General features: G+C 43.9%; 1 protein-coding gene across 3 annotated transcripts; it reads left to right on the forward strand.

The window, feature by feature from the left end:
- Window positions 1-31,864: 31,864 nt before the first annotated feature.
- On the forward strand, window positions 31,865-35,648 carry LOC147579560 (uncharacterized). Of its 3 annotated transcripts, none has more exons than XM_086715052.1 (2): window positions 31,865-31,995; window positions 34,207-35,648. In XM_086715052.1, exons 1-2 carry the CDS (start codon window positions 31,942-31,944, stop codon window positions 34,597-34,599), a joined length of 447 nt encoding a protein of 148 aa, XP_086571178.1. In that variant the 5' UTR covers window positions 31,865-31,941; the 3' UTR covers window positions 34,600-35,648. The 3 variants fall into 3 exon arrangements, 1 of the variants encoding a protein (XP_086571178.1); XR_015254077.1 differs by having other exon boundaries at window positions 31,877-32,112; XR_015254076.1 differs by having other exon boundaries at window positions 31,877-32,104.
- The last annotated feature ends 36,441 nt before the right edge of the window (window positions 35,649-72,089 follow it).

Here is a 72,089-nt window from a genome sequence, read left to right on the forward strand (position 1 = left end):
CTGGGGCACCCAGTCCATTAAGTGTCCAACTCTTGGGTTCAGATCAGGTCATAATCTCACCGTTCATGAGTTCAAGCCCTGCATCAAGCTCCACCCTGAAAGCACAGAGCCTGCTTGGGATTCTCTCTCTCTCTCTTTCTCTCCCTTCTCCTGCCCTGCTCATGCTCTCTCCTTCAAAATAAATAAGTAAACTGAAAAAAAAAAAAATAATGGTATTTTCCTCTTTGACTGTTGACAGACTTTCCCCAGGTCAATGTATTGAGAGCTGAATCGAGGCTGTCAGAAGCCACGGCACATGAACTTCATTTTACTTCTCTGTAGACCTCGTCACAAGAATTGTAGGTTAGGCTCCCTGACAGTCATGTCAGAGCTCTTGACCGCTGTGCTCGCTCTTGCACCACCTGGCACAACACCAGACACAAATAAGACGGAGAACAGATGCACGTCGACTGACTTTCATAGCACACAACTGTTCGTTCCCTACTGTATTTCCCTACTGTATTGTCAGTTAAGCTCCCAGTAAATAGTAGTCATAATTGCTGACTGATTTAAATATAGCAGCATCTGGTGTTCCTCAGACTTATGATCTTTTAAACAATGGGTAGTGCAAAGAACAATATAAGAAGAGAAGAAAATGTTCAGTGTCTTAGTGTGGGTTCCCCAGAAGCCGACCCCGCGACAGTTCATGTATAAGCCGAGACAGGACTTGTCTGCCTTTATCCATCAGGTGCCTTCCCTGCTTAGAAAGAGGAGGTAAGCACCACCTCATTTTGGATTGCCTTCCATCCCGTATCGTGCCGTAGTTGCGATAGGTACGTAAGAGTAAACAAAGAGATGATGCTGTTACCCACAAATATTTTCCTTAGAGAAAGTATGCATGTTCTTGGGAGGTTAACACTACAGTCCACCTGGAGAGTGTACAACTCATAGGACAGAGACCTAAATATAAAACTTACCACATAGGAAAAATCCTAAGAAAAACAATCATTGCTAACACGTATGAATGCTCCCAGTGGCAGGCACCCTGTGTGAGCAGTTTACAGGTGTTGTCACACTTGGTCTTCTTTCCATGAGGAGGCGCGGGGTCAGAGACTTTTGTATCCCTTCAGTGGTGAAGCCAGATTCTGAAGCAGATCTGTCTGAGCTCTTGCTCCGCACACTGACCCACAGGTCCATGCCGCCTTCTTTATTTCCCTCCCATAGCACTACTGGCTACACATCCTCCTGTCCTGTCCATGCCCTTTGGTGAGCAACCAGCCCACGGAGGACAGAGCACTTGACCGCCACGCCCACTCTTGCAGCACGTGGCACAACACCAGGCACAAATAAGACGGAGAACAGATGCACGTCGACTGACTTTCATAGCACACAACTGTTCGTTCCCTACTGTATTTCTGGCCAAAGGAAGGAAAGTCACAGTCACTCTTACTGCCTATTAAATGTTTAATTCTCCTGGGGCACCTGGGTGGCGCAGTCGGTTAAGCGTCCGACTTCAGCCAGGTCATGATCTCGCGGTCCGTGAGTTCGAGCCCCGCGTCAGGCTCTGGGCTGATGGCTCAGAGCCTGGAGCCTGTTTCCGATTCTATGTCTCCCTCTCTCTCTCTGCCCCTCCCCCGTTCATGCTCTGTCTCTCTCTGTCCCAAAAATAAATAAAAAAAAAAAAACGTTGGAAGAAAATAAATGTTTAATTCTCCTGCAGAGCTGACTCGGTCACAGGCAGGCTATATTTCTGTATTGCGTGTTTCATCGATGTGAGCTGGGGTTACACTTTAAAGTAGAAGTCCCTTCTAATCACAGGAAATATACTTTTAGTTCTAAATCAATGACTAGTTCAACATGTGAAATTTGCTTTCTGGTTTCAAGTATATCTCATTGGCCTAGACACCTTGATATTTAAGATGATCCAGATTCCCTTTGTTTCCACTCTGTTCCACACCTATTAAACAGATGCTTTGGCAGAAGATGTTTGGAATATACATATACATCTACACACGCATGTGTACAGTACGGATTCACGTTGTCCACACGACCTGCCACTCATGCTTGATCGGGCGTGGCGTTTATGTTATTTTCTATCCCTTGGCAGTGAAACTTACAGGAGGAAGTGACGCAGCAATGGGGTTGTTAATGCCACCCAGGCCCCAGAGCGTTTCCTCCAGCACGTGCCAGTAGAAACTCAAGTTTAAGAGTAAATGTTCTTTGAGCGACTTGTGGGCAACTGTGATTATTCAGGAACAAACACAAGTTCATGAAAGAGAGGAAATGGAGGAGGAAGGAGGAGGCCGAAGCGGAAGAAGGAGAAGGAGAGGAAGAAACGGGGAGCCGGGACAGGCACTTTACTTGCAAGAAGGAGCCAGAGAACCAGAGCCATGCGAGCACGTTGAAGTTTGTTTCCCCCTCATTTTCTTTGAAAGCTCTTTGACTAGATTTGGTGATGAAGGGTCGCTATGTAGGTACTAAAGTCAGTGGGTTTTTAAAATGAAAACTCACATCGAAAAGAGACAGAGGAAGGGAATTATAAAGAATTAGCTTTCAGTTTAGCAGCAGAGGAAATGGGATCTGTTTATAGAAGTAGACGTTGAAAGCACAGGGCTTACTATTAATATCTACAAGCATTACCTAACAGATTAGCTATTTTTGTTTCCAACAGCGGCTCCTAAATTTGTCCATAGATTAAATGTTTTCCTCGGAGGGCATGATGTAAGTCCAAAAACATCACAGTGGTTGATGGGATGTTTAACAAATGCACTTGGACGCCGGCCCTCAGTTACCAGACACTAGTAACTCAATCGGCCGTTTCTCATTTAGAGATTCACTCTGCCCCAGGTTCAGCCCACCTCCACCTAGAAATCTTCATCACGGACAGTAGCAGAAGCATCTGCTGTTCTTGCTGGTGGCGCTGGAGAGTGACAGTGCCGTGGCGGGTAAGCGGCCTTGAGCAGAGACACTCTGGCTCCTGGCCACCATGAGCATGGGACACCACCGCTGGTAGCTGTGGGCTGACACGAGTCGCTCGGCTGTGATGCCCTGCCATCAGAGTAGAGTTTGATCATTTTTTATGGCAGAGTTTTATCTTTTTCTTCCAGACACTTTCTTCCCCCAAGTAGCCAGCAGCAGAAGAGACTAGGGAGGAAGGGGACAGGCAGCAGGGACTGAGAAGTCCTGTGAAGGGTGAAGGGGAGGGTGAGGCAGGCTGACAGAACAGCAAGGTGGTTCTCTAAGAAATCCCAGCCTTCCCTTCCCCTGTCTCCTGTTTTCATCGACCCCCCCCCCCCCCGCCCCTTCTCCCGCTGAGCACCATTTGGTCACTGGCCTCAAGCAGCATTTTACAGGACAGCTGATCCACAGCAGTCACGCAACGTGATGGTATTCAGGCAGGGGCAAACTCAGTGTAGGGGTTTAAGAGGATCCAACCCACTTTGGGCGCAGTGGAGAGAATGCATTTGGCAGGAGCTCAGGTCTGTAACATAAGAGCATAGTCATCTCATAGCCGCCCGTGTGCAAGACACTTACTAAGGCTCTGGAAGCCCAGTAACTTAAGTCCCCTTTGAAAGGGAATCATAATACAGAGGATAATGTGCCTACATCTTAATTTGGTCTCCATGATGCTTCCTTGATTTCTAAAAGAGCTACTCCCCAGGCTCCGTGGGAAAGAAGCTCTGGGGTATGTCCTGTAGATGCTCAGACCCTGGCAGCGGGCAGGGTCTCCATGCTGTGAGCTGCAATCCTGTCCTACAGGCCTGAACCAGATGCACCTCTCAGTGTCTACCAAGATTTGCACCACACGTGTCCAAGTCCCATCCAGATGACCAGGCATTGGAGACACTGAGATCATTTTGGATGTGCTTCTGTAGTTTGCCTTGGGTTTTATCTCTATCTCTGGGTCTCGATCGATGCAATGTGCCCATCTGCCTTGTTCAGCACTCTGATCCTAGGGTCTGCACAGCATCTGGCATAGAGTATATGCTTAATGAACACTTGTTGAGTGGATAAATCCATGACTGCCTGAGTTGGCAGCAGCCTACCTAATACTGAAAGATAGATATCTGTGACAGGCAGGTAATGCATCTCCCTAAAGATGTAGGAGAGAGAAATTTTCATTTTCCTCTACCCATCTCAGGTTCATTGGTGGAGGCCCTGCCACGTAGGCTGATAGAGGACAGATTAACAAGAGAAAACCAAACCAGTTTCTCGATGCGGGCATTGCGCACATACTTGAGCTAACCTAGTGATAACTCAAAAGGATGGTTAGAACTTGGGCTTATAGAGCATCTTCACAAAAGAACAATAAATCTGTAGAGAAGTGACAAGGTGAAGGAAAGGAATTTTGAGTTTCTAGGGCAACACATTACAGGAAGGCAAATATATCGGGAACTAATGAGAACTAAAGGCTGGTTAGTGAGTTTGTTAAATAGATTCCTCCAGTGCTGTCTCTGGGCCAGTGAGGATCTAGAGTCATCTCTGCCAATTGATTTTTGTCCTTCCTGGTAGAGAAGGGAGAGGGAGACACCTTTACAAATTTATGTCCCCCTTTTGGGCAAATGGTGGAAGGCAGAGAGCTTTTCTTCTATTTGCTTCTTCTCAATTATCTTCAGCTCAAATAGAGTGAACTTTACGGCACAGTGACATAGTCTTGGGTGGCATATTCTGCTCCCCTTCAATACCTACATCCTAATATAACCAGATCTATGACTATGTCAGGTTATGTGGCAAAGGATAACTATGCTTGTGGTTGGAATTAAGGTTGCTGGTCAGCTGACCTTGGGATGGAAAGGGTATCCTAGGTTGTACTGGGGGGGCCAGTGTAATCACAGGGGTCTTTCTGAGTGAGCCAGGGAGGCAGAAGCGTCAGAGTCAGGGAGAGATTTGAAAATCCTGCACTGTTGGCTTGGAAGCTGGAGGAAGGGGCCATGAGCTAAGGAATGCAGACCGACTGTAGAAGCTGGGAAAGACCAGGGTACGGACTCTGTCCTGAAGCCTTCAGAATTTACCTCAGGGAGCCCCAGTCTGGGTTGCTCACCTCTGGAACTGTAAGAATATTCTGTTGTTCAAAACCACTGCCTCTGTTCCAATAGCGATAAGAAAGCTATCAGGCATTCTTGTGTGCAGATCTCACCTCTTGAAAAGTTGTGTATTTAAAACATCTTTTTTGGGGCGCCTGGGTGGCGCAGTCGGTTAAGCGTCCGACTTCAGCCAGGTCACGATCTCGCGCTCCGTGAGTTCGAGCCCCGCGTCAGGCTCTGGGCTGATGGCTTGGAGCCTGGAGCCTCTTTCCGATTCTGTGTCTCCCTCTCTCTCTGCCCCTTCCCCATTCATGCTCTGTCTCTCTCTGTCCCAAAAATAATAAACGTTAAAAAAAAAAACAAAAAAAAAAACATCTTTTTTGGTAACTTCCATATTCTTTCTTATTATTCCTTTTGTTCTACTTAAGGCACTGTTATTTTCCCCTTGTAATTAATTCATACTATTCAAAAACTTACTTATAAAATCTCCGGAGGAAATTATTTCATTTTAATATAAAACTCTGGCAGTTTGAAACTTAATTAAATTAAATACCTTTTGCTTAATTAAATTAAATACCTTTTGACTCTCAGACCAGGATTGTAGCTACTGCATGTTTCCACATACGCCCAAAGCATGGGGTGGCTGATAGGGTATCTGAGCCCATGAAGGAAGATTTGACCAAATCGAATTATGCAGTCAGTTTGGCTTTGGTAATGCAGTTTAACCAAATGAAATTTCAAATAGCTTGGTATTGGTACTAGAAGACATTTTATTTCAGATGAAAAAGATCATCCTTAGAAGTTAGAACCGTGAGCCTTTCGTTACCTCCCAGAGAATAAACTCCTTACTCAACCAACATTCACTGGTCGATAATTACTGGTGCTCTTTTTTTTTTTTTTTTTTTAATGTTTATTTATATTTGAGACACAGAGAGAGACAGAGCGTGAGTGGGGGAGGGGCAGAGAGAGGGGGAGATACAGAATCTGAAGCAGGCTCCAGACTCTGAGCTGTCATCACAGAGCCCTATGTAGGGCTCAAACTCACGAACCGCAAGATCATGACTTAAGCCAAAGTTGGACGCTCAAGTGACTGAGACACTCAGGCGCCCCAATAATTACTGGTGCTCTTAAGAAGGGCTTCACAGTGCATCCATTACAAAGTGCTTGCCCTGCAGATGATGAAAATGAGGCCCAGACTGGGGAGTTGATGTGCATGAGGTTGAACGGGCAGCTGGTGGCAAAGTTGAGTCTTAGATCTCAAGCCAAGGAGCCAATAGGTTGCTGTCCTTTGCTCCATAGCACGTGTTACTGCCCTATATTTAGACACTTAATCCACCCCAGAGACACGGACATCACAACAATTTCTTTTGTTCACCCATGGAAGCAGTATTGTTGAAATGTCACCTCGTAGAATCAAGGTATAAGTTCATCACTCTTACCCACCTACATTTCTTTGCTCTCACGTATGTTCATGTTCACAGGAAACACTTAGAGAAATGCAGCCTTCCAATATTCAAGGGCTTCATGAAAAATCTCATTTCCTATAGAGATATTATATAAAGTTCACCAAGCTGATGTAGAAAGCAACGATGTATTGAGAAAAATACCAAGAAATGGAAAAATAGTAGTGCAGACCAGATTCCATGAACTGAAGCAGAGAAGAAAAGCTTTTTACTTTTGTAGCCTTTTCTCCTAATCATGACTTGTGCTAACCCCATGTAAGGGATAATCTGGAAACACATTGAGCTGCTACAGCATCAGTATTGGTGTCCCTGTCCCCCAGCCCCTCTTCATTTTGAAATCCCACCCAAATATTCTGCAAGCACGGGACCAGGAGCAGCTTCAGTCTCTCTTAGCAAAGAAAGCACCTCCGTTCTTGACTGAGTTTTCTATCTTCTCTGTCTGACTCTGCACCCGCATTGAAATAGGATGGTATAAATCAAATCTTCTAGGCTGTCTCTCAGACAGATTTGGGAGACAGCTCTCTGAGTAATGAACTGAGGGGAATTTAGTAGAACAAATCAACATACAAATGCACATTCGGAGGTGATTTATATGTGTCTGCATGACAGTCCCACAACATTTCACAACATTAAAATGGAGGAAGAAAAATAGAGGAAGTGGTAAGAAAAGTCAAACCTTGCAGGTTCAGCCATTAACCCCCACGTTCACTTCAAACAGGTTGGACATCATTGTCCCAGTCTCCCGAACAGATTTCTGTGCTCATTACCTGACTGATGGGTTTGAAATCGTTTTTAAATGCACCAAACCTGATCCATATGGTGCTTTGGGAACAGAACGCAGTAGCTAGGGAAATGCTGGTTGCTGTTAACGAGCATACCCACAGACACGCTGAGTGGCTCTGAAGTGATACAGTCTATTCTTCCTCAGAGAACACACAGAAATGGGTGTTCCTGGCTGGTCCTGGTCGTGGCTCTCCTCCAGGTGGTGATTCAGAGACCAGGGTCCTTACCTCTATGGCTCCACCCACTTAAAGTTCATCCAGCGGCCATGCTCATGTACATGAGGGTGGTTATGGGGAATACTGAGCATTGAGGATTGTGCCTTAAAAGCTTTATTTTCAAAATAAAGAGCATGTTGAAAGGGGTGTGCATCACTTCTGATCATAGGTAATTGGCTGTAAATTTGTCCCCCGACCACAAAAAAAGCCTGAAAAATGTGGTCCGGCCATATTTCCAGGAAGAAGAGAAAATGCATGAGTAGATCATGGGTCTCTGCCACTAGAAATACTGGCCCAGCTGGTCTATGAAGCATCCTGTGACTTCCCGAATAACCCTTTGGCTTGGCCATGTATCACAACTGATGGCAAACTTGAGTGGTTGTTAACAACTAAAAGAATAATCCTATTCCAAACTCTCATTTTCAATAAAAATAAAGTACAGGAAGGCAAAATAAGTCTTTGAGGATCATACAGTTTAGCTGGTAACAAAACCAAGACATTTTTTTAAATTTTAAAAATTCATAGCTTGATGTTCCTTCCACCACAAGCCATAATTCAGTATTTTATTTTTTACCATAAATTCTCTCTTAGACTCATTAAAAGGAGAAATTCTGAATCACTAGGAGTTTGAGGAAAAATGATAGAAATTTAAAGAATTGCTCTATTAAAAATATATTGATGAGGAGCACCTGGGTAGCTCAGTTAAGCGTCTGACTTCAGCACAGGTTATGATCTCATGGTTCATGAGTTCAAACCCCACATCTGGCTCTGTGCTGACAGCTCAGAGCCTGGAGCCTGCTTCAGATTCTGTGTCTCCCTCTCTCTCTGCCCCTCCCCTGTTCGTGCTCTGCTTCTCTCTCTCAAAAATAAATAAACATTAAAAAAAATTAAATAACTGTATATATTGATGAAAATAAGTGGCCTAATATTGAATAACTATTATTCGCACATCCTTTCCTTCGGAAAGAGACTACTGTTGAATGCAGACAGTCGTGTTCTTAGTTCCTCACTTTTTTCAGTACTTCACCAAATTTGGGGCAAAATCATTTGTGAATATTAGAAAGAGGAAGATAAACATGCAGATGATACAGTCCTGGTTCTGAACAAGGAGTGACTTCAAGAAGTAAATGACGTTAGCGACCACTTCCTGTCAGCAGGAATTGTTCAATGTCAGTTGTACTAAAACAGCATTGTCATTTTGGGGGCACTTTTTAGTATAGAAACAAAAAACATTAAACTCTGTTCACCAGGTTGAGTCATTTGTTGGGCTTAGTTGGACTTTCTAGATAATATCCTCTTAGATTACTAAGAACTGGCACCATTCATTCATTGAGCCAAAAAATATTTATTGAGACCCAATTAAGTGTCAGAGGATATGCTGAACACAACATTTATGCCTAAAAGACGTGTGATCTTCTACAGAAGTGTCAATTTGCTGTTTATTAGTTTCCTTGCTTGTGTTCGAGGCGGAGGATTGATCATTCCTCTCTTCAAATGGATTCAGAGCTAATAGTCACACCCATGTGGTAGGGGCCACAATGATGAGGTGCTGTGGACTGGACGTTTGTGTCTCCCAAATCCATATGTTGAAGCCTCAGCCCCTGTGGGATGGTGCTTGGCGGTGGGGCCTGAGAAGTTACTAGGCTTAGATGAGGTCGTGAGGGTGGGATTAGTGCCCTTACAAGGGGAGGAGACCTCAGAGCTCTCTGGCACTTTGCCGAGTGAGGACACAGCACGAGTGCCCTCCCCAGGAACTGAGTCAGCGGCACCTTGATCTTGGACTTCAAGCCTCCAAAACTGAGAAACTCCCAGTTTTAAGCACCCCCAGCCTGTGGTATTCTGCTGTAACAGCCTTGGCTGAGACATGAGCCTTTTGTGGAGTTATAGTGGATGTTTGACAGAACAAAGGGCCTCTCTTGGGAGATGTTGAGGTCATGTCTGGCTACTGGAGGACTTGGGCCCTACTTGATAAAATGCAAGGCTCTCCATTGACATGGAGGCAAAACCAGGCCATGTTAGTGTTTATAATGGAATGCAAATATGACCAAAACCATATTCCTTTTTTTTTTTTTTTTTGTAATATAGCTGGATCTCATGAAAAGTGAGCTGTGAAACAGGGGCCTATAATTGCCTCTTGGTAAATGAAGGGATGTCAGAAGTTGTGCCAACTGGGTATGTAAGTCAGGGGCGAGCTTGAGAACCTGTGTGGCAGGTTTTCCCCCTGTTTTTCCCTCCTCGCTTCTCTAGAAAAATACCTAGGGAAGGAGGAGCGGGTGTCTGCAAAGCCAGCGTGGTTTTCATTCATTTGCATGTAGTGTTTCTGAAGAACTTCAGCTCTGTCAGGCACAGCCGCGGGCCCCTAGGGGGACAGTGGCGGGGAAAGTGGACTCCTGCCTCTTGTGTGACCTGTCGTCTGGGGCTTCCTGACGCCTAGAGCGCGCCATTTTATCCTGATAGAATGTTCCAGCTACAGAAGTGTGTTCTTACTCTTGACTACTGTGTGGTGGGAGGAAATCAATAAGGTGCCCAGAAGTTCTGAATCACTGAGTTGCAGTGCACCTTGAAGCAGTGAGTGAGTCTCATGTTATGCTTTGACCTTCCACTCACCGGTACGTTTAAAGGTTTTCTTTCAAATATTTTCTGCCGTGTACAAAAACAAGATACCACGCTGGTTGCTGTATGTTACGTACAATGTGCAGATAAAATTGTGTGGCCAGGTCCGTGTACGCATATGTTTTCTTCCCTGTAACCAGGAGCTGAGCAATAAAAACCGAGAAAGTGTGCAAATATCAACCCCTGATCATGGTGCTGTTACTAGGAGAATGCCCTGCCCATCTATGTGCCTTACAGAAATAGACAATTTAGTGGAAATTTGGGGGAGAAGGGATAGTGACTAAATTAAGTATGTAGGCAGTGTGCAAATCACACCTATGAAAAACGAGGGAGAAATATTTTTAGAGTATCTTTTTTTCTCTCATCCTACTTGAGTCTAAATGGGAGCATTTGACTATAACTTAAACAACAAAATTATTTCTGGACGGTTCATTTTAATAATTAGTAGTTCTTAAATAGTGGCCGTTTTGGATAAACTTATTACCCCAGGGTTCAGCGTCTTCTCCAGGTTAGCCAGGTATTTTTGAGTCTGGAAAGATGACTGGGGGTTACATCAAAACAAAGTTTTGTATGAATTCTCTCATGCTTCCTCATTTCGGGCCAGGCCAAACATACTGTCAAAAAGACTGTGCTGTGCCTGCCTTTCACCCGCACTGAGACATGGAGAACACCAGGGTCAGTTTCAGTTTAAGAATCTTATGCAGTGTTTTCCTTCTTTCTTTTCCAGCAAAGGACTATGTTAAGGACTGTGTTATAATGGTTTGAAATCGGGGTGGAATTTGAGATCTGCTTTTCTCTCCTGGCTGAGCTGGATCAGCTGTCCTTTGCTTATTTAAAAGGAAACATCGACTTTCCAATTCACTCTCTAAAATCGGTTGCTGTGGCTCCCTGCTGGCCCGGAAAGGCACCATCTGTTTGAAGAGTGCCAGTGGTGAGGAGGGGAGAGGCTGCGGGATGGCACTGGGCAGTCACAGTGCCGCTTGGAGGAGAAACGCCTCGTAAGTCCACGAAAGTGGGTCCCACGGGGCCACGCCAGGATCAGTCGGCACGGACTCGCACGCCCCGGCGGGGGGTGTTTAGAGTTTGTGTGGACAGACAGACTGATATGGAAGAGTGATGTAGGAGTGGGGGGGGGGGGCAAACATGTAGGAGGAAAGCAGCAACAGTGAGAGGACCAGGCAGAGGTCAGGCCAACCCCCCAAAAGTGTTTTGTGGACATTTGCTTGTTAGTTTTGGTGGTTTTTGATCATTACTGGAGAATGTGAAGTTCTTGCCACGGTTCCTAAGAGCACACCATACTGAATCCTCGCTCTCTGGGCATTCGATAGCAGGATTTCCTTTTTCTGCTAGTGAAACAAAGATTCCATGTCTCGGCTTGGAAAACACTGCAAACCACTCACTCACTCACTCACTCACCCGGCAGTTTCTGGTGGAGGGATGTTCCTGGAATGGGTGTTTCATAGCGCGCGCACACACACACACACAATCACACATCCACCCAAATACATATACATGCCACGCAGAAACACACGCATACACACAAATACACAACCAAACACACACACGCCCCAGTACACACACGCCTACGCACACAAACACATACCCACAAATGTATACACACAAAAACATCTATCACTCACCCATAACAATAAACAGCCAAATACACATGCAAACCTATACCTACACACCTAAACACAAACACAATGTACAAATACCTATATACACATATACCTACACATATGTGCACATGCGAAGTACACACACACACATTAAATATACATATGCACACATATACACAACACACAATATCCACACACATACACACACACACACGTGCATACACACACCAACACTCATATGCACAAGCCATACGTACAAAACACACAATTACGCTCACAACAAACACACACATACCCACACGTACCCACACGCACATGTGCACACACACATTTGGGAGATGGCCAGCCTCCCCAGGCCCCTGTGACCCCTTCCCCGGGCATCCCTGCCGCCTCATCGTGCTCCTGAGCCGCGGTCTGACCCGCAGGGTGCCAGCATATGCACACCTTCTGGAGTCTGTCTCGTCCCAAAAGCATTTTAACTTATAGACTCTGCTCTGAGACCACTGCTCGTATTTTCACGTGACCCTTCCAACGCCCTGGGTTACGAGATGAGCTGGGAACAGGCAGGTGGGGGCCGGTAAAGGTACAGACAAGGCTGCTGTTCGTTTCTTTAGCACCGTATCAAATACCCTGTTGTAGCAACAGCCTTTTTCTGTTTTCCCTCCCGCCTCCCTGGAAGATGACTCAGTCCGCACCCCAAGAAACCACGACACAATCACAACATTCAAAACAGCTTGCGTGTGACGGCTCAGTGCCCCGCTCTGATGCGGCCTCGCTCCGCTGAGTGCAAGCTAACGGATTCCTAAAAATACACCCTGACATGAGTCATCCTCTTCCAAGGGCTGGAGGATGTTTTCCCCAGAAAGGGTAAGGCCCCGAGCGGGCCCGCGCTTCTGGGGTGAGTCATGTGAGGAGCCCGCCAGCCGTGTGCTATGTGACATCTTCCACGGTCCCCGGCGCTGGGCTGAGGCCGCTGCACGGGGCTGTTGAAATGCGAGCCTCTCTGCAGCCGTGTCAGCTGTTCCTCCCACGCTGGTTCCCGAAACCACATGGTCCCGAGCCAGAGGAGAGGTGCTTCGGGGAGTGTGGGTCCCTCAGGATCCGCTCTCTCCCAAACAAGGGGGAGCGGGAAACCCCAAGTCAGAAATAAGTGCCGCAGCTTTGCGCTGTAAGCGGGAAGCCGGTCCTTGTTAGAGCTGTCCCCTTTCTAGACACTTTGCCGGCAGAGAGAGTAAGCAACAGGTTCGCCCGGGGCCCCAGGGACACTGATGGATGGAGTGGAGCAGGTGCCGGGGGGCCGCTCCTGTTACGGACCCCACGGCTGGCAGACCCCACACGGAGCTAGGGGGCAGGTGCTCGCCGGGCAGAAGGCCCCGCCACCTCCAGCAGGGGTTACACGTTCCTACAGAGTCTAGCGTCTCAGGCACGTGAGCGTGCAGTCAGGGGGAGGAGGACTTTTCTAGCACTCCTGACGCTTGACAACTTGAAAGACCATAAAGATCAGTTTACCCACAAGGATAACACAGTAGCTTCAGATCCTTCTTCGGAATAGATGGGGTATAATTATAAACAAACAAACAAAAAACACAAGCAAATGCTCACCCTGATCGTTATCTTGCACGATCAGTGGTGAATTCTTTCTTTGGAGATGTACTCTGTGAAGAGTGACATGGGCTGACTGACCCTCAGTGGAAGGGTTTGGCCTCTCGGTTTTCGGCAAGCAGGTCTCTATAATCCTAGTTTTCTGATTTAGATTAGCCAATATTTGGTTTCCAAATGAGAGTTCGCGACTATGCCACCATCGAAAAAAAATTCAAATTTCAATCAAACTTGAGAGCCACGTGTACAATTTAGCAATCAGACTAGCATCTCATAGGCTAAGAAGGGGTTGGAAGGTTATGTAGGGCCTGCTTAAGAATCTGTAGTTTTGAGACTTTTCGGTTACAAGCATGTCCTTCGCTAGGTAATCGCAAGATTTAGTGGTCAAGATAATTTTTAAATGGCAACCAGATGATTTCTCATTGAGTTGGAATTCACATAACAGAAAAATCACCATTTCAGTCTTCTAAAAATGTGTGATATAGTCACATTTAGTGCATTCATAATGTTGTGTGCCCACCACCTCCAGCTACTGTAGGAACGTCTTCACCACCTCAGGATGAACCCCCAAACAAGAGGGTCACTCCCCAGTTCCCCTTGCCCCCAGGCCCCGGCAGCAACTAACTTCTTTGTCTCTCTGGGTTTGCCTATTGTGCATACTTAATATAAATGGAATGAAAATGTGTCTTTTTGTGCCTTGGCACCTTTCACTTAGCATAATGTTTTTGAGACTCACCCCATGTGTAGCACGAATCAGATGTTTATTCCTTTCCATGGCCGAGTAATATTCCATTGTACGACTGTACCACATTCTGTTTATCTACTCATCGAGGGACGTTTGGACTGCTTCTACCTTTGGGTGACTATGAATGATGCTGCCATAAGTAGGCAGATACGTTTATGTGTGAACGCCCATTTTCAGTTCTTCTGGGTGCTCACCTAGCACTAGAATGGCTGGATCAGAGGTAATTACGTTTAGCTTTTTGAGGAGCCGCCACCCTGTCTTCCATGGCACCCTATCGTTTTACATCCCCACCCAAGACGTGAGCATCTTAAATTCTCCACACTTTCACCAACACTTAGTACTGTTTTGGTGAAAGAACAGTACTTCACTCTAGGAAGTGAAGTACTGTTCACTAGAGAGGATGAGGTGGCATCTCACTGGGTGACAGGTGACATGTTATCAAAATGTGATTTGAATTAGCACTGAAACGATTATATATTTCACAAGGGAAGGCAGACAGAACCATTATCTTTTTTCCCTTTTGTCTCATAAGACCAGTTAGGCCTGTTTAACACAATGGGTAGACTCTTGGCCGTCCTCGAGGGTAGGTGGCAGGGCGTGCAGGAAGAATCTCCGGCCGTGTGTGTTGTTGGGTTAAATTCACCATCTCCCACTACCCCTTCGAGGGAGGGTTTCTTGGAAGGGTAGTTGTGTATACTCCTACCCTTCACATCCCCGTCACCTTCCTGTTTCTCATCTAATCCCGCTCTCCTACTTTTTCTATGCCGAAGAGCCATTTCTTGATGAGATCTCCCGTACTATCTTGGTTTCTGTCTTAGCGCTTTGGCTGCTGTAACACAATACCATAGACTGGGGGGGTTTACATAGAGCAAACCTTTATTTCTCACGGCTCTGGAGGCTGGAGGACCAGGGTCAAGGCACCAGCAGATTCAGTGTCTGGTGAGAACCCGCATCCTGGCTCATAGATGGCATCTTCTCACTGTGTCCTTATGTGAGGGAAGGTGTGAGGGGCGCTGTGTGGGGTCCCTTATAGGGACCCTAATCCTTCAGGGGGCCCCACCCTCATGACCTCATCACCTTCCAAAGGCCCCACCTCCTCACGCCGTCACCCTCATGGGACTTGGCACATGAATTCGGGGGTGGCGGTGGGGGAGGGACACGATCGTGCAGTCCCCAGCAGATTCCAAATCTGTTCTCCCACTGAGTCGTTCTGCTGCGGGCCCTTCCACTGGGGACGGTGCTGTGGACCGTGCCCTTCTTCTTAGATTCCGGCTTAGAATTCTGGCACTCTCAAGATTCCGGCTGGTTTCTCCTGATTCTTACGTGGCCGCTTATCAACTATCTCTGTTACCGATTTCTGTTCTTTCCCCATCTCTACCTTCAAGATGGCTGTTTCCTCTTAATCCATACTGCCCTTAAACTGTCTTGCACACTTCCCTTGCTGATTGCTTTGGTGATGTGTGTATGTGATTGAGAATTTATCTTTCTCCCAATATTGAGAACCCAGTGTCATCCTCTACTCCTCTGTTTCTGTCCCCCAAGTCCTAGGAAGTGGGGGGGGGGCGTCCAGTGATAGGAGCAGGAAGAGCAAACACCTATCGAAAGAGGATGTGTTAGGAAATGAAATTTACATTTTGTGACTCCCAGTGTTAGCAGCGTGAACACTTCAGTGCAGTGTCCTGAAGCATCTGTAGACGTTACAGGAGTCTGTTGTAGAAGAGAGTTTGTTCATTTAGGAAATGATGCGTTACTAGAGATTTATTTGCCACTTCCGTCTGAGTGACAGAGAAATGTCGAATCCACCTCACTAGATGCTCAGTTCCAGGCACGTTCTGCAAAATGGGCTGTCCCCTCAAAGTCCCCCAACCGACTCAGTTTCCCTCATACGAGACAAAAGGGAGTGGGTTAGAAGATCTCCGAGATAAGATTTAAAAAGTGCTTTGGGCAGTTTCTCACATGCAAACCAAAGAAGGGGAGTCCTAGTAATTTAAGCAGAAAGAATGTGTTAGAAACCTGTCTGGTGGTTTACAGAAATTACAGGAAATTTGGAGAATGAATTTGGGGAAAATGGGGAGAACCAGAAGAAGTCAGGCTTGGGGGGCACACAGAAAAGGACTCCCAGAGCTGATCCATCCCAGCACGGCACCAGACACCCTCCCCCCTCCGCTGGGCCTTGTCCTACAGTCGCCTCGGGAGTGAGCCTCTCCGGTCCCCAGGCCTTGTGTCGCTTCGTTAAAATTAAAAAAACAAAACAAAATCCTAGTTTTAAGCACACGAGCTTGGCACACGTGGACCCTACCCTCATGTCCTAGTGTAACTCGGGGAAGTGGGGGGCAGGAAATGCAGCCCAGGCTTATAATCAGAATGGGTTGTGGGGCCTTGAGGCCAGAAAGACTTGCCAAGGAAGAGACCCCCTAAATGTTAATGGTTTTTGTAGCGCTGGGAGGGAGATAAATATTCTCCATGTTTTAAGTCCCATCTGTTGGTAAGAGCTATTCCTACTTTTACTGCTGAACTTGGTGTTGAAGATGTGCTGCTGGGCTCCGGGCAGCATTGTTAAATGGAGAGAAGGCAGTCGTGAGGTCAGGAAAGTAAGAAGTGGGAAAGCAGGAAGAGAAGGAAAGTAACGAGAGGAAAAAGAATTCTCCAAAAAAACACTGTTACCTCGGGGCGCCTGGGTGGCTCAGTCGGTTAAATGTCCGACTTCCACTCAGGGCATGATCTCGCGGTTTGTGGGTTCGAGCCCCGCGTTGGGCTCTGTGCTGACAGCTCAGAGCCTGGATCCTGCTTCGGATTCTGTGTCTCCCCCTCTCTCGCCCCTGCTTGTGCTCTGTCTCTCTCCCATTCAAAAATAAATAAACATTAAAAAAAACACTGTCACCTCTTATTTGGGGCTGAGCCACATTTCGTGGAGACTATAACTTACACTAGTTCTAGAACCTTTAAAAAAAAAAGCAAAATTAGGAATACAAAAAAAAAAATGGTTCACAAGTAAGTATGTGTTTAGGATAAGAAGAGAGATCCTCACAAGTTCCTGCAGCTTTGGAGATGCAGTACCCTTGCTGAGCTCGCTCTCAGCAATCACCAGACTCGTGATGAGAAGGCCTTTCCCTTCACCAACAATACTCTGTGGCCCCCAGCATGGAGGTGCATGAAGCTCCCTGAGCTGCTCTGGAAATCTGCCTCGACTGCTCTCTACCCCCATCGGGGGGATGGGACCCAGTCCATGTTCATCCATACATGCATTCAAAATACTGTGGTCGAGGATGAGTCATATGTTAGCACTGCCCTGGGGACTGGGGACCCAAAAGCGAACTAGGACAGTTAATTACCACTGTCCCTGTGATGATGAACACATCGGTAGAGAGAAACAGACTTGTTCCATGGGCTTTTCCAGAATAGGGTGTTCTGGTGTATGTAAGCCGTACGAAGCTTCAAACTCATAAATACGATTTGTACGTAACATTGATCCTATTGTGTAAATAAATTGAGAATTGCAAATTAGAGGACAAAATATATGACAGTCTCCCTGTGCAGTATGTAGACAGGGAGGGAGAGTAGAGGGGTGGCCCACACGGGTGAGGGTGACGGGCAGTAGTGTGACCCGGTATCAAAGGTCACGGCCCAGCCACAGAAGGAATGATGATCTAGGGGACAGCTGGGAATCCTTGGTATCCCAGAATCCCAGATAAGCTGAAACTTCCCGAAGCACCCTGTGAAAGTCTATAAAATCAACTCTACTTTCCAGCAACTCAACAAAGAAAACTCTTCTGTCGATATGAGAGTTAGCATAAATGTCTGGGGAAACAATGCTCAGAAAAAGACATCTGTATTTCCCCTAACAACCAAAGCTTTACAATGGCAACCAGATAGTAGGCCTACAAAGGATGTTATATGTCACACAGTTATACACACATACACAAATTTGCATACACATACGCACATGCACTAACACTGAATACACATCCCAAATGAGTTTTGCGCGTAGACTATGAAGCTAGGACCTTCGCAATCATTTCATTTCTGTCACGATCATGTCAGCCCTTCTCAAATGTCCTTGAAGCCAAAATGTAATTCTAGGAACACACAATTATTAACTGTTTCTGAAATGGCCCACTGAAAAAGATGTCGTCTGCCGTATTGCCAACAGTGGGAGCCATTTATGCCAGGCTGGGAAGGGGCAGAATCCTGAGAGCATTTAAGGAAATATAGCTTGTGTTTGTATTTTTAGACTGTGGCAAACTGTAAGCGTCTTAACGATTTTTCCATTCTTTGAATGTTAATTTCTACTAGACACATCAGGACCTGGCTCCATTTTACTGGAGGCTGTCATCTGGCCCCTGCTGAAATATGTGTCATGTTTCAGCCTTAGACTACCCTAAAGCTGGAAATGCACAGTGTGCCCCTAACTCAACACCACCGCTTGCTGGGGCTATCCTGTAAGATGGTATAGCTTGAGTTGTACCGTAAACAGAAAGGGAACACAATTCAAGTATTTGTGGACACAGTTGGGGACACATGGAGCTTCTGAACCTTGCAAGGCAACCTTCTTAGAGCATACCACTAAGAAATACGATATTCCTTATTGACCTCAGGGGTCCTAGGATGAGAAGAAAGGGGAACCCTTCTGTTCAGTGGCCAGCTACACAAACAATGTGAAGAGGCAGAGGCCCGCTGCCTTTCTCTGTTGCAGCCACCGCCACGCCTGTGTGCGGGCTGTCAGCGGGCCGCAAAACACAGCCCAGTCCAGTTCGTAAAGATCAGAGGAATTAAAAGCAGTGTTCTCACTTCATCTAAAAAGTCAACCTGTCACAAAACATACTGCTCTGTGTATATATACTAAGCGGTGCCTCATCGCTGGTTTGGTTAGACAATGAGCTGTTTCACTTCTGGGAATCTTCGAGAGGAATGAATTTTCCCACTAGGATGCGAAAACTTTTTGAAAAGTTAACTTTTGTTTTCCTAGTAGCCTTTAAAAAACATGTATTAAAATTCCTCCTGTCTTCTGTCTTAATTACGTACTTTTTGCTCAGATTATTTCATGATCTCTGCCCTACCAGTATCAGTGTGAAATCAATAGACTAAGAAATCATAAAAATTCAAAACCAAGCTCAGTGAAGCTTTTGGTTTTATTAAGGCCTTTCAAATAGAATACTGAATGATAAAAGCCAAATCATGTTTATTCCAGCAAAGTCCAACATTCAGAAAATGGCTGTATTTTTACATAAAACTATCCTTCCTCCTCGTTACTCACCCCACCCTCCACCCTGTCTCCAATACCCGGAACACACTCAGACCACCTGGCGAACCCAACCAGGGTCTCAACCCAGACCCTGGAATCTTCCAGAACTTTTTTCTTAACTTGAATCATTTTCTCTTCATTTTCTCTCTCTCTCTCTCTCTCTCTCTCTCTCTCTTTCTATAAAACCAAAGCCCCCTATGGCTGTCCAGGTCTGCCCAGGTCTATGCCAGGCAGGAAAAAGTTCTCTGTCTCTCTCTCTCTCTCTCTCTCTCTCTTTTTTCTTTTTGCAAAAGTTGTGGAGAATACTTGAATGTGCCCAAATGGGGGAGTAGTGCTGTTGCATATAGCAGGGACTCTATACTTACGACTTCATGTTCATCAATAATCAGGTTTGTTGTTACCCACATCAGTCGTGTGTTTGCTGTAGTTTTGAGGGGTGTGCGGAGCGTGTCTACCACAGAGGGCAAATGAGTTTCAACTGGACTGGCAGTCCTGAGCCATTGCTGGTTCCTTCCCAGAGTACGGTGTTGAGAAGGATTTTGTGGCCCTGTCTAGGCTTCACGAAGGTTGCAGACTTTGTGAGCGATGTCTGCCCTGTGCCCAGGATGGGATCTGTAGCTTGTATGACGTGGTTTTACTAGTCCTCTCTTCTACACAGCTGCCTCCAACTAGGGAGACTCTTGAGCTCTTGTTTCTACTTGGCACCTGTCACTTCACTGAGTGTCCATTCACATCAACTCTTAAGGCCGTCAATAGATCCGAATCTCTCAGGCCCCCCCCCCCCCCCCGTGCATACTCTTATCTTGTGCAGATTCATCCTAACTCATTGCTTCCGAACTTCTATGGGTGGAAAATTAGGTAATTTAACTTGTTAAAATTGTGCTTATAATGTATTGATTTATGGACAGAGGAATGAATAAGATGGATAGATAGGGAATGAGACAGACACAACAAAGGATAATTGTAAAATCTAGGCGGTGGGTACGTGTTTACTGTGCAGTTCTGTTAACTTTTTGGTGTGTTGGAAATTTGTATAAGAAAGTGTTGTGGGGAAAATTCTGCTTATGGTAATAATTAGTAATCGATGATTTTGTGCATGAGTTAATTGCTAAAAATAAAGTACATGTACTTTCATGGAGGTGATATAATTACATATACTATATTGGTTCCATTGGCCCCTTTTGCTCACTTCCACATTTTTGCTTTCTAAATATGAAAATAGTCAAATAAATGGCATTGAGTTAACTGGGTCATTACAACACGTTTTAAAGGCCTTTGAAAAATAGTGTGAGGTTTCTTTGTTGGCTTGGTTATTTTGCTTTGGCTCATGATTTTATGGGGTGGGAGGGGCGGGGGGAGCCAATAAGACCTGAGTGACTTTTTTCCTACAATATAAATCCAAGATAAACCATTTCCCTGGTCATTGATTCTGGCAGAAGAAGGGAGTGGTTATGCTAACCACAATACATTGCTCTAAAAAGCAAAACTAATCTGCTTAGTTATGTAGCCAGGAGAGATTGCAAAATCAGTGGGAGGTACCGAAGTGATATTTGAAGTCCGATCCTACCTCTAATGGTTGACTCAGACTTTTAAAAAATGACTGTGCTGTGGCAATGACCGGGGTTACAGTGGGTCACAAGAAGCTGATGACAGACAGGCAGGGGTAGAGTCAGGAGCAAGAAATGGGTGGTGATCTTTTTTTTTTTTTCCTTTCTCATTAGAGGATCATATGAGTATTTCCAACTTTTCTTTTTCTTTTTTCTTTCCTTTTTTTTTGGAAGTAAAGGAAATAACCTCGCTAAATTTAAGGATTCATAGAAAATATAAATATTTAAAAAGTATTCACAAAGTAAGTAAACTGAAATAAACAAGAAGTCATTTGCCATCTTACTTTTGGGCTCTGGAAGCTTCCCACTTGTGTCAGGAAGGAAAACAGAATGAACATCTCCATCAGCATAAGAGAGTGGATTAAGAATTGGCCACTGTTGGGAGAGGCAAGTAGCGTCGGGCATGAACTGTCACAGAAGCCCGTACCCAGCAAAGCCCAGAGTCCTGGCAGCACTAACCGTGCGAAAAGATGCCCAGAGAATTATGGGTCTTTGACTTCTTAAAATAACAGAATTCTCTTTAATAGATTATTCTGCATGGTTGGGTAGACGACGGCCACAGGCTGTTGTCAGTGGGGAGGGCTCAGGCGACGACATAAATGCAAGAGGGGACCCGCAGGAGCCGGAGCTCGGCAGGGCGATCCACGGAAGAGAAAGCAAATGCCCGTAGACCAGCAAAGCTGGACGTCGTACCTGGGCCCGGCCTGCCAGGCCGGGTCACAGGGATGTGGTGGGAAGCACTGCACTGGCTTCACCTATTTCTGAATGGTTACAGATGGAAGTCTAGCTTCTTGAGGCCCCCAAGTCGGTCTTTGCAGAGCGGCCCGCACCCCGCACGGTGCGAGGCATTACGCAAACGTGGAAGTTGGGCCTCCTTCCGAAGTGGTCCGTGGACGTAGGATGTCCAAGGGAGATGTTGGCATTCTCCTGGGGGATTCATCGACCCAAACTCGGCCCTGGTTGCGGAAAACCGTGACAGAATCTGTGCGGCTTTCGACAGGACGCCACAGGCAACGAGTCTCCTGACTCTGGGGCCACGTTGGCAGCACGCCTTCCTAAGTTTAGTGCTTTGGGTGTCACTGCTATGTGTGCGGGGGGTGTGGAGATGAGGGGGGCAAGGCCCGTCATTTGTGTTTTACCTGGAGCACAAGCTTGTTAGCGATTGGTGCGGATGGCACGAGTGGTGGGAGCGTGCAGAGGGTCACGCGCAAGACAGAGCCCGGCCACCTGCAGGGTGACCCAGGTGAGTCCCAGCCTCTGCAGGCCAAGGCTTGGTCCCCTGCGGAAGGGACGACGATGGCTCACCCCTACCGTGCTGGCTTGTAGTGGGATTGAGAGCATGTAAGATGCATCATATGGGGTCTGGTGTATCAGCTGGGCTCAGCACGTTCTTGCCTTGTTTACCACGATGTTCCACACCATTCTCTTTGCATATGTCACCTCAAATCTTTAAAACCTTAAGGAGGGGGCGCCTGGGTGGCTCAGTCGGTTAAACGTCCCAACTTCAGCTCAGGTCATGATCTCGCGGTCCGTGAGTTCGAGCCCCGCGTCGGGCTCTGGGCTGATGGCTCAGAGCCTGGAGCCTGTTTCAGATTCTGTGTTTCCCTCTCTCTCTGCCCCTCCCCCGTTCATGCTCTGTCTCTCTCTCTCTCTCAAAAATAAATAAACGTTAAAAAAAATTATAAAACCTTAAGGAGTAGTTGGTTACTCTTACTCTCTTTACCACGGAGATAACTAAGGCTAGTTTTCCCGAGGGCTCCAAGGCCAGTAAAGGCGGACTCTACGTTTGAGCCCAGTGTGTGGCAGGTGAGGTGACCAGATCTCCAGGGCTCAGCACACTCTTCAGTCCCAGACAGAGTGGGACAGTTGGCCACCCCGGATGTGGCTCCAAATCCTTCTCCTTCCCACTGTGCTGTAGCCGTTATCACCACACCCCTGTCTAGGGTTCTGTCCATTAATTTTTCTTGTCCGTTCCTGTCTTGAGCCACACGTACGCCAATCAACGATAGAAGAGGTACAAACATGCTCTGGGGCAAAGTTACGTTAAAACGTATAAATCTGTGTTTCTTACAGACTTACTCTAATATACAGATTTAGCAAAGATGGCGTAAGCTAGGACTACATCATTCAAGACTATGCACTCCTGTTTTGTTTTGTTTTGTTTTGTTTTGTTTTTTTAAGAGATCAAGACCATTTATTTTCACTTATGTAATGGAGGGGGAGGAGTGCACACTTACATCCAGACATTTTTATGAGGAAAAAATTCTAAGTAGTAAAAACATATATTTTTGAAGTTCACACTAGTTAGAGTTGAACTTGTCAGTATTCCAAAGCTGAAGTTACCGGCATGGGTTATTAGGAAAGGACACAAAGGTTAGTGATACAATCTGTGGCTATTTAAAGAGAAAATGGCCTTGTCCCCACCCTCTGGGCACAGGGAACAGAAACAGTGTGTTCACTTTATCCTCAAAGTTCCATCACGAGTCGGGAAGGGCCATTCAACGTAGATACGTTCCAAATATTTGCTTTAAGGGCGGGCAAAATTACCTAAAATAGAAATTTAGGCAGCTGAAAATTTCGGCCAAAATTCTCCCTGATTTCTAGCTTCAACCGGCACCTACACATAGCTGCAAAATATGATTTTGATAGTTCACATCTAGACAAAAGGAGACTAACATCTGTGAAAACACACAAAAGCTTCATGACATCATGCTTTCATTCTGCGGAAAAAATGTGGCGTTGATTCATTCTCAAGCTGGAATATATTTCCACATTAAACTAAATTTTGCCTTCAGTTTTAGAGGGAGTTTTTATTATGGGAAAAACATATCCAAAAGGAAAAAATAAATTTTTTTCACTAGGCATGTGAAAAGTTATCGAACGGCTTAAGAGGCTACATTAGGCACAATGCCACCGCATTTAGCGAAAAGAGCTCTGTTGGTAATCCAGCGATCACTTTGACCGAGACCAGTGAAGCATCAGGATGACCTCCGTCTGTCAGTGATTTAGTATGTTAACACACTTAAATAGATTTGGCTAGCACTTGGAAAATGCAATGTATTTCCTGTGTATTCTTATGGGAAAAAATAAACACATATATGAGTATATTCTCAGAGAGAAGAAAATGGAATAATGATGTGGTATTATTTCGACCATCCTCCCTTAATAGCAAAGTAATTTGCTTTTTTTTTTTTTTTTCAAAGCAAAGGAAGAATTCTAGCATGTATTAATGCCTCCTGTTTGTTTTCCTCTTGTGATTTTTATTTCACATAGTATCTCAGGTGATTTTCAAACCCACGCGTGAGTAGTGAGTGCCGCTGTGCCTATGTGCAAGTGAGGACACCGGGCTTATGGAGGTCAGACAGCCCCCTGGAGGGTCCCAGAGGTAGCCCTTAACTAAGGTCGGCCTTCCAAGTCAGACTTGTGACTTCCAACGGTGAGGAGGCAGGAGGGCCTATGGTTGTTCTAGGGAACCACACTCTCGCTGCGTGGCCCTCGTCTGTGGGCCAGCAGCATTAAGCGTCACCTGAGAATCTGCTAAAGTGCTCAGTATCAGCCCCTACCTGACCACTGGGTCAGAATCCGCACAGGGCACCATCCCAGGTGACGCACATATGCACATGCGCATGTTGGAGAGCTTCTGCCCGACACCAAGCAGTGACAGCAGACAACGATCTCGTGGAGCATCTGGGATTAAATATCCCCAAGGCCCCATGTCCACACTTCCAGCATTCACCTGGGGCCTGGGAACCGGAGCCAGAAAAAGTCAGTCCTGCCCGTGGAGCACAAGTGTTGCAGTTCAGGGCATTGGGGAAGTCACTTGTCTGCTCCAAAATCGAAGTACTGAAGATATTTAATCAGATACGAGGATTCAGCCAAAATCTCAGTGCAGTTTTAAAGTTGACTGGAAGTTGATAGCAGCACAGCCCTGCTTGGTCATCCTTGTAACAGCTGGGGAGGTGTGAAGTGTTTGCCCTGCAGTTTCTGCTTTCCACATGCAGAGGCCAACATCAGTCCTTTCAACTTGTAATGGTAGGAAAAAAATGAGATAGTTTGTACATCTTTTCTAGATTAGCTAATGATAGTAGGTATGAACGATGTAGGTAGCTTTCGAAATATTTTCTTACTCCGCATCAAGTCCCTGCTTTATCCTTCCTTGTTTTGTAGGGAGAGGCTTTCCCTTCCCACCTGTAGGAGACAGGCCTCTTATATTATAGTGCGTTCTTTAATAAACAGCTTTCGGGTACAGGTGAAGGCTTCCTAGATCCGGAAATAAGTAATTCGGTCTGTTAGCATTTAAAATGTTACTTCAATTTGTTACAAAAAAAAGGATATTGATTTTCATAAAACATAATTTACCTATACTGTACATTAGTAGATTAAATTTCAGTTATCAAAGTTGACTTGAGTGAAATTTCTTCTTTACCTATGCTTTACTTTCTAAACTGTGTCATTATTTCTAAAAGGACCCAGTGAAATATTCCCATACTCTGATAACCTAGTTCTAGCCCCTAGAGTTATGAAGATAGTTCCTTGTTCCTGAGGAATGACCTGATGATCAAAATATGTAAGATATATAAATACAAGCATTAGCCCGATTGGCAAGTTTGCTTATGGGATTTTTCTATTGCATGGTTAAAAAAAAAAACAATGAAAGTATTTACCTCTTTCTAGGAATGTAATGTTATCAATCCCCATCATACCTAGCAGTTGATATTTATAAATCAATCATATTATGGCATAAAAATACAGTAAAGCCAAATCATGGGGAATCCTGTGTTCCTAAAAATGTTCACTAAAAAAAAAAAGAACAGAGGACCTGTGGTCAGTTACCACATTCAATCCTGAAGCTGGGATGCAGAATGCTTCCACCCTTTCTCTCTGTTGGATAGACATAGTCAGGTTTTGATACAATTGGAGATTAGAAGATAGAATCTGCATTTTCCTTCTGTTGTTAATGAATATTTGAATGAAACTATGTTCTGCAGAGACCAGATGTCTATAGGCCAGCTGTCTATGGGAGAATTTTAATTGACAATGAATCCATCTTCCTCTATTTTCTGTGTTATCAAAACACTTAAAAATTTTCCCACTACCTCAGATAAACTTTTAATGACATACTAATTAAGCGTTGAAACTGAAGTCATTCTTAACTTTTATGGAGACACTACGTGTTCATGTATCATAAAGGGAAACATTTAATAGAGCCAAGATCAAAGTGTCAGTGGGGTGATGACCCCCTTCCCATCTCAGATTCACTGTATAGGTAGGTGGGAAGCAATTCTTTTTGGCAAATCATGGCCTTAATTCCTTCATGGACCCCGTCTCTCTGCCCCAGCAATTCACTGTGGACTTCAAAGCCTTCTGAGGCCCACAGAGCTGGGAACCCTCAGGCAGTCACAGCCCCAGGGGCTCGAAATCACTTTGATCCCATGGTACAGTCATAACTGCTTTGAAGTGAGAAGAGGAAGTGAATTAGTGGGTCCCTTTGTGTCTCTGGCTGGGGATCTGCTGGCGGCACCCTGGACACTCACCAGTGGTTATCGTCAGCCGTATTCCATAACCCCCCAGGGCAGCTTGTAAAGGTTCTGAACTGATTGGTCTAGGATGTGGCAATTTCTTTAAAAAAATAAATAAATAAAATAAAGCTTTCCAAGTGATGCTAGAATCCTAGTGCCTGAGCCTCCCATTTGGAACGATAAAAGCATACCCAAGGGACCAATGAATAAACCCTCCCATCTTGAGGGGAAAATAAAGGAACAGATTTATTCCAGCTCAGGATGTGGTACAAACCCCCTCCTCCCATCCCCCAACAACAACAACAATGAAACCTCAGAATCAGAGAGAAAGACAGATAGTCTTATAGGGCTTAAATTTAAGATAGAAACCCTGACACATTAGTAAAGTTAGTAAGCAAACAGGGTTAGTGAGTCCTTGTATGACACTCAGGCCAGGGCCCTGGTACCACTGTGAGGGGACACCTTTAGCTTCCAGGAATGGACCTTTCCAACATGTAGGTATGAATGAGAGCAGTGGACATAGTCCAGCCTAGACAAACACCAGTGGACGGAAATCGCTGGAAGACAATAGCAAAAAGCTGATATTAGGCATATGTAATTATCTACGTACACATCACAATGTAATTTTTAGGAAAGGTGTATATGGTTATGTTGTTGGGGCTTGATTTGGTTGCTTGAAATAATGACTGAGTTTCTGAAATTCCCATGGAAGAGCCCCACCCAACAATATTGGAAAAAATATATGAACCCAGATAAGTTCTGATGATCTTCAAGTCACTTGGAGGAGATCACTCACAGGCAACCACTCAGCTGGCATCCCCAGAAAGAGTGGTCAGAGAAATTACACCGAAACAGGTATCTTTACAAAATCAGAAACCCTGATCTCCAGTCTCCTTCCCAATGGTGCATAATTGGCATTTTTTTTTTTTTAATGTTTATTTCTATTTGAGAGGAGGGCAGAGAGAGAGGGAGACACAGAATCTGAAGCAGGCTCCAGGTCCGAGCTGTCGGCACAGAACGCAACGCGGGGCTTGAACCCACGAACCACGAGATCATGCCCTGAGCAGAAGTCAGACGCTTGACCGACTGAGCCACCCAAGCACCCCGGCATTCTTTCTTAAGGCACAGAACAGCACCTACAGCACTGTGTCCTGCGTTCATGTAGTCGCCATTTACAGACAAATCAATCGAGACAGCTTCTACTCTAGTTCCTGCATGCTGCCCTGTCTCAAATTCACCTTGCAGGGGTTGGGTTATTCCTTATCACCCTATTGATCGGCACAGGGGATTGATTTTGACTGATTCCCGTGATTCAAATTTACAAACAGCTAGATAAACAGAACTATTTTTGGATACCTGATGTCAATAGGTACAACGGAAGAAATAGCAGAAAACAAAAGCTAACATGTACATTCTAGGTTTTCCTCGTTTACTGTCTACCGTAATTCTCTCTGCTTCAACTTTCTTGGGACAGAAACGTTCTCTTCACCTTACATTTTCTTCGATCTTTCATGACCCAGAGAGTCACGGTCCACAAAGAGCAATGAGGACATGTTTCTTGTGTCATGACGATATAGCAGGTTGGAATAAGCTGTTGAGGTGTCTAGTGATGCCTTGTGATTTCAAGGAAGAGGAGCTATTCAAGACACCACTTTGCGGGGGGCTGGGGGGGGCAGCGAAGCCAGTGGTGACAGCCTGACTGCTTTCACCTGCGCTTCACCCCCCCTCCTTCCCCACCGAGCATCCCTGCTGGTCTCCTTCTCGTGGCCCCTGACTGCTCCATTCCTGTCTGGGGCCCCTGCCTATACCAGAGCCTCTCATTCTCCAATCCCACTTTTAGGAATAGCAGCCAAGAAAATGAGTCAGTGTTGGGGGTGGCATCTTGGTTTGATCTTCTACATCGGATGAGTGTGTTAGCGGAAATGATCGCATTATAGAGAGCTTGGCACATAGCACCGTCGTCGCACGGGAAAGGGCTCACCGCTTCGTCTCACAGCCCCCCTCCCTGTTTCATATTTCCCCTTCTCCTTTTCCATATTAAAACCTACTGGTTTCTCGTGATACCTTGGGATGCTTATCAAAGTCAGGGTCGTGAATAAAAAATTCCCCATGGAGGGTTCTCACATTAGCCAGTTCAGTAAAATCAAATGAGAAGAGAGAATGGTTTGGGTTGAATTCAAAATATCATCTGGTCTTGAGTTCCTGTGAAGTGCCAAATGTATAACAAATGGTAAATACATAAGAAATGAGGGAAGACACCAATCTGTTAAATATGGACGCTGCACTCCTTCATTCCTTTCGGAAGAAGCTCCACATTTTGTTTGTTGATTCATTTTCAGGCATTATTTGGGGGTTTTGTCTCTGGCTCAATCACAATTCCATTTCTTTACCAATGTAGCCAAGTTGTATATTATTCCCTGCAGGCTGACCACACACCCACACTCTTCTGGAGAAGCCATTATTAACCGTTCTGGACCACCTCTTCCAGTGCTTTGCAGGTTTTGTTGTTGTTGTTGTTGTTGGGTGTTTTGTTTTGTAAATTTCTTGGTGACATTTTATTGTACTTCATCTAACACAGCCCAGGACACGTACACATCGCTTGATAAACACGTCAAATAAACTCTTACTTGCAGTTAAAAGGCGTGTGTGTGTGTGTGTGTGTGTGTGTGTGTGTGTGTGTGTGTATGTATGTGTGGTTAAGTTAAAATAAATCGAGACTTGGGGTGCCCGGGCGGCTCAGTTGGTTAAGCGACCAACTTCAGCTCAGGTCATGATCTCATGGTTTGTGGGTTCAAGCCCCACGTCGGGCTCTGTGCTGACAGCTCAGAGCCTGGAGCCTGCTTCGGAGTCTGTGTCTCCATCTCTCTCTGCCCCTCCCCCACTCATGCTGATGCCCCCTGTCTCTCTCTTTCTCTCAGAAATAAATGTTAAAATAAATTTTAAAAAATCAAGACTTGAATGAAGAGAGACTACATTACAAAACACCATTGCAGTAGGGAGAACACATTGCCCTCAGTCCCTGCAAGTGTCTCAAAAATCAAACAGGGGTGTGTTTCAGGGAGAGGAGGCAGGGCCATAGGACTTGGTAGGGCCGGACAGCAGACAGTGGGAATGGGGTGCTTTCAATGGTCAGTTGGTTCTGGATTCTCAGGATAAGCAGTTGAGGGGGAATTTTTGCCCTTACTTGCTTACGCTAGCAGGCCACCCAAAGTCCAGGGCCCTGTGGGGAGGAGAGAAGCCTGATCAGGTAGAGTTTGGTCAAGCCAAGTCATTGGGTAAGTTAATGGTTATTGTGAACACCTGGTCAACATGCAGCCCCATATTCTAGTAAGTCCATGGACGTGAGTCACCAAGTACACTCATTGCTCTATGGACAACACCCTGGAAATAAATACTCCATTTTAAATATGGTAGCAAAGCAACTGGATGAGCAGATAGCATATATTTACATACATCAACTGGCTGTTTAACCAAAGCCTGCCAAAATTTTATTTGAAAATCCTTAATGACTGCATGTGGACAATTTTCAATATGCTGTGATGTTTTCATCTATTCTTATCAATATTTGTGAAAATCTGGTTTATATATTACATACAAAATGCATATAACTGCTTTAAGTATTAGAATTACAGTGAATTTTTTGGAAGCATTAGTAAATTTTTCTGTGTTAAACAATGGGCAGGTAACTCTTTTAAGGAAGGAATCGGTGTCCTTATAGAAGATGATTCCGATCATTTTAGTAACTCACTGCAACAGAATCAGTCACCATAAAAACACGCCTTACAGAAAAGGCTGCTATTTGCTTGACTGATGGATCCATTCCCCCTCCCACAGGAAGCAGCTGACCTTTCAAAGAACAGATTTTTCCTTTCACATTACCCAGTGTTTTGAACAATAGTGTCAGTCTGAAAAAATTAGAACATATAATATGTAAAACTTTGTACTTTTACAGATATTTATATATTTATCTCCAAGAAAAAGAACATCACCAAGATTTAGATGACAATTGTGCAGATGTGTTCAGAAAACTTTGGCTGGTCTGTCTTTCCAATTATGGACTATCCTGTCTTCACGATAGAGATAGAACATGGTTCACAGCACTGTTTCTTCAACTGTGTTTCATGTGTCCCCATGCTAAGAGTGGTGTTAGCAAGATATTTAAAATAGCTTTTTTGTTTAACCTTACAAAATTATTACACAGGAAAACAAGCCCGTGGTCAAATATGTTTTAGTTCTTAAGCTCTAATACCTTTCGATACCTCATTTATGTGGATGCATATTGAGGAGTTGTAGTTTAGGGGTAGATTATACAAATGTTTTAAGAGTTATTTTAAAAGGTAGAATATAGCATAGGTGAAAACTTTGTCATCTTTTATAACGACCCTGGATTATTACATTTAAAACTAGAAAAGACCAAAACTATTATGAAATCTAACTTTAGACTATGTTCAAAACATCTTCTTAGTAGATGAGGAAAATATAGTTTGAGTTTCAAAAATACTCAGCATTTCCTACCAATCATGTTCAAGTCAAAGTTAAGAGGCTGCATCATACGTGCAAAGGGTTTTCAAGAAACGGAGGGATTTTACCTAAATGTAACAACCCATGTGCCTCCAAGATCTTAAGAGAAAAGATTTCCGGACCTATTTTCTCAGCAAAGAACTTCTGTGTCCTTCTGGCTGTCACACTGAACCACACTTTCTTCTGGCTCTCACTCCTACTGTGTAGCTGCCGTGTTGGTCCCCAAGGGAGAGGCTAATTGGAGAAAGAGTTTGGATACCTCCGTGTGTTATCTCTTCCCAGTTCTCTCCATCATAAAACTCTCATTTGAACAAGAGAATCCAGAGGCCTGCAGCGTGCTTTGGAAGTGCCAGGGTGAATTTGAGAAAGTACTCTCAGGATATTTCCAGAACTCTTTGTAATACAAAACTGAGTGGGGCTCTCCTTGCTCCTCCAGAACCGATGGCTAGGACCTGAGCCGGGCAGGGTCCATGCGGCACGAAGAATCGCACATGATAGAGGAAGTCCTCCTGAGTGGGGCCACAGTCCCCTACAGAATGAACCAGTGGTCTCTTCTCAGCCGTCACCCCAAGGTCCGTTTCGTAAAAGAAGAGGAGAGGGGAGAGGGGATCTTTGTTGTAGGTCTTTTGCCAAAAGAGCAGGAAGTGAGTGCTGTTAAGGTCAGGCGCAGGGCAGGGTAAAGATAGGAGTCAGAGGCTAAAAAATTTTTGCAGTCAAAGGCTTTATTGGGAACTAAGTCTCGGGCGAGGTTCCGTGACTCAGGGAGAGAGAGAGAGGAGTCAGGGAAGTCGCGCCCGGGTGTGGTGGGGTGGGGTTTTTAAGCTGCAGAGGTTTAGGTCCAGGTGGGCCTTTTTCGCGCCAGGTCGTGCTGTCGCTCGGTGATTGGTTGACCTTCAGTTCATTCTGGCGCGCTGCTCGGGCTTTCTGTCGAGGATTTTCCACTGGCAAGATGGCCGTCCCCTCCACTGTGGTTCCAGGGACATCCTGACATTCCAGCCTCTTATTGGTGATAATGGGCGATGGATCTGATCTGGCTGCTTCCTGCGGGCGCAGGGGCGACGTCATGGTATGTGGGGTCTGAGGTTGGAATGCGGGAATACGGCCGGACCACCATCTGGTGAAATGCACCTGGGAAACTTCATGAATTCGTTTCTGTACGAAACGGAGAAAAGAAGGTAATAGCGTAAGTATTATACAGATAGCAACTAGTGGGGTGACTATGGGGAGGAGTCAAGTTAGGAGGGGTGATTGCCACCGGGAGGTTAGGGGGTCTGAGGATCCTGGGCGGGCGGATAGGGTTTTTTGGATTTCTTTTATGTGTTCTATATTGGTTTCAACTAAGCCTGATTCATTGAGGTAGTAGCAACATTCCTCCCTCAGGAACAGGCATGTTCCCCCTTTTTCTGCTGTCAGGAGATCTAGGGCCCATCGGTTTGGTAGAGTGACCTGTGCTAGGGAGTTGATCTGCCTTTGTAAGGCGGATAGGGAGGTTGCTGAGGCTTCTGTTGCGATTTGGAGCCTGACAGATCCCCGGAGGAGCTAATGGAGTGTATTAGGGAGCCGGTCCCAACCCCGGCGGCCAGCAGGGAGGTGGCCAGGGATAGTCCGGCCATTAGTGGGAGGAAAACGGCTCGTTTTTGGAGGTGGAATTCGAGGAGTTGATGGAGTTCCTCCTGTCCGTATAGGGTGAGTTGGGGGGTGATGGTGACTGGGAGACAGAAGCGTTTTTGGGTATTTGTTTATAAGCTGTGCCGTTGCACCAGTAGAATCCCCCCGGGGGGGGGGGTGGATTGTGGCTAGACATAGGCAAGGGGGAGGGGCAAGGGAACTTGATTTTGGCACCCAACAAGGGGGCAAGGGGTAGAGGACATGATAGAGGTGTGTCCATTAAAGGTTTCAGATAGGCAAAAAAATCCACCTATAGGACGGTTGTGAGGGTATAAGGGGGAAGATGTTACCGAGGAGTAACAGGGGAAGTATCATCATGATATATAAGTATGGTTAGCAAAAAGGTAAAGAAGGAGATTTTGGCGGGGGAGAAATCGGAGAGAGTTCCCTGAAGCCAATAGTCGGAGACCCAGGAGAGCAATGAGGGGAAGGTGGTAGGGTCGGATGGGTGGGAGAGTTGTAGCTTGTGTAGTATCATGGGTGTGAAGGTGGAAAACCGAGGGGAAGGGTCAGTCATGAAGGGGCTTGTTGAGTTAATTTGAGGGTAAGGGGGCCAGTTGGTTGGGAGGTCCACGACTCTTCTGGTATGGGGGGGTAAAGGCAGGGCTCGCTTGAGGTTGGAGGTGTGAACCCATGGGGTGTGGCCCAGTAATTTAGCAGCCGTGGGGTTGTGAGTATGACTGTGTAGGGACCCTCCCATCGGGGGGCAAGGGTTGGTTTTTGTCTTACTCGAAGGAGCACCGAGTCTCCTGGGTTTACAGATAATGGGGGAGAGGAGAGATCGGTGGGAGCTGGTAGAGTGAGGTCAGCGTACTGTCGGATCAGGTGGCGGAGCAGGCTAAGGTAAGGAAGATAGGCAGCCAAAGGAGGAGGATCTTTTGGTAGGGGTTGGGGTAACAGGAAGGGTCACCCGTACAGGAGTTCAAATGGGCTGAGACCTGTGGGTCCTCGGGGAGCGGCTTGAAGTTGGGTGAGTGCCCTAGGTAGGAAATGAGGCCAAGAAAGCCGAGTCTCTATGGAGAGTTTAGTGAGATGGTCTTATGAGGCCACTGGCCCTTTCCACCTTACCCGAGGGCTGGGGGTGGTATGGTATGTGGGGTTTCCAAGTAATACCCAAAGCTTTGGAGACCTGTTGGGTGACCGCTGAGATGAAAGCAGGCTCGTTGTCAGACCGTATCCTTCTTGGTAGATCAAAGCGGGGAAAATCCTTGAGTAGGATCTCAGCCACTGTGGAGGCCCCTTCAGATGAGGTGGGGAAGGCTTCTATCCACCCTGTAAAGGTGTCAATTATAAGGAGATACCGTAATTTTTTGTGTTTTGGCATGTGAGTAAAATCTATTTGCCACTCTTCGCCCGGGAGGTGGCCCCGCCTCTGATGAGTAGGGCCTGGGCGCCTAATTCCCCCTTGAGGGCTGGTACGTTTGTTGGTACGTTTTGGTGATCAGCTGTCGTAGGGGGGGATGGTACATAACAGGCTCAAGGAAGTGGAAGGTGGCCTCCGGCCCAATGTGTAGGGTTTTGTGGATTTTTGTTAGGAGGGAAGGGGCTAGGTTATTTGGGAGGGCCAAATCCGTACTAATACAGTAGTGCTTCTTTTGTTTCCCTAAAGCCAGGGAGAGGGGCTTCTGGATCCTTCCAGAGAACAGGTGGACATCCTCTCCCTGGAGCGCCAATAGCCGGCAGCCCAGTCGACCTTTCTGTACCCGAGAAGGGATCTGTCAGAGCTGGCCTGGGGACGCAGAGCCGTAGCTGTGTCCCCGCTCGGAAGCGTCAGGCACTTGTGACATCCCTGCCAATCCAGACTCGCACTGTGTTGCTGGCATTGCACCCAGGAGGCCCTGAGACGGGCAGGGTCCACAGCTACTGTGCGGCCACGGCTGTGCCAGCAGGAGCAGGGGGGGTGCCAGGGGACGCGCCGGAGCCAGTCACGGCGTCCTGCCACAGATGCAGGCCCAGCACTGTTACAGTGGGGGTGACGAGGAACGTAGAGAAGACTCCATAGTAGGCGGTTAAGTAAAGGGTGAAAATAAAGGAGCCTTCCCTCCTTTAAACAAGCCCCTTTCAAGTCTCAACACAAGAGTTGAGCAGAGGAGTGTGCGAAGAAGGTGTGGTGTGCCCATACAAGCTGGGTACCGTCGGCTTCTAAAGACCAGAGATTCTGCACCGTGCGACCACACAGAGGGATTCTGTGCGATAAGCCAGGTACAGAAGGACGGATACCGCATGGTTCTTCTTACGGTCAAATTCGTAAAATCAAAGACTGGAATGGCGGTCAGCAGGGGCTGGGGAGGGGAAGAGGGGAGTTGCTAATCAAGAGGCAAAAAGTTTCGATTAAATAAGATGAGAAAGCTGTAGAGATCTGCTATGTGCCATTGTGCCTATAGTCAGTGATAATGTATTATGCTCTGAAAATTTGTTAAGAGGGTAGATCTGATATTACGTGTTCTCGCTACAATTAGATTTTCTTTTTAAAAGGAGCTGGGGTGGGGGAGCACATATCTCATGACCCGTGTTATGGGCTGAATTGTCACCCCCCCCCCCACCGCCCCCTATAAAATTCATGTTGAAATCCTAACCCCTCATAGCTCAAAATGTGGGTGTGTTTGGAGACAGCGTGTGAAGGAGCCTGGGACACACTCCTCAAAATGTGCGGCTGTGGCACGTGGTTATTTGAAGGGAAGGCACTTAAAAGACAGCAGGTGCAGGGAGAGACTTCCTCTGAGCTCCCCTCAGGTGCCTGAAGACACATCCTCCAGAAGGACCTCGGGGTCCTCGGTCCCCTCCCTGGGAGCTCTTGTCACAGAAGAGGAACTGAGAAGTGGGTCCCACACCCAGAAGACTGTCACCCTCCTGTCTGTCCCTCTGAGGACCCAGCCATCCCCCCAACCCGTTCACTCCCCCTGAGATGCCTGCACCCCTTCCCTCCTGTACCCGGATGGCGTGTGAGCTCTCAGACCCCACTGCCCTTTGGGGTATTTACCTTATGTCCTGGGATGCCCCTGTGCACATAATAGTAAAACTTAATAAACGTGTATACCTTTCTGCTGTTAATCTGCCTGTGGTCGGTGTATTTTATAGACCCAGTTTTCAAACCTAGGAGGGTAGAGGGGGCACATCTTTCCTCCCTTGCACGTCTTCACAGAGATAATCAAGCTAAAATGAGGCTATTAGGAAGGGTCCTAATCCAAGATGGCAGATGAACTAGCAAGAAGAGGAAATTTAGACACAAAGATATACACAGAGGGAGACCAAGCGAGGACAAGGGAAAAGACAGTCATCTGTTCTCCAAGGACAGAGGTCTCAGAAGGAACCGGTCTTGCCAGCCCCCAGAACTGGGAGACGGTACGCTGCAGTGAAGTCACCCAGTTTGCAGCACTTTGTCGCGGGGGCCCCAGCAGAGTGACGCACCCTTCCTCCCCACGCTCCCTGGTGTCAGGGTGGTTGGGGGAGCAGAAATCCGCGCACACGCTCCTCTCCCCTAAACCCTGGAACTCGGGGCCCCCTGTGTTAAGGGGAAGGAGGCAAGGGTGACAACCAGGTGAGATGAAAATCACATACGAGATGGGAACTTGCAGGTGAATCCACTTAAAAATGACTAGAAATGTTTAAAAGTTGATAAAAGGCAGCAAAACACAGAGGAAAACCATCACTGGAAAAGTCACGTTATTAGCCTCTAAGAGTTGAGGTTGCAAAATATACCATAATCGTAAGTTATCTTAACGTGTCAAAACAGTGAGAAACCAACAGAAGAGTGATGACTCCAGAGCTGTGAGTCCCAGGGCCCCAGGGCCCTCGCGTAAGAGGCGCAGGGTGTGCGAGCGAGCAGGAGTGGGCCTCAGCCTGACCCTGCGAGCGAGCTCGGGCCCAACGAGAGAACCCGCCGCATTTCTCGGTTGAGGCTTCTAGTGCGTATTGAGACTTGATCTGTTAGTTTTTGTTTTGTTTTGTTGAGTAGGATACATGTCGGATGCATACGTATTGGCCAGGCTCACTTCCTCTGACTTGTTCTCAGGCTCGGCAGTTCTGCGAGGGAGAACACGGTGGACTGGGTCGGGTGGCGGTACTGACGTCTGTGTCAGAGAGAGCCCCGACCTCCTTCTTCCCCTTCCTTGGCCATCTTCTCAATCTTCAGCTCTCTGGACGTGTTCCTCCTCAGAGGCTTCCCTTTCTGCCTGTTACACGTCGACCTTCCTTGATTAGTCTTAGCAAGCCATTAAACATGTAGTTCAGAGCTATGTTCCCTGCTCTCCTTCACAGAACGAGTTGGCTAACCAATAACCTGCTGGTTTTTGACTTTTGTTGTTGTTGTTGTTTTCCCCCATCCTCTCTATAATTTGTTCATTCCATTACTAGTTCTCGCACCTCAACTGATTTCTTGTCAAATTGGTCAGTGGTTCTTGGTAAGAGAAAGCATACGGTCTGCATCTTAGATATGTTGACCTGTTCCCCGCAGTGTGCAGTCATGTGCTGGGGACGCTATCAGATGTTGCTAATAATGCGGTGGCGATGCTGTTCCTTCCCCGTCTACGCTCCAGTGGAGCCTGCACATGCGTTTCCCTGAAGTGTTGATGATAGGGTGTTTGCGATTGTCGTCGGTGGCTGGTGGGGCAATTTGTATTCTTTCAGAGGGAAACTCCATAGATCTCTTTCTGTTTGTGTTCCCGAGCCGGGCTCCCTGACCTAACTTTTTTATAGGATTTCTGCCAACTTCAACTTGTTGGAAGGAGTGATTTACTATTCTAAGCATAAATGTTAGCAAATTGTGGTGTGAATCTACACTTTTCATGACATTTGCCAAGAACATGTTTATACCATGAAGCCTCTGTCTCCACCCATAAAAGGCCTCCAGGGAAAAGCCATTTCATTTCTGGAACCAATTTAGAATCAAATGTCGGGCTGGAACTGGTATCTCTTCCCTTAGCTAGTTATTTTCTTCTTTCTCATCACACAAATCCATTAATATTCTAATTTAAGAGCAAAATGAATTCTCAAGTGGTAGCTGACGGTTTCCAGCTAAAAATATAATTCTGCCCTAGCCAAATTTTAGGTCAGCAAATAAAGTTCACTGTGTTAACAATTAAAAGAAACAAAACAGGCAGGAGAGGTGTTTGATTGGATTAGGTTCAAGGCCTTTTAAAACTAGTTTATGTTCACAGGACAAGAGTTATAATGTACTGGGAAATACATAAGGTCTAGGGCAATTGCTGAATTTTGTTTATAGTGGAGAAGGAAAAATGCTTTGGTTAATAAATGTATTTTAAAAGAATCAGATATTCTAAGCTTCTTCCTTGGTGTTTCTTCTAGAAAAGAAGTTTAAGATGCAAGAAGCAAGAAAACACAAGTTTTACATGATTTTCTTTCTTTGGAAGAATTTCCTAAGTTTCTCAAGTAGATAAAGACCCCTTCCTCCCCCTCTCCCTTCTTAATTGTTTATCTAGTTCTTTATTCTCTCGCTACTCAAGTTCATTCCACATCACAGAACAAAATACGATGCTTAAGCCCAGAGTTCCTGCTAACAGTTTGGAATTGGGCTATTTTCCTTAAAACATAAATGTGGAATCTCAACAACAGTACCTGGGAAATTTATTGATAATAGACAAAAGGGAATCTTATTTTCATTCGCTAAGCTCACGATATAGATTCTCACCTTTGTACACGGGCATCTAGTAATTTGCTTCCCTTGACCACGTGCCCTTTTTACTCAGTTACGTGTCTTCTGTGGCTTGAATCTGAACTCACCAGAGAGCTCCGCTAACGGTTCCCAGGTCGTTTCTTAGCAGGTAGAGCAAGAACAAGAAACTTGTCTCTGTGGGCACGGACAGTTTTTCCCACCTAAATTCTGTGTGGAACTTCTGTATTCACAGCAAGATGGTGTTGTTCTCCACTCCTATTGACTTCCTACGCTAATATCAGCAGCCAAGACGCTCTAAAGGACAGCACTCTTGAAGTTATTTATAAAAACAGCATAGTGTTCCCTGAAAGTGCCACCCTGCCCCCTGCTTATTATTTTGATGCTCTTCTTTTTAAAGCCTTGAAAAAAACTGCCTAATTTGAGGCTCCTGCTGGAAATGAAACAAGTCTTTTGGACTGGCCCCCCTCCCGCCCATTCCTTTCCTGCAGGCTTCCTGAGGGTGATGTCATCTGGACACATGGAAACTTATTGTTCCAAGAAGACTCTCTGAAGTGTCCTTTGTTGGGATGCCCAGGCCCACGGTTCACAAGCCAAGGAGATTGGGTGGTGATGGCATTCTGCCATTGGACCGGCTTCCTGGGCTGAACAGGACCGCACAGAAACATCTCCACGGGACGCTGCCGCTCAGGAACCCCATGCATGACACCCAGCCACGGTTGTTTTGTTCGGTTCCATTCCCATAGATGTTACATGAACCAATATTACAGCAAACACCATTTTCCCCTCCCTCGACCACCGCCCCCAGCCCCATGCAGCTTGCCACATGCTGGCTGCGCTGTCCGACCCTTCTAATCCCCGGAGGACAAAGAGAGTCTGTGTGGTACAGACACAGCCCGGCTCCCTTCCTCCTCAGACTCACACCCGTCTCCCCATAGGTGCTGCCCCGTCTCACAGCTACTTCTGCTGTGTACCTTCTTTGTGTTCTGTTTGGGTTTTGAAAGAGGTAATCTGTTTCTTAGAAAATTATCCTCGGATTGAGAAAGGTGGTGCTCTGAGATCCTGCCTTTTAGCAGGGGCCCCGGGAAAGAGAAGAGCCTCGAGACTCTTCCATGGAATAATTGTGGATGGGAGTAGTTTTTACTTCGCATGCATGCTTGAGAAGTAGTGGCAGACCGTGAGGGACAGGCGTTAATGGCCCTCCTTGAGGTTGAAAAGAGGCTGAGTGGCCTACAGAGATTGGAGCCTCCCTCACCCATCCCGTTGCTCAGAACACCCAAATGATACAACGACTAGCAAAATCTTTAGGTGTAAAGGGATTTTCATTGTTTCTCGTAGTAATTTTTTTTTTTTGTTTTTATTCTTTCAACTGGAAAATTATTCCCACTGAAAATTTTCAATCATTACACAGAAAACGACGTTTAACAAGGACTGTTCAGCACTTGGAAGCTGTGAAAATCTTCTCACACTCTCAAAACATCTGTAACCCCCCAGTGGAGGTTTGGCTCTCACTACTCTCCTCGCTTTCCAGTAAAAACACGGGAGAATGGCACTTTCCCACCAACACTGTGGTGCACAGCCATCACCTTGGGAGGAAACGGGCAAACACGTTACTGAACGGCAGCGTGAAGGAAGAGGCACAATCGCCTGGTTGTTTCAGTAAAAAACACAGGGACTTGGTGGACTGTGTTCAGGCAGGTTCAGGTTTACGCACCCCCCCCCCCCCCCCCCGCCACACACATGCATGCTGACAAATACCTTTAAGAATAAAATTTATCGTTCTGTTTTTAGAGAGGAACAATGTTAGGCTCAAAGAAGTGAACAGCTTCCCCAAGGTCATGTGCGTTTTTACAAGTATATATTTATATTGTATCCGTATAGCCCGCTTGACTGTATGTTGATGGGAGGAATGAGTGGGGGACTGAATTCACATGTTTTGTGCTACTTAGGACTGCTTACACTTTGTCTGACACACTGACGACCAAGCCTCCATTCTTTATGATTTACCAATCAATGAGTTTGCTAGGAAAAAAAAAAAAAAAAAAAAAAAAGCAATGTAAGAAAGCCTGTCACATTTAAAATACTACTTTTCTGGGTATTTTCATGTAACCACATATTAACTTTACAATTTAAAAATATTTTAAAGTATAACTTGTTGTTAGGTAATGAATATTAATTTTGCATCTACTGCTTAATAAGGTGTTTCTGCAGCTAACCCTAGCTTTAGAAAGCCCTAACTTTACCATATAGTTGAAGCTAGTATCTTGTTAAAGTTGTACACGAACAAGTAACAAAAGGATTAAAAGTAGCCAGTTGCAGGTTGATTGCATATGTTTTTTTGATATCCTCTCATAATCTACCTAAACAAGAATTAAAATTGTTTCATCAGATGGTTTTGCTTACTATGACCAAAGCCAGTTAATGCCTCAGAACTTCGACAAACAATGAAATTGTTTGCAAACACCATTGCAGGAGAAAACTGTCTATGTCTCCGACACTGTGTTTGTCAACAGATCAATTATTAAAAGGAGGTGTACCTGAGGGGCTCAGTCGGTTAAGACTCCGACTTCAGCTCAGGTCATGATCTTGCAGTTCGTGAGTTCAGCCCCCCATCAGGTTGTGTGCTGATAGCCCAGAGCCTGGTGCCTGTTTCGGCTTCTGTGTCTCCCTGTCTCTCTTTCCCTGCCTCTCCCTGACTAGCACTCTGTGTCTCTCTCTCTCTCAAAAATAAGTAAACATTAAAAAATTGTAAAAAGGGGAATGCTCGGGGCACCTGGGCGGCTTGGTAGGTTAAGTGTCCGACTCTTGATTTTGGCTCAGCTTGTGAACTCATGGTTCTTGAGTTCGAACCCTGCATCAGGCTCTGCACTGACAGCGTGGAGCCTCCTTGGGATCCAATCTCTCCCTCTCTCTCTGCCTCTTACCCACTCTTCTCTCTCTCTCTCTCAAAATAAATAAATAAACATTTAAATGTTTAACTGACATTCAAAACATGCATCGTGCTGACATTGGGAATCCACAGTGGAGCAAATCTGAGGTGCATTTCACGAAAGGACCTTATGTCATTGGGATTCTGTCTGGGATCGCCTAGGAGCTGGGACCTGTATGAAAGGAAGCACATTCATCTCAAGCCTCCAGCAGCTTTTCAGGAAATTTCCTTTGTCATCTTCTTTCTCTTCTGGACTATTATCCTGCAACCGGATTCTTCTGCTCAAGAAAATCATACAGGGATCTAGTTCATCTTGTAGTGCAGAACAAGAGAGGATACACACATTCATCAAGGACTCTCTTTGTAGCAGGCATTTTATATACATTATCCTACTTAGCAACAAAACATACCTGAGATAATGGATAATGTAATAGTCTCCCCACCTTTATGCATGGCCCAGCCAAGGCCGATGTCATTTATATATTTTCCTTAAGTTACCATCAAGTAAGCACTAAAGAAACCCTTTCAAACATATCCTATTTTTTTCTCCAATGCTTAACTTCTTTTCACCATATCACCTAATTCGACATAAAGAATTTAATACAGAATTTTTTAGGACCACCTGGAAAAAACAGTATTTAACCCAAGGGAAACCATTTTGCAGAATGAAAGTTCAGGCTTTAGGACAACAATCTGGGGAGAACTCCTTGGAGGTCAGAGATTTCAAGGCTTTTTTCATGCAAATCATTTGTCACCTCTCTCTCCTTTTATACACCATCATTCTCAAAATGTGTGCCCTGAAAACTCCTTTAGAGTCTTTAAATTTATAGAGGACCTCACAGAGGCTTTGTTAATATGAGTTATATCTATCCATATGTACTGTATTAGAAATTAAAACTGAGTATTTAAAAATGTATTTATATAATAATCCATTTAAAAATACCATAATAAATTCATTATGGGTTAACATAAATAACATTTTCATATAACTATTTTCTAAAATACAAAAAAAAAAAAGATGGTAAGAATAATGGCACTATTTCATGTTGCAAATCTCTTGAGTAATGGCAGATAGCTGGATTTTCATGTCTGTTTCAGCTTCCACCTGTTGAATGTGTTGCTTTTGTTGAAGTATATAGAAAATTATGTCCCCAGAGGCACACAGTTGGAAATGTAAGAAGTGTTTTATTTTATTTTTATTATTGTTTTCTTAAAGGGTTTTTTTTTAATGTTTATTTTGAGAGAGAGAGAGAGAGAGAGAGAGAGAGAGAGCAAGAGCAGGGGAGGGAGAGGGAGAGGGAGAGAGGGAGACACAGAATCTGAAGCAGGGTCTAGGCTCCAAGCTGTCAGCACAGAGCCCAATACAGGGCTCAAACCCATGAACCGTGAGATCATGATCTGAGCCGAAGTCGGATGCTTAACTGGCTGAGCCACCCAGGCGCCCTTGCAAGAAATGTTTTAATATATTTGTGAATATTCTTTGATAATACACCAAAACTCAACAAGTGGTCATTTCTTAGAGATTAGTTCTGGTGTGGAAACTGAAACCATGTCAGTGAACTTTTCACACTCTTTTCCGTGAAAACCCACTGATTCTTGCTGGTTTGATACCATGCATTGCTCGTTTATAAAATATTGACTCATTGGCTTGTAAGGATCTTCCTGGAGTTGAAATACTTTTGTCCGTTAGTCATTCCTCAAGTAAAAGTGGCGTCCCATAGAAAGTGGCTGCCGGGCTTGCACCAGGTGCACAGAGCCTTTCCTCGAGGTGACTGCTGTGTTTTGGTACAGGAGAAACGCTTTCTGTGCACTTCCTATTTTTTATTTCCAAAAAAGGAAAAGACGTTTTCAAGAATGAAGATTTAATTAAATTAATATTTTGTACAGATTCAGCAGGGACATTCTTAAATACAACTGGCTTTTTGTTTTTTCTTTTTCTGCGAGCACACCAATGGAGAACCCATCACCTACCAATAGAATTCGATGCCAGTGTCTTGATTTTACTCACCATTGCCTTTGGATTCTAGCGAAACTTTGTAAAAACACTGTGTCAGGTGCTCAATGTCTGTGTGTGTGTTTTTTTTCTTTATGAAGGAATGAATACAAAATATTTGTGTGTGCACCTCATCCAGTTATCTGACAGAATTACTGTGGGATCTCAAGGAAAATGCTATTTATAAGTGGCAAAAAAGTACACAAATGTAAAATACTTGAAAGTTGTCATGTCTAATCCATTTAAGTCCCTTTCAGTAATATTCAGGAAATATCTGGGACCAAGGGTATCATATTTAATGTCGCTCATTTGTTTTATATGTGACCCCTTACCTGCCCCTTATTTCCACTCTTGCCTGTGCGGGCTGAAGTATTTGTCCTACTTATTCTATGATCTGTTTTGAGCATTGAGTGAATTCAGAGCCACGAAGGCACACTTGCAACATCACTATGGATCCATTTATTGAATGCAACATGTTGTATGATCTTAGACAACAGTAATAATGAAGAGTAACGCTCCAATTATGAGGTTGGGGGGAAAGGACTCATAAAAGATAAGGCATTTGAACTTTTTGAGACTTTTTTATTAACTTTTTGAGACTTAAGCAATAATACTAACAAAGTCAAAGAGGTGTGATCATACGGAGTGCTGGGTAACAATGTAGGATATAGATTTTATGGGTGATTACACCTAAGTGGTGTCCATCAAGGAGAGATTTAAATTGAGGCAACCTGGACAGATCTAGAACAATCATGGAGAAAGGATGATATGATCCAATGTCTTTTTTAATCATGCTTCTTTTATTTTTTTTTATTTTTTTTTTTAATATTCAAATTTTTTTTTTTCAACGTTTATTTATTTTTGGGACAGAGAGAGACAGAGCATGAACGGGGGAGGGGCAGAGAGAGAGGGAGACACAGAATCGGAAACAGGCTCCAGGCTCTGAGCCATCAGCCCAGAGCCCGACGCGGGGCTCGAACTCACGGACCGCGAGATCGTGACCTGGCTGAAGTCGGACGCTTAACCGACTGCGCCACCCAGGCGCCCCTAATCATGCTTCTTTTAGTGGCAGTGTGGGTAACAGATTAAAGACATTAGGCAAGAAGGAATAAAGAAACTATATTCCATACATGAAAGGATGGAGACACTTGTAAATGAAATAAACTAAAGTATTTTAACTTAGGTAGAAAATTATTACTGTGGACCACTGAAAAATAGAAACACTATGGTAATACCCTTTCTAGATGATATAGGAACTGGTATGTTTAGGGTGTTGGACTTATGGGACTGCATTACACACATCTGGGCACAGCTCTGATTGGGTTTTGTTTTTGGTTTTTATATGGTAGGCTAGAAGAAGAAACAGAAGTAGCGGTTACTTGGGGCACCTGGATGGGTCAGTCAGTTAAATGTCCAACTCTTGATATCGGCTTTCAGCTCAGGTTGTGATCTTGCTGTTGTGAGATCAAGCCCCATGTCGGGCTCTGCACTGATAGCAACAGAAGCTGCTTGGGATTCTCTTTCTCTCTCTCTCTCTCTCTCTCTCTCTCTCTCTTTCTTTCTCTCTTCCTCCCTCCCTCTCTTTCTCAAAATAAATAAATAAACTTAAAAAAAAAAAGCAGTTACTAGTCACAGATGACAGAATCTTCCAGAAGACAAGTGGTCTAGAAATCCTGTGTCTTTCCAGCAAACACCTTCATTTACTCACTAGCTAGTGAGAAGCGTGTTCCATCCCTGTTCTCTACTCCTGCAAATAACAGCACCGATAATTTCAAGATGTGAGGCTTCGTACTGGGGGATCTTAATCCTTGCTAGTTGTTAGCCCAACGTGTTCCTGTTCCCTCACTGGATTGAGAACTCTCCTGATTAGCACAACACTCCACAGCATGCTTTCAGCTGCAGATCACTGTCAGGTTCAGAATAATTGCAGCAGCTATTTTTAAAATGCTGTAATTAAAAATAGTCTGGCAATAGGACTGCTGATTGTCCTAATGCTTCTCCCTTTTAGACATCCATCAATGTTGCTGTTTAGATTGCATCTATAGTGCATTTATGATCATGAAATTTTAAAAATATCTCATATTTATTGTTTTGTAGACATTAGGCAAGGGCTGAAGACTTTAAAGCCATTGTCTTGTATGATGTTCACATGATGCCTAGGACCTTGCAGATGAGGACATTTGCAACAGAGAGGTTAGATGACTTTCCTGACGGAACACAGTGTAGGTGATGGAGCTGGAACCATATTCAGGTTTCTGATTCCAACAACCATGATTCCAACAACCTTCCAGAGAGGATGTGTCTACTATTCATAACTAGGCATGTGTGCAAAATGCAGATGAAGTAATGTGTAAATCTCAAGAACATGGAATACCTATTTTCACATTATTTTATTTAAAATTTTTTTTTTTAACTTTTTTTTTATTTATTTTTGAGACAGAGAGAGACAGAGCATGAACGGGGGAGGGGCAGAGAGAGAGGGAGACACAGAATCGGAAACAGGCTCCAGGCTCTGAGCCATCAGCCCAGAGCCCGACGCGGGGCTCGAACTCACGGACCGCGAGATCGTGACCTGAGCTGAAGTCGGACGCTTAACCGACTGCGCCACCCAGGCGCCCCCACATTATTTTAAATAAAGTTAATTAATTACGTCTATTCAGTGATTTAGACCAGTATTGCTCATAATAAAAAAAAGACTGTATTTAGAAGCCACTGAAGACCTACTATGTGCCAGCCACTGTGGGGAGTGACTTTGCCTCTTCCATCTCACTTAATCCAGGAGCAGTAGAAATCTTTGCCAATGTTTTCTGAAGAGGAAAATCTACACTCGAGTGCTCACAGCAGAGCCAGGATTTGAACACAGAGGTTTCGACACCAAGTCTCAGTCATGTACATGATGTGAATATAAGCCATTTTAGGAACCCAGCATATTTCTAGAACCATTTTCATCATCTTTAAAAAATGCAACCATGTAGGGTTGCCTTTACACATCATCAGAAACGAAGTGCTCACCTCCTAAATATAAAAGTTTATGAATGAGAAAGCCAGCCAAAAGATCCAAAGCCTTCTCCAGGTGAGGACACATGGAACATGGAGGGTCCCCTTATGCATTTGTCCAAGTGGCCTTTGCAGATTTGCTGCAAATGATCCATGTTCTTTGGGGGCAAAAGGTAAAGAAAGAGAGATTAGCAGCTAAGTTAATGATCACCGTATCTCTGGAAAAAGCGCTCTTCACGGTAACCCTGTGAAGCAGAAAAAAAAAATTCTGTCCAATTTACAGTGGAGGAGAATTACACAAGTCAATTCACCAAGCTCCCCGGACACCCCACTGATGAGGAGGTCCCTCACAATGGTGAATTGGGCCTCAAAATGTACATCTTGATTTTGCTTAAGATAGGCTTTGCATTTTATTCACCAGAACATGTAAAGTTATTGTTAAACATTAAACATAAGCGAGTGAAGTATATTGAGGTTTGCAAGAAGAAAGGAAAGAGTGAGAAATAGAAATCTCTCCTCGTTGGTTAAAATGATGAGTTGTGCTAGTATTTTAGAACTCGGCCTCTAGTGCCTTCTGCTGGGACATCTTCCTCTTCTGTAAAAGGGATGGAGTGGTTGAGAAATTGGGGAAAATACTGTCATACAGAAGATTCAGCCACAGCTCCAAATTTCCAAGAAAATTTAAAAAAATTAAAAAGTAGACGGTAGTGTTGGCAGAGGCTCACCCGGCCTGCTTGGTGTCGTTCATCCTTCTGATGCAGTTATTTCATACCATATACCTCAGTTTTCTGTCAACAATGCCCTGAATTCCAAGCAGATGAGAGAAGTACATTATGTACAGTTTTGCTTCATATGCCCAATGCATTATTTATACTTCTATTTTCGGAACATAAATTATTTGCATTTTGCTACATTCTTTTGTCTACACTAAAAATATTTGTGGACTCAGGGTGCTCTCAGACAACGAGGAGGCATGCTCACTCTACTCTAGCCTGGCCATCGGCACAGAAATCTCCTCTTACCTTGTGTTAATTGAGAGACATGTGCTGCCTCTCTCATCACTTGGATCTTCAAGACCATGGATTTTTTTTGAAAAATCCTCACGCAGCCCTGTGCTGCCTGGAGCTCACCGTAAAAGTCCCCACCAAGGAGGGTGGTTTTAAGGAAACCACAGGAGAATAGAATTAAATTTTAATGATTTAAGTCCCCAGGACTTGCACACTTATTCACTCGGCAGGTGGTGGTAGGTCCTAGAATCGAGGCAGTTAAGAGTTAGGAGTAACACGGAAGCAGATCAGGTCCTCATCCCCATAGAACTTACATCCCGTCAGTGAAAAGAAGCTTCCTAACAGCTAACTGTGCATTTGCTTGCTTAGGATTGCTGTGGGTTTTCTAGGAAAATGAAGTGTTCTTCACAAGTGTGTATCAGGAACCACGGGGAAGTTCTTGACTATGAGTCACACGTGTGACAGTTGATCTGAGATCTGAAATAAGAGTAGACATTTACCAGGAGAAGGTAAAAACACGGAAGAATGTGAGGGTTGTGTTCTGGATCGGGGAAGTAGCTTGTTTGAGGCTATAAAGGCTGGAACTGCACAGTGCTTTCAAAGAAAAGAGAAGAAGTATGGTTTGGGGGCCTGTTAGAGACTGAATGTTCATGTCCCTCTAAATCCATTTGTTGAAGCCAACCCCCCCCCCCCCAATGTGATGGTCTTTGGAGGTGAGGCCTTCAGGAGGTATGATGAGAGTGGGACCCCCATGAATTGGTTAGTGCCCTGATAAAAGAGACAGCAGAGAGCCCCCTCATCCCGTCCGCCGTGTGAGGACACAGTGAGAAGAGGTGGTCTGTGAACCAGGAAGAAGGTCCTCCAGGTCTGCTGGTGACTTGAACTTGGGCTCGAAGGCCTAGAAGTGTGAGAAACAAGGGTCCATTCTTTATAAGCCCCACAGTCTACGGCGCTTCATCAGCCGATACCGACTAAGACGAAGGTCACAACCATAGAGCGTAAACACACAGCAGTTGGTTAAGCAGGCCTAGAACACCCAGTTATGATTTCCTTGTCTTTATCTAGCAAGAAATGAGCACTCATGGAGTTTTCTCAGCTACGGCGGGACGTGGTTTGATTTCTCATTTGAAAGCTTGCTCTAGTTATAATTGGAGAATGAGTTAGTGGGAGGCAAAAGTGAATGTAAGGATATATGTGAGAAAGCATTTGAAGAGGTGCAGCTGAGAGAGACAGCTTGAGTGATGGTGGATGTATTTGGAAATTACCTGTGAGAAGTGGCCGACAAGCCTTGGCGGACATATATACGGGGGTGAGAACACGGTACTTACAGGAATGACTCCCAGATATGTGGATTGTCGGATGAGAATTGGGAGAGTACTGGTACCGGTCAGCAGAGAAAAACTGGGGAGAGTTAATTCAGGAGAGGTGTGAAGGAGGAGCTAACGAATGAGCTTTGGACAAGGTGAGTCTGATATGCTTATGAAAATTTATGAGGTAAAATGAGCCCAGAACCGTGGGATTTGAGTATTTGATATTGTGTTTTCAAGAATAAACTACAATTAAGTTTGAGTGTCAACCGAATATGAGGATACTTCATAGATCCACAAACTCGTATCAGTGAAACATTTATGCCAATGTTGTCAATAAAAGATAAAAGTAAGTTTAGGGATAAGTGCAATAATTTAAAAATATCCCTTCTTCATTAAATGAGTCTGGATGGTCATATTAGTTGGTTTTAAATGACATTCGTAGTACAAATTACTCTTTTTTAAATAAAAGAGAATAATGTGTCCATATCATAAATTGTCATTGGATGGAGTAGAATTCTGTTCTGGATTGACTTGTGTCCCCCAGAAATATATGCTGACGTGCTAACTCCCTGTACCTATGAATGCGACTGTATTTGGAAAGAGAGACTTTGCAGATACAATCAAGTTAAGATGAGGTCATTAGGGTGGGCCCTAATGTGGTCTGACCTGTGTCCTTATGAAAAGGGGAAACGCCCCATGAAGACGGACACACAGGGAGAAGACCACATGACTAGGGAGGCAGAGACTGGGGCAACCCTGGGAGCCAAGGATTGACAAGCACCCCTGAAGCTATAAAGACGTAAGGCGGGATCTTGCTGGGTCTCCGAGGGACCATGGCTCTACCAACGTCTGGATCCAGGACTGTGGGAGAGTAAATCTCTGTTGTTTTTAGCAACCAGGTTGTGGCCATTTGTTTGAGAACCCTAGGAAACTAATATAAAATCTATCAATGTTGCGAGGGATTTGGGCTGTATTCTTTACTTCAGAGTACCTAGAAAGTCATCATGAAAGAAAAGAAAAAAAGGTGCAGCTCAATAAAGTCTCAAACAAAAAAAAGGAAAGGAAGGGAAGGAAAAGGAAAAAGAAAAACGACTTAGCTCCATTCTTGAAACTTGGCAACGAAGCCAGTTTGAACATGTTTGAAGCGACTTACCATCAGTGAGTTTTTCCCTGGTTCTCCTGCTTCAAATCAGGGAGATCCTCAGAAAAAGAAGATATGTTAAATACGCTGGAAGTCTTGATTTGCCTCCTTTGGAGGTAGCATCTGAGGGCTTCGGAGTGCAGAATGATTGAATGAAGATCGAGCCATCTAACTCTTGCGCTTGTGAAGAAACATGTCACTGATAAGGAAGGGAGTCATGTCAACTCAATAAAATATTCAAACATTTTTGGGAGAATCAGTGCCATTTTAACAAGACTGTTTTTCACTTAGGAAGTAAAAAATACACTTTTTTATTTTTTTTTAATTTTAAAGAGTATCTGAACTAAAGCTGGTTTTGGAAGAATGATTTCTGTTTCTCCTTAAAATGCTCACACTGAAAACTATTAACTAAGCATAATGAGCCGTTTAAATAGCTGTTTTTCTTCAACTAAAGGCTAGTATAGGAATGAAAACGAAATCATGAGAATTCTGTATTCTGTCTCCAACGTTATCAGTGTGTTTTATATTAGGTGGTAAATTGTCCCGTTTAAAATGAGCTATGACTAAAAAAGAACTTGGTGTTGGGAATGTTTACTATCTAAGTCATTCTCTAAACCAAATCACAGTTGTTTGTTGTGCTCTGGATTCCTAGCCCACCCGCGTGAAACCATTCCCGGTTCTTCCAGCAAAAAGCTCTTTCTAGGAGGGAAGTGCTGTCTCTTTAACGCTTCTCCATTCTAAATCTTCATTTATTATTTATCAAGCATCAAGTGTAAAATTTAGCAGGGCAACCTGGACCAAAACGCGCAATTCATTTACATGAGAGTAGGCTCCTTTGTAACTTTATCCCTTCCGAGAAAATCATAGGAAGGAAAAAAAAAAAAACCTTTTAGAAATGAAGTAGCTGACACATCACCTTTATTGAAGCTACAAGGCCTTCAGAGTGATGACTTATGATTTTTCGTCCTCAACAATGGCTTTTGCCAGAATGCCGCTAGACTCGGAAAGGCTGGTTAACAGAGCAGACACTCTGTGTCTGTGTCTAACAGCAGCATGCTACTAATTCGTTTCAAAATAAATTCAGATTTGCTAGCAAGAGGAAAGAACACAACAAGAAGACGTTCTCCAAGTCATCTTTCTTCTAAAATCATCCGTTTTCCATATAATTCCAAAAGCTCACACAAAGTCTAAGTCAGCCCCAAAGGGTCTATAAGTATAAAAGCTGACATATTGTAATAAAAATATAAACATTTCACCATGAGCCTATAACGCTTCCAACTATAGGACTCTGCATTCTCACCCAAACTGATACAATAGGTAAGCCAAAGCAAGTAAAAGATTGCTTAATGTGTGTAATTACTCCTCATTTTAATAGGTTGTTCTAATTTGTAGTTTAAAATGAGAGACAGATGAAAATAATTACAACTGCAACAATTATATTAAGATGCAACCCTTGTAATGCTATCAGTGCTGGACTGCTGATACCGTTTTCTAAAACACAGACCTTGATTAATAGGACAAATTATCCTAATGATAATACTGAAAAAGCCTTGACCTTAGGAAAAAACGTTTAATGACAGTGTTGGGTGAGTGAGGTTGCTGGAAGATCGATTCCAAAGGAAGAAAGTCAGCAACAAAGTTGTTGGGGAATGTCCTGATAAGTGAATGCAGTCTGTTTCTAAATCACATGGACTTACATCTTAGAGAATCCAAGATGTTGGGCCAGTGAGAACAAATATTTGTTTTAAAAACTCATAGATGGAGGCACTATTATCAAATGATAGGCTTTAGATGTGTGAAATTAAGAGACTAAATCTAATTTGAAATTAGAGGACTGATTCTGCTTTTGGCAAAGATGGAGTGACAGGGACCAAAATTACCTTCCTTTGTGAAACAACTAAAAGACTGAAAAGAATGTACAAGCACTGGACCTCAGGAAATGAAGCCATCCCGGAAAAGGAAAGACATTCAGGTGAGCCCTATGGTTTCTTCATATGCGAGTTCAGGTTTCTTCATGGGCAAGCATCCAGGCCAAAGGGCGGGGGTGGAGGACCCAAGCATAGCACAGGGCCTTCCCTGGGCTGAGGAACAGAGCTGAGATTCTGGGGGGCCAATGTGAGTCTATGGGGCAGAGGGTGGAGGGGGGACAGCAGTCCATAAAGAGAGTCTGTAGATCTGCAGAAGCCCCCTGAATGTCCAGCTGAGTCATAATGAGCTCACATGTGTAGAAAACTGCACAAAAGGAGGAAAGGAAATAATCGTTAGAGGTATCACAGGGCCAGGAAGACTTTGTATTCCCACCAGCAAAACTGGGAAACGCCATAGTGCATGGGCATCAGATAAAGTTTTCAAAAGCATTGCCTCAGTAGTAGAGTAAAATTACCCTAGACTATAGGCTGCCTGACAGTTTGGAATAAGACTTCAAAAGGATCCAATTCTTTTAACGTAACTCACCTGCATTCCAGAAAAAAAGGCTGTGAATATTACAGAAATAAAACAATAGCTAGGACCCAATAAAGTAAAATTCACAGTGCCTGACATCCAGTAAAAATACTGGACAAAGAAGCAGGAAGATATGACCCATGAGGAGGAGAAAAATCCTTCAGTACAAATAGATGCAGAAAGGACACCAATGATACAACTAATGGATAAAGACATTAAAACAATATACAATCAAAATTCTCTTCTGTTTGCTCAAGAAAATAGAGGAAAGATTGAGCATGCTAGCCAGAGACACAGAAATACAAAAGAGAACTACATTAATCATCTGGAATTGAAACTATGAGTTCAGCATTGCTCTGAAACTAAAGACATGATAAGACAAAGAGACAAAACAACTGACCTCTATCCCTCGTCAACGTAGACGCAAGAATTCTTAATTGGATTTTAGAACATTGACTACAACATTATGATCAAGTGGCTCTATCCCAGGAATTCAATTTGGTTGAACTTTTGAATAAACCCATCCATATACGTCACCATGTTACAGATTAAAAAGAAAAAAACGTAAATAGGATCATCTCAATAGATGCAAAATTCAGTTTGCATTCCCGATACAGATTTTCAGCCAACTGCAGTAGGGAGGAACTTCTTCACACTAGTGAGGGAATCTATGAAATGTCTAACACTGATACCACACTTGACAGTGAAGCACGGAAGCTAAGCACAGGAACAAAGATAGGATTCTTGCTCCTGCCACTTTTGTTCAACAGTGTGCTGGCATTCCTAGATTAGGCAAGAAAGAAAGAAAAAAAGGAACCAGATTGGAAACAAAGGCATCAAACTGTTCTTTCTTTATACATAACTCATGATCATCTACATAGAAAATCTTATGAAATCTACGATGGATTTGGCAATGATTTCTTAGACATGACACCAAAGGCACACCCAACTAAAGAATAAATACACAAATTAGACTTCATGAAAATTAAAAACTTTAAAAAGAAATGGTTGTCGAGTTTTAGGAATTCTCCGTATATTCTGGATATTAATTCCTTATCAGATATATGGTTTGCAAATAGTTTCTCTGCCTTTTCATTCTTTGACAGCATCCTTTGGTGCATAAAAGTTTTTGGTTTTCATGAAGTCCAATTTGTGTATTTATTTTTTTGTGTGTGCACCCCAAAATAATACCGCATTGCATGTTAATTAATGAATTTAAATGAAAACTTAAAAAAAATACCTCAACAACCAAAAGTAACCCAATTCAAAAGTTGGAAAAGGACCTGAATAGTCATTTCTCTAAAGAAGACACACAAATGGCCAATAAGGATGTGAAAAGATGCTCAACGTCACTAATCATTAGGGAAATGAAAATCAAACCTGCGCTGAGATACCCCTGCACACTCCTTAGGACAGCTACTATCAGAAACCCCAGAAAATCACAAGTGTTGATAAGGATGTGGAAAATCGGAACTCCTGTGCACTATTGGTGGGACTGTAAGGTGGTGCGGCCAATATGGAAATACTAGAGTGGTTCCCCAAAAAGTTAAAAGTAGAATTTTCCCCCCAGAAATTCTACTTCTGTGTATATAGACAAAAAAACCTAACATCTTGAAGAGATGTTTATACCCCCTTGTTCGCGGCAGCATTGTTCACAGTACTTAAAAGGTGGAAGCCACCCAAGTGTCCATCACACATGGATGGAGAAACAAATGTGGTCTATCCATACAATCAGTATTCTTCAGCATTACACGGGAGGGAAATTCTGACTCATGCTACAACAGGAATGAACCTGGAGGACATGATATTAAATGAAACGAAGCAGTCGCAAAAAAGACAAACACTGTTTGAATCCACTTAGACGAGGTAATTAAAGTAGTCAAAATTCTAGAGACAGAAAATAGAGTGGTGGATGCCAGGAGCTGTGGGGAGAGCACAACAGGGAGTTATTGTTCCATGGGTGTGGCGATTCGGTTTTACAAGACAAGAAGAGCTATGGAGCTGGCTGGTGGCGATGCTTGCGCAACGCATGACCGCACTTGGCACTAGGACTGCGAACTCACAAGTGGCGAAGATGGTAAACTTTATGTTATGCCTATTTTACTGCAATAACGAATTGGAAAGAGGTGGTTGCATTTTTGTATACTAGGATGGAACATTCCAAAATAGGAACTTGGGGCACCTGGGGGGGGGGGGCTCAGTTGGTTAAGCATCTGACTCTCGATTTCAGCTTGGGTCATGATCTCATGGTTTGTGAGTTCAAGCCCCGCATCAGGCTCTGCGGAGCCTGCTTGGGATTCTCTCTCTCTCTCTCTCTCTCTCTCTCTCTCTCTTTCTCTCTCTCTGCCCCTCTCACACTCTCTCCCTCTCCTTCTATCTCTCAAAATAAATGAATAAACTTAAAAAAAAATAGAACTTAAAAAAGCAATGCCACAGTAGAATAAAAAATATGAAACACTTAGAGATAAATCTAATAAAGTATATACAAGTGCTATACCCTGAAACAAAACATTACTGAAACAAATTAAAGAAGACCAAAATAGGGGCACCTGGGTGACTCAGTCAGTTAAGCGTCCAACTTTGGCTCAGGTCATGATCTCATGGTTCGTGGGTTTGAGCTCCGCATCGGGCTCTGTGCTGAAAGCTCAGAGCCTGGAGCCTGCTTCGGATTCTGTGTCTCCCTTTCTCTCTGCCACTCCCCTACTCATGCTCTGTCTCTCTGTCTCTCTCTCTCAAGAATAAATAAACATTAAAAAAATAATGATAAAAAGAAGACCCAAGTAAATGGAAAGATATACTCTGTTCACAGATTGAAAGATTCAGTGCTGTTAAAATAGCAATTCTCCACAAATTCATCTTTAGATTCAATGCATTTCAACCAAAATCCCTGCAGTCTTTTGTTTTGTTTTTGTTTTTAGAAAATGACAAGCTGATTTTAAAATGTATGTAAATTACAAAAACCTAGAATAGCCAAAACAACTTTGGAAAAGAAGAAGAAAAATGAAGGAATTATAATACCTGGCTTGGAAAATTATTCTATGGCTATAGTAATCAAGAGAGTGTGGTTTTAGTAACAAGATAGGCTGATAGATCAATTCATCAGAGCACAGAGTTCAAAAGAGACCCACACACATATAGTCAGTCCAATTTTGACAAAGATACAAAGGCAATTCAGTAGAGAAAGGAGAATCTTTTTAACAAATGGTATTCTAGAAATTGGATATTCATAAGGGGAAGAGAAGAGAGAAAAAAGGCAAAGATTAATTCAAAATGTGCCATAGGTCTAAATGTAAACTTAAAACTTCAAAATTTCTAGACTAATGAAGTAGAAAATTTTTATTTCCTTGAGTTATGCAAAGATTTCTTAGGAAATCAAAACACAATACACACACACAAATCAAAACTTGGTGTTAGAATTGAGCAAAATTAAGAATTTTTGGTTTTGGGGGCACCTGGGTGGCTCAGTCGGTTAAGCGTCTGACTTCGGCTCAGGTCATGGTCTCGAGGTTTATGAGTTCAAGCCCCGCATCGGGCTCTGTGCTGAGAGCTCAGAGCCTGGCGCTTGCCTCGGGTTCTGCGTCTCCCTTTCTCTGTGCCCCTCCCCTGCTCACGCTCTCTCTCTCTCAAAAGTAAATAAACATACAAAAAAGAACTTACGGTTTTTGAAAGATGCTGTGAAGATGGGAAATAAGCACGTGAAAAGATGTTCAACATCAAATAGTCATTATAGATGTGAAAATTGAAACCACATTGATATGTATCTACATATATGTGTCTACATACACACACTAGCATGCCTAATGTCAGAAAGACCAACCATCCAAAGGTTTCCAGGGATGTGGGGCAACTAATAAGTTGCTGATGGGAATGTACGATGGTATTGCTACTTTGGGTGACATTTTGGCAGTTTCTTAAAAAGTTAAACACATACCTACTCTATGACCACACTTATTTACTCAAAAGAAATAAAAGCATAAATTGAAAAAAAAGAGAGAGAGAGAGAGATCTGTACACGAATTGCTAGAGCACCTTTATTTGAAATAGGCAAAAACTGGAAACAACCAAAGCCCCCGAATAAGAGAATGGATATATCCTGTATCTTTTCAGTGAATATTATTCAGCAATAAAAACAAATGAACTGATAGACACCAAAATGAGTAAATCTCAATATAGTTATTGAGAGGGAAGCCCACCTTCTTCCCACCAGAGGAATATATAGTCTGTGATTCCTTTTACACATAATTATATCAAATTCTGATTAATGCAAAGTAATCTTTACTGAAAAGAAACAGATTTGTTGCTGCCTGGGTATGAGGCATCGTGGGAGGGAAGGAGTGATTCCAAAGGGCACAGGAAATTATGGGGGTGATGGGTATGTTTATTACTTGATTGTGATGATGGGTTCATGGATTTATTCTTATGCAAAGCCCATCAAATTGCATACTTGAAATACGTGCAGTGTATTGTAGGTTAGTTATACTAACACATAACAAACAAGTTAGCAAATAAATTAGGTAAAACTACAAGAAAAAAAGAGATTTGACATCCAGTTGTGTGTATATATATATGTATATATACATATATATATATGGTGCATACATGGCTTACACACTCACTGCATCATTACACACTCACATACAAATATAGAGTTCTCTCTGCTGAGGGGCCCTTTTCGAATGAGCAAATAGCAGGAAGGAAGTGAGGAATCTTCTGGTTGCTTTTAGTTTTGCTTTTTTCTAGCTACTTGACTCAATTTAACCATTCATAAAATTGGAAGGAGAGGTTAGTTGAGTTCCGAAGCCACTTCTAGACCTGAAGTCTCTGTGTCCCACTGCTGAACACAATCCCTGATTTTGGAAATATTGAGGAACGAGAGAGTGACAAACCATAGGCACCTTCGCGTTTATGCAGTTGCTCACTCAATACATAGGTCTGTTCCTCCGTTCATGAGGGTGAATGACGTGTAGCTGTGATATCAAGGAATACATGCGCCAGCTCAGGAGTTGATCTGTTGGATCATTCTAGCTCCTCTCAAATGTTAACTCGCAATTTTAGTGGCTTCATGCGTTTGACTTTTGTTTCTTGCTCCCATTATAGCCCGCTATGTGTGTTGGGTCGGTGTCTGCTGATTCAGAGACCTCGACGCCGCTAGATTCCTCCACTGATGTTCTCTCGACGTGAAGAGCCATGAAAGATTGTGTGAGGGAGATTTTTATATGAAGGGACTTTGTATCTTTAGCTTCAGTCTTGCAGTTCTGCTTTTGAATACCGGCTTTATGATTTCATATCCTTTATTTAAAGAGAATAGTATGGGGAGGTCGTCATTAGCCGCATGCTCATAGCCCACGTTCCCAGCAATTCACAGATGTTTTTGTGAGATGTAGTCCTATCCGCCACAGAGTCAGCTTTCACCACTCAACTCTGATTTCTCGTCATGCATAGTCAGGAATTGGATTGCCTTTGTACCCGTCTTCCTGTATGTGCACAGCAAATGTGCACAGCATGTCAGAGGACTGCAGAGAAAATATTAGCGGTGGCATTTTGGTTGAGAAAGGCAAACATGTTTGAAAATAAATTTGCTCATATTTTCACTCCTGCTTGGAATGTCCTAAATGCCCTAAGAGGAGATTCCCCCCACAGGATCTGGCTGAGGCCCCAGCTTTCCCGAGAAGCCTACCTCCTGGCTGTCCCTACTCTGCTCTCCATGTAAATGCCTATGGTTTACTGGGTTTATTGTCCTTGGTTTTTTGGGTTTGTTTTGTTTTGTTTTCTGAGACTTAATCATAGCTCCTATCACCATAGAAACCGCCTCGTAAATACTAATATTGATTCTTCCTGGGAATGTACTGCACACCAGGCCTTGATCTAAAGACTTTGTGTTACTTTATTTAATTCTTCGATTCTCACAATAACCTTGTTATTTTTCTTATTATTACCATCATTCTGTTTTTAATGTTTATTTTTGAGAGAGAGTGTGGGCAGGGGTGGGGCTGAGAGAGCGGGAGACCCAGAATTTGAAGCAGGCTCCAGGCTCTGAGCTGTCAGCTCAGAGCCTGATGAGAGTCTCGAACTCACGAACTATGAGATCATGACCTGAGCCGAAGTTGGACGCTTAACGGACTGAGCCCCCCGGGCACTCCTACCATCATTTCTAACTTACGGAAGAGACACTCTTTTTTAAAGAGTTGATTTAGTTGAGATTGTGCATGACCAGGATTTCAACATGTAAGATTACTTTTTAGAATGAACAATACCAAGAGTTTGTAAGGACACAGAACAGTGGAAACTTTCCCCCACTACCGAGAGTAAAGCAAACTGGCCCAGGCTTTGGCAAGCAGTTGGATGTGATCTAGAACTGTCAAAGACTCCACACGGACCCAGGTCTTCCCCTTTCGTTATGAACCCTAGAGAGACTCTTGTCGTGTGCGGCCACAGAAAAATTACACCAAGATTAGTGCTAAGCAAAAAGAGAAGACAACTTAATAGGACAGAAGTTACTAAATGGATAAGTTCATTGTGGAATATTCCTGTAATGGAACACTATACAGAAATCAGGACCGAACAGGCAACAACAGGTTGTATATTCCACACGTAATGTTGAGTGAAAGTCTGGATGTGGATGGAAGAATATGCACAGTATGATTTCTTGCATCTAAAGTTCGAAAACAAGCGATAGTAAGAATGCTTATGTAGGTGGTCACTAAAAGGTAAGCCGAGGTGAAGGAGACTCAAGGTGGAAGGTCTTTCTGGGCTCCAGTCATGCTCTGTACCATGACCTGGCCACACAGGGGTTTGCTTAACACTTGCTACTGTGTCCATGCTGTGCACCTGTTCATGACATTATATTTCACAAAGAAAAAATTGTAACTGGAACACATGCCCATCTAGTATATGGCACAATGCTAAACAGTCCTTCAACACCTGGTTGATTTAATTAAAGACAGATTGATGATGATCAGTGATTAATTGCAAAGGCAAAGTTGATTTTGAAGTAAAAACTACAGTTTTAGGGGCACCTGGTGGCTCAGTCGATTAAGGATCTTACCTTTGATTTCGGCTCAGGTCATGATCACACAGTCATGGGATCAATCCCTGCATTGGGCTCCATGCTGAGCATAGAGCCTGCTTGGGATTCTCTCTCTCTCTCTCTCTCTCTCTCTCTCTCTCTCTCTCTCTGTCTCTCTGCTCCTCCTCTGCTCATGCTCGCCTCCCTCCCCCCCCCCCAAATAAATAAATAAGGTTAAAAAAAAACCCTACAGTTTTAGAATCTTGGACTGGAAGGGGACCTTTTCATCCCTGGTTGAATTCTCTATCTAGTCATGAATTCCCTCTACCATGTCTTTGACCAGAAATCATCTGACTTAGATAGGAAAATGACAAACTAATTCGCTAAATCAAGCTTGATTTTGGATCAGAGCTAATATTTAGAAGATATTCTTCTTTCCGTTAAATTAACTCATGTCTTGTAATTTCTTCACACTAATAGAAATTCTTCCTAAGATACAGGAAAACTGTTAAAAAAATAAATAAAATGAAATTTTACCTATATATTATTCTTCTGCCTCAAATTTGGGAAAGAGGAGGGTTTAGAGTATGGAATGTTGTACTGCAAAACAAAGAAATCAGATTATGGTCCCAATGTTTTAATAGAGACCAATGGGAATATATATGTTGGCCAAACACTATGCTGTAGGCTGAATGTTTGTGCCTCTACCCCACCCAGCCCATACTCATATGTTGAAAGCCTAATCCTCAATGTGATGGTATTTGGAGATGGCACCTTTGGGAGGTTATCAGGTCATGAGGGTGGGGCCCTCATGAATGGGATTAGTGCCCTTGTAAGAGAGACCAAGAGAGATGATCTCTCTCTCTCTCTCTCTCTCTCTCTCTCTCTCTCTCTCTTCTCTCTCTCTGTCTCTCCTTTTTGTGAGGATACAGCAAGAAAGTCACTGTCTGCAAACCAGAAAGAAAGCTCTCACCAGGAACCCAGTGTGCTGGCACTTTGATCTGGTACTTTCCAGCCTCCTGAACTGTGAGAAATAAATGTTTGTTGCTTAAGCCATGCAGTCTATGGTATTTTGTTAGAGCAGCCCGAGCCTACTAAGGCAATAAATGGCACAGTGTTAAAATGAATACACAGCTGACGTCAAGGTTAAAGGCGATTCTTCATCAGAATGAATCTCTGGTACACAAGTATAAATCTGAGCCTGCACAATCCCAAAATAATCACCATGGCAATTTTATTATAATTTTGTACCCAAATTTCCAAGTTAGATATTTTGATCAAGAATGGTAATACCCTATCCCGTCAGCTACAGATTTGTTCCTGCTGACATGCTTTTCATATTTGCAACACCAAATAGAGGCTCGCTTCCAACTGGAACATTTATTGATATTATGAGCCTTTTGGTGCACAGCTGAGTGTAATGCAAGGGGTTTTCAGAATCCTTTTTTCTAAAAGGAACTTTGTGCTAAGGAATTACTGCCTGGACAATTATAAAACATAGATTAACTACTGAAAGTGATTCGGTGTTCATAGCAATCATTTAAAATTTATTTCATAAACTACAAGGAATTTTCTTATTGTAATGATTGAAATACCATATTTAGAAGATTAATTGGAAGAATAAATATATTCCTCTTTTTTCCTGTCATTTTGTTCTTTTTTTTTTTAAGTTTATTTTTTTATTTTGAGAGAGAGAGAGAGAGAGAGAGAGAGTGGGCGAGCAGGGGAGGGGCAGAGAATGAGGGAGAGAGAATCCCAAGAAGGCTCCGTGCTGTCAGCACAGAGCTTGATGAGGGGCTTGATCCCATGAACAGTGAGATCATGACCTATGGTGAAATCAAGAGTTGGACGCTCAACCAAATGAGCCATCCGGGAGCCCCTGTTCTTTTTAATTTTTCTTTATAATTTTTATAAGATATGCTTGATACTTGTGTCATATTCTTGCTATGTCTTTCCCATGCTAAATTTATCATGTATGGCATAAATTTTGGAATTTTTCTTTATTGAGAAAATTTAATGTTGCATACTTGTCATGTTTTTAATTTATCCTCATAAAATGTAAAACATTCCCTAAAGGGGATTTTTCCTTTCCTTTTTTTTTTTCTTGGAGAGATACATGTCTAAATTAGTCAAATTCAGTATAATTTTTAAAGGTTACTTAATTTTCCACTATAAATGCCAATACACCAAATACTTCTAAAGAGATTGGAATTGTAATTTAACCAAATCTCTGTTACTCTACTTTGTATCATTATTTTAGGTATTTGATTTAAATATTGTAACTCAGAAAGTTATAATGGTCTTACTAAGGGAACATTCCAAAGGATTGTCCATTAATACTGCATTATTTTAATCTATTTTTCTACTCAACTATTCAAAAGTTCTTACAATTGTACCTATATATACAATTAATAGTTTTCACAAAGATTATTACAGATACATGTTTTCAGGTAGCAATAACAAATACATATTTATGCCTTAAATTCTCAGTGCATATTTGGATATAAAACACATAGGAGATTTTAACCTAGAGGTTACAGCTGCATTTGACAGTCAATATTCAAATACTAACAATAAATCAGAATGACGTACCTTGTCTTAAACCACTGATGTGCTTACCCTGTGTGGGTAGGTGGAAACCTACGGGCTCACAGACATTACTCAAGCTCAGAGACATGAGAAATGATGAAGTAAGAACTTACTCTATGGCCTGAACAGCCAACGAACAGTAGCAGATCTTGGCAGAGCTTTCAGACTGACGCTGGACTTTGGTATTTCTTTATTTTCGCGTATTTTAAAATACCTACGGCTCAATGAGAAAAAATAGTTGTGAAAACTTACATACTATACTATGTAGACTTTGTTTTTAACCAAACCGAACCAAACCATAAAAACCTCACACTGAAACAATAATGAAATAGTGAACGTGGCCTGTGCTTGCCTTCAAAATGCCAAGACTGCTGAACTAGAAGGAATGATTTTATGAAGATTTTACTTGTAATGGCCACTAAATACTTTTTAAGTAGAATCAATATTAATAGAATTAATATATTAATATGTTAATATAAATAGAATCAATAGTATTAATTCATCCTAGCACTAGGCACTGCAGTTAGTCCGGAGGAAACAGTCACCAAAACTAAAACCCTTTTGCAATATTATCAATAGCCTGATCTCCAGGAACCCCTAGTGTCTTATTGCTAATGCTTTGCTAGAGGGAAAAACAACCCTAGCTTGACAATAGCTAGGCCTCCAGCATCCTGGGAGTCTTCTTTAGCCTATGAAAATCTCCCTGGAAACTTCCTCTTGACTTTACCTCCCCCAGTTCCATAGTGTATAACCACTCATTCTTCACAACCCCAGTGCAACTCTTTCTGCCCTCAGGTCCTGTCCCTGTGCTTTAATAAAATCACCTTTTTTGCACCCAAAAAAACCCCTAAATAAAACAAAACAAACAAAAAAAAGACTCAAAAAAAAAAAACCCCTCGAAACAAACAAACAAAAAACCAAAAATACAAAAAATAAAAACAAACAAAAAAACTAAAGCCCTTTCTTCAAGGAATTTCAAAATGGCAAAGAAATTAAACACTCTTCTTAGTGTTTCATAAGCCATAACCCCAGCATTCCATTAGTTCTATAAACACATTTACGTAACATACAAAAGTAGAAGTTGCTTTCTGGATTTTTTTTTTTTAAATGCAAATAAAGCTTTTTGTGGGCAGCCATAGACAAATCAATTTTCCCTAAAAATAAATTAGATTTTTAGTACGTGATTTGGAACCCATGGTGTAAAATGACTCAAAATTGGGCATCCCATTCCATGGTTCTATGAAAACAAAGTAACGCAATGAAGAAAGAGAAAGGGACAGAGAAGCCACACAAGCACATGTTTCAGTCTCTAATCCTCCTTCAGATTCTTTGCTTTCTGTTTTGTTCTGTTCTATTTTACCTGGTTTGGGTGTCTATCATCCCTGGATCTCCATATAAAGATAAATTCTAAATTCATTAGTACAGTGGGTGTGTACAAGCACAAACTTATGAATGAGTGACAGAAAAAAAGACAGCAAGAGACAGATGCTCAGTAATCTTAACTGTATTTCGAGAAGTATTTTCTCTTTTTAAAACGGATTGTTTCATGTATTAACTTCATATAGAAAAAAATCCATCCAGCTCCACATGTATGAATTTCCTAACGCTGCAATAACTAAGTACCACGAACTGGATGTCTTAAAACAGCAAAAATGTGTTCTCCCACAGTTCTGGAGGCCCGATGTCTGCTATCAAAGTTCAACATGCTGGTTCCCTCTTGGGGGCTCAGAGGAAGGGTCTGTTCCTTGCCTCTCTCTCCTGGCTTCTGGTCTTCGCCAGCAATCCGTGGCATTCCTTGGCTTATTGGTGCCTCCCTACAGTGTCTGTCTCCGTCTTCAGATGGCCTTCTCCCTGTGTGTCCATGTCTCTTCACACCTTATAAGGACATCGTCGTACTCTAGTAGACCTCATCTTAACTTGACTATCTGCAAAGACCTTTCTTCCAAACAAAGTCACATTTACAGGTGCTGGGTGAGGATTTCAACGTATCTTTTGGGAAGCACAATTTGTCTTAGTCCCTTCAGACTGCTACAACAAAATACCGTAGACATCCTGTTTAGATTTTAAACAACAGAAATATGTTTCTCACTGTTCTAGAGGCTGGAATTCTGCAGATCTTGTATCTAGTAAGGACCCGCTTCCTGGTTCCTAAATGGCATCCTCTCAGTGTGTCCCCACATGGTGGAAGGGGCAGGGGAGCTCCCTGGGGCTCCTTCTATAAGGATACTAATTCATTCATGAGGGTCCCTCTCATGACCTAATGACCTCGCTAAGGCCCTGCCTCCTAATACAATCACATCGTGGGTTAGGTTTCAACATGTGAACTGGGGGGTGGGGGGCACAAACGTTTAGACTATAGCGCAATTCAGCTCACTCATTATAACTCAGTCAAGTCCCATATTCTTAAATGTGTGTTACTTGCTGAAGTATTCACTGAAACTCAGATAATTAAGACCAGAGCATAGCAGGGGAACCACCCCAGATCAAAGGCAACCACTGATCAGGCATGAAGCTTGATGTAGCCAACATTCTGTGCGAATACTCTATGTGAAACACAAGCAATACTCAAAGATTTCACCCATTCAGAGACATAGCCATACTTCCCTATGATACGTGGACAAATGAAAGTCACCTTGTTTTGTCCTAATGTTCCTACTCCAGAATTGATAAGATTAGTTCTTTGTCTGGGTGCTACCGATGAGATCATGATAAATAGCTTGAACTGTTTCAATAACCTGCCATAACCTAACGGTTTATGCATAGAGAATTATAAATGAATCATTTGTGCTACCACTTACCATGTGAAAACAATGATATTGAAGAATCAATTTCTCTTTGTTTGGGGACATAGTGAAGCATGGAACACCTTTCGTTGGATAAATTAATCGTTGGACTCATTCAGAGTCGAGCTGTGGAGCAGCTTGGAAACCTTTTGTTCAAGGGAGGCATTAAATGTCACGGGAAATTGTTTTAGTTAACTAGCTGTCCTCTAGATGCATCTCCAGTGAAAGCAGTTTGTTTTTCCTTTTTTTCGTCCTATTTTTCGTGCCAAATCCTGTGAAGACAACCATCCCAAACATTTTGAGAGATACAGTCACCTTTTTAAAATGGTGCTAATATTTTAGTTTATTAATCTCCTTTCAGAAAAGCAATGATCATCTAGGAAATTAATGTCCCTTAAGACGAGAATAGCTTGTTGTACTTTCAAAGCTTAACCCATACTTTTTGTTAGTATTTTAGCTTCCACTGCTAACTACAGATATCCGCCCCCTTACCTACTTGGGGATGTGTTCCAAGACCCCAGGGGATGCCTGAAACCATGGACCCTACGTATACTATGCCTTTTTCCTATACATACCTACTGATGAAAAAATTGCATTTATAAATTACATTAAGAGATTAACAATAACATCTGGTAATAAAGAAGAACAATTATAACAATATGCTGTAATAAAAGTTATCTCCTTTAAGCTATCTTCTTGTGTGGTGGTCACCCTTCTGCCTGTGATGATGTGAGATGATAGCATGTCTATGTGGTGGGGCGGAGGAGTGAGGTGGGTAACCAGGCATCGTGATGGAGGGTTAGGTTGCTCTAGGATCGTCACTTCTGGAGCCTGGGTAAGTGTGGCTCACTGACGCCGCAGGAGGCAAACCTTCAGATGAGGGCGGCGGGGTACTAGTGCGTCTCCTTTTCTCTGAAGTCTCAGACCCAGTTCCCGAGAGGAGAATCTGTGTAGAAGTTGTAGGTCACACACCAGCCTGTAGCTTGCTGGCCTTGGATCATGTCCTCATCCTTAATCCCCAGACCGTATATAAGTGGTTACGTGTAGCAGATATGACTGCCTTTGGGCTTCACTTCTTTTGAAAATGTTGTTTTAAATGTTTATTCATTTTTGAGAGAGAGAGTACAGCGGGGAAGGGGCAGAGAGAGAGAGAGGGTGACACAGAATCGAAGCAGGAGCTGTCAGCACAGAGACCGGCGCGGGGCTCGAACTCACGGACTGTGAGATCATGACCTGAGCCGAAGTCGGGCGCTTCACCGACTGAGCCCCCCAGGGGCCCCTGGGCTTCACTTTCAGTAGAACCATATAGGCATCTTGATGAACACATCTAGGACAGTTAGAGTTGGTGTTTTGTGTATGCTCTTAGAAGTGTGTTTTAAAAGATGTGTTCAACACGTAAATCTCCGGGATGGGACATAGAGTTCTGCGTGTTGTATTCATGCAAAGTGTACGTAAGGGGTTCCAGGAATGGTAGGTGCTTCATCAGCATATGGCAGTGAGGGCAGGGGGCGTAGTCACAGCGGGACCTGAGAAATACATTTCGCGTGGTATGTGTGAGAAGACTCGGTAATAGGATCACCTCAGCTTTTTCCCCATGTTGGATTCTGATAAGAAAGAACTTTTTTCTTTTCTTTTCTTTTCTTTTCTTTTCTTCTCTTTTCTTTTCTTTTCTTTTCTTTTCTTTTCTTTTCTTTTCTTTTCTTTTCTTTTCTTTTCTTTTCTTTCTTTTCTTTTCAGTAAGCTTAGGAGGAAAAAGTAGAAACAGGAAAGACAGCATTTGGAAGGGTGGCAATTGCACTTTGCCTATTAAATCCGAGAGTCTATCGCTGCAGAGTAGCAGCCGGGCCCTAACAGTTAGGAAGATGCTCCAGCTGCCGGAGCAAGAATCTGAGGCTACAAGGAAGCTACGGTGCTGGGGGGGGAAGCGGGGGAAGGAGTGAGGGGTCCTGTAGTTCTGTTGGCTGTGGAGGAAACCAGGAGCCCTCACGTCTCACATCTCACAGCCTCACAGAAAGAGAAAACCTTACCGTGCACGAGCACAGCTTACCTTTGACACAGGAGACGTTTAAGAACGGTGACCTGATCACGCATGGGATGAAGAGGGAACAAGGTGGCAGTGTGGAGAGGTGCACGGCGTGGACATCCCAGGCCAGGTGCACGAGGACAGCCAGGGAGCCCCCCGTGGCCACCGCCCACCCAGAGATGGACGGTGCCTGACAAGAGCTCACATCACAAGGAATGATTACAGAGGGACATGTCCTCGGGGTCCCGAGAGTCTCCCGGTGATGAAGCAAGCCTACTGCCCAGGAGGCAAAACCGCGCCGAAAACCAAGGAAGGACAGAGCCAGCTGGTACTGCTGGTGGCCGCGGGCACCCGTGAGCCCCGTAGGCTGTCCTCAAGCTGCCGGACGGACAATCTGATTTCCGTTCTTTTTCCTGCTCTTACTGTGCCCACTACCTCTTTGACCTTGCTGGCTTTGCGGGTGGTCCGTGGTTTACAATCCTCTGTGCCGACTGTTAAATTGAGTGTTGGGGTGGGCGGGAGAAAATCCCCTCCTGCCTTTACGATGAAAGGACTCATAGTCACGGTGGCATAAGTAAAACCATCATCTTCTCTTATTATGAAGTGTTTCTGTTTGTTTGGTTTTTTTACCCTTTTCAATGTAATTCAATTCTAGCTCACAAGTTAAAATGCAACGCAAAATAGTTAAATGTATAATTTGGAGGTTTTAAGGAACTAAGGAAATCATCTAAAAGCAACTAGAAAATAAGATTCCTACCAGTGATAAGAGAATATTAAAACCTTTATTGTCCTTCCATTCCATTTAAAGAATTTTGTTAGCTGAGGGAAAAAAAAAAAAAAAAAAAAAAACCAGAATTCGTCCCATGGCACAAATCTCTTTTCTAAGGAGAGAGAACATCATAATCATTTGCAGAGACATCTCTTTTGAATTACATTGAAGCAGGGAATTATTACAGACTCAAGACCATCATCACAGCATCACCGTGGGCAAACTCAAAGGGGACACGGGGGTCGGCGTCCCCAGCTCTGCTCAGTGCCCCACGGAAGCCCACATTTCCCTCCGGCCACGTTTAAGGAAGAAACCACGCGGTCGCCACGTGAACCCCAGCATCCCAAAGCCCTTCTTTTCTTTGCAGTCACAAAGTACCTGTGACACAATACTGTTTATTACGAAGCACTTTAAAATAAAGGTGTCACAACCCACTCATGGTAACGATTCAACGTAGAACTGAGTTTACATTCGCATCTGTTTAGACCCGGAGACATTTGAACAGATCCCTCACCACGTGTGGCCGCGCCCCGAGGAGATTTTCGCAGAAAGACAGAGTCTTCTGGAGAATTATGAGGCACTCCATTTATCATGCTAATGAAAGGTAATTGTTTTGTGTTGATTGGTTCCCATCAAAGCAGTAGGCATTGTTTAGATGTCCAGTGTTTGCTAAAAAGTTCATACATTCCCCTAGGAAGCAGGTTTGGGGCGAAGAAAATGCAGAAAATGGATTATGAACAGTGAAGCCTGAAAATTTTGTATTTTTTGGTGAACCTAATCCTGATTAGAAGGAGAAAATGGTAGAACGAGAAAGTATTATCTGGATTTTCAGGAAATTTATGTTTATTCTGAGGTTGTAACTTGAATAGTTGAGCACATTCTGTTTCCCTTGGGGACACTTCCACACACTCGCCTCATACGAGAGCTGAGCAGCACCCAGTCTGTGAGGGGTCACTAGCAGCTGTGGGAAGGCTTCCATAGCTTTTTAAAAAATATTTATTTACTTTTGAGAGAGAGAGAGAGAGAGAGAGAGGGAGAAGGAGGGGCAGAGGGAGAGGGAAACAGAGAATCCCAAGCAGGCTCCGTGCTGTCAGTGCAGAGCCCAACGTGGGGCTCGAACCCACGGAACCTGAGATCATACTCTCAGCCAGAACCAAGAGTCCGATGCTTAACCGACCGAGCCACCCAGACCCCATTCCTAGATTCTGGATCTTAATTTGGTGATGCTTTTCTTGTGGACCATCTCATCCTGGTTAATACACTTCCCGATGAACACCAGCTGTATGTGTAGTAGTAGACAATTCAGCCACCTCTAGAGTGTCCCCGTCATCAGCTCAGTGCTGGCCGTGCCTCGGTGCCATAATTGCCCACCAGCCAGAGGAAACAGGAATGGCCACGTCGGAGTCTGTTGGTGATGGAGCCCTAACAGAATACAGTAATTACAAACACTTATTCCCTTGGTGCAGTGGGGGTCAAGGGCAGAGTTCTTGCAAGCTATTTATATTGCTGCAGGAATTCTCTGTTCTCGACATTACCAAGGTTTATATAAATGGTCATTAGGAAAAATTGACTACACTGAAGAAAAGTACATTCTGTACTTGGAAGTGTTTTGCACGTATTCCAGAAGGGTTGAGAGGAAGGAGGAGGAAAGGCAGGCGGGGTTGGGGGTGGGGAGTCTCACATTTTTGGAAAAATCTCTCAAACATAAGGCTTTCATTAATGTTAAAAAAAAAAACACAAAAAACCACCAATCGTAATTAATATTTCACAGTTGTGAGCATCTCACACACTACACTGAGGGCCTCAGACCCAAGCATGAGAATGTGAAAATAATAAATTCCACAGGAAGAAATTCCCTCTATCTGGGATTTTAAGAAAGGATTCTTTCCACCACGCTGCCTCTCGTGATGACCTGACGGTTATTTGTGTTAATGATCTTCTGTGCAGTTTTAGCAATATTTAAATCAAAATACAGCAGATATCCATTCCATAGTCCAAGGCCACAGTACACTGTTAATATACTGGTGGCTTCATTTCTGTACAAGTTAACCATGTCATGTAATCTGCCCCAAACAGTGTATCTGCGTTTCTAACTGCTCAGGAGGAACTTCCTGGCTCTGTGTTCTCACAGTACCGTATTCCTAATGGAAGCTCCAGTGACAATATTTGCTTTTTGTTTGTTCGTTTGTTTTAAATTTCTAGTAATTAAAGTTTAATTACCCCGAATAGCACTTTAGGAAGTGTTCTTCTTTATACTAAATTCTACATGTAACTTGAAATATTTGGTGTTCCCGTGAGTGTTAATGATTTTAATAATGTTAACATACTACCTAATAATTACTTGCTTCCCTTAGAAAGTAATGAAAGAATAAATATGCCTGGGAAGCCTAAAAGGCATTGAAAAGAATCTTTGTGATATATATCGAAATACCGCTTTTAATTTTTGCAAGAGTACTACGCAGCGTCAGGGCGCACGGGTCTCAGGATCAGAAGGGCCTGGTGCCCAGGGCTCAAGGTTGCGTCTCTTGCTTCAAAGTCCTGCTGATTGTGCCTTTGAAGTGGTCCCTCCCAGAGGACCGTCCGCCTACCCTGCAATTCGCTCCCACCTGCGCTCCTACCCAGTGCCCAGAGCGAGGAGCCCCGGTAGGGTGGGGGTCTTGATGCCAACGGGACCCATTTGGAGGGGTTCGCATCGTTGAGCTGCTTGGACGGGGCATAGGGACAGGGGCGTGTAAGTGCCTCACGTGGTCTCTGAGCCTCGGCTGCCTCAGTTGCTGATGGAGTCCCCTCCCCGCCACCCCACTCCCCACCTCCCCACCTCCCTGGCTCCTGGTGCTGTTGGGAGAAAGGGACATCAGGTCTTCAGCACCAGGCCTGAGCCAGAGCAGTTGCTCAGTCACCATACCTGCCCGTGGCCTCTGTAGTCTCACTTCCACGGACCTGGCCACCTCCTCTTACCTGTTTAGTTCACTCCCCCCAGGTAACAGTTTGGGGAAAAGTAATTCACATCTCTAACTCACAAGAATAATTAAAACTGTAATTTCAGTACTGAGAAGGATTGCCTGCTTGGTGACAAGAAATCAAAATATGAATTAATTCACTCATTAAACTTTTTTGGGTGACTGCTCTGTGCTAGGTACCATGCTAAGCTCTGACAGTCCCAAAATAATTGGGACTTGAAGTCTGCCTACAGGAATTCGTGATCCAGCCAGGGGGACAAAGCTACAGACGGACTCTGGGGGAGGGCCCGGCTTGGCATGCAGACGGGACTGAATACACAGAGAAAACCGGTGCCCTGGACCCAGACTCAGCTTCTCTGAGGCCCAATCACGTCCTGTGGATGCCCAAGGGCAGGACCAGATACTGTGCAACAGCCTGGCATTCACGGCTCAGATCTGCCCTCAGGAAGCCCAAATGTCACATTTGTGTTTGGAGAAAGAGGGCAGTGGTCAGATCAAAAGGGTCCTTTGTCCTTTTTACTAACACTGAGATATTGGGACCTGTGGAGGAAGAAAAATAATTCCTCTCTACTCTTTGGAGCTTTTGGCTCAGACTCCTGTAATAACAGAAAGATGAACAAGAAAAAAACAAACAGGTTCATTAATATGTACACCCCATGTATACATGAGAGAGACCCAGGAAAATGAGTAACTCTCCAAGTGCTTAGATTCAGGCTTAAATCCCATCCTAATGGGATGTGTGGGTATCTCAGGGGGGGGAGTGAACAGGTTAGGGGGGATGGCTGGGTCCTCAGAGGAACAGATGGGAGGGTGACAGTTTGTGACAGTCTTCTGGGTGTGGGACCCACTTCTGAGTTCCTCTCCTGTGACAAGAGTCCATCCTCCTGGTTGGTGGGGCTCCTGGGGAGGGGACCGAGGACCCCGAGGTCCTTCTGGAGGATGTGTCTTCAGGCACATGAGGGGAGTTCTCTCCCTGCACCTACTTTCTTTCAAGTGCCTTCCACTCAAAGAAAGCCTTCAAAGGAGACAGAAGGAGGAGACTCGGGAGGGAAAACCAGACTAAAGCTAGACGAATGGAGAGTCATTGATCAGTGGTCCTTTTATGGAGCATTTCATGCGGATTTAGGAGTCTGTCAGCCACTGAGAGGATCTAGATGGACTGACCTCTGGGAAAGCGTCAAAGATACTGAAAGGGGTTCAGACTAGGCCACCCCAAATTATGCCACTTTAGCAGAAGGATTATTCTGAGCTGGAGATAATTGAGAAGAAGCAGATAGAAGGAAAGCTTTCTGCCTTCCCCTAATTTGCCTAAACACAGGACACAGCGCCCCCTCCCCCCCACCAGGAAGGACAGAAGTTAATCACCAGAGACAGCTCTAGACCCTGATCAGCCCAGAGACTGCACCAGAGGAGTCTACACAGCAAACCTCACCAACTAGGCTTTATCTCCCACTAGCTCACCAGATACTTGTTGCCCTATAATTTGCTGCCCCAGGAACTTAAAATTCTATTCCTTTGTCTTGTCACCTCTCTACAAACTTACTGTTCTTTGCTAAGATGCTCTATAAGGCCATATTATAACCACCCCTTTGGTTTACTCATCTCTGGTGTTCCTGTGTGTATGCATGATGCGGTGATCTGAGTCTTGAAGTTTAGCTGGGTGACCCAGCCGATGAGTGGTCTCCAATGCCACCTGTCTGCTCAGTACTGGATGAAGGTGGACTTCAAGTAGCAATGATAGCCAGCTCCCATGACACTCTTCTGAGAGGCCAACCTAAGTCGAGCATTTCAAGTTAATACTTACACTGGGGCCCTCAAGCCTCTGATTTCCCCTTTCATTCTCAGAGCCTATCAACAAAGTAGGATTCACTTTTAGCTTAGTATTATAGATGACAAAGTCGAGGCACAGAGATG

This window comes from Puma concolor, chromosome B4 (assembly GCF_028749965.1).
Source record: "Puma concolor isolate L17-30 chromosome B4, mPumCon1.1.hap2, whole genome shotgun sequence".
Lineage (NCBI taxonomy): Eukaryota > Metazoa > Chordata > Mammalia > Carnivora > Felidae > Puma > Puma concolor.

Excerpts from the sequence above, each read along its gene's own strand:
- LOC147579560 (XM_086715052.1), top strand. The coding sequence starts at position 31,942 with ATGGGCGATGGATCTGATCTGGCTGCTTCCTGCGGGCGCAGGGGCGAC. Across the intron at positions 31,996-34,206 it reads GGCGCAGGGGCGACGTCATG|CCAGGGAGAGGGGCTTCTGG; the intron begins GTATGTGGGGTC and ends GTTTCCCTAAAG.